The 72,089-nt window shown below is 39.8% G+C and overlaps 3 protein-coding genes across 13 annotated transcripts in view; 1 reads left to right on the top strand and 2 right to left on the bottom strand.

Annotated features, from left to right (window-relative positions):
- The window catches only part of TOP2B (DNA topoisomerase II beta), a 69,308-nt gene extending 54,896 nt beyond the window's left edge, over positions 1-14,412 (bottom strand). For both annotated transcript variants that reach the window (XM_009466539.2, XM_087771065.1), the window contains exon 1: positions 13,728-14,412. In XM_009466539.2, the coding sequence (XP_009464814.2) occupies positions 13,728-13,793 (66 nt within the window). In that variant the 5' untranslated portion in view covers positions 13,794-14,412. The remainder of the gene's footprint in view (positions 1-13,727) is intronic.
- A 16,831-nt stretch (positions 14,413-31,243) lies between these two features.
- NGLY1 (N-glycanase 1) lies at positions 31,244-56,583 on the bottom strand. Of its 4 annotated transcripts, none has more exons than XM_087771018.1 (12): positions 56,382-56,583; positions 54,775-54,889; positions 52,357-52,599; positions 48,702-48,861; positions 45,256-45,478; positions 44,400-44,521; positions 43,836-43,981; positions 43,541-43,651; positions 38,259-38,423; positions 36,759-36,947; positions 33,194-33,371; positions 31,244-32,648 (listed from the first exon to the last, which is right to left on the bottom strand). In XM_087771018.1, the coding sequence occupies exons 1-12, from the start codon at positions 56,507-56,509 to the stop codon at positions 32,473-32,475; spliced, it is 1,956 nt and encodes a 651-aa protein (XP_087627144.1). In that variant the 5' UTR covers positions 56,510-56,583; the 3' UTR covers positions 31,244-32,472. The 4 variants fall into 4 exon arrangements, with proteins under 4 accessions (XP_087627144.1, XP_087627155.1, XP_087627175.1 ...); XM_087771038.1 differs by lacking the exon at positions 31,244-32,648 and adding an exon at positions 35,503-35,549 and having other exon boundaries at positions 33,229-33,371; XM_087771029.1 differs by lacking the exon at positions 36,759-36,947.
- Positions 56,584-56,810: 227 nt separating this feature from the next.
- Positions 56,811-64,856, top strand: OXSM (3-oxoacyl-ACP synthase, mitochondrial). 7 transcript variants are annotated; one of them, XM_087770968.1, is made up of 4 exons: positions 56,811-56,943; positions 57,953-58,357; positions 60,486-61,503; positions 64,251-64,856. In XM_087770968.1, exons 3-4 carry the CDS (start codon positions 60,521-60,523, stop codon positions 64,651-64,653), a joined length of 1,386 nt encoding a protein of 461 aa, XP_087627094.1. In that variant the 5' UTR covers positions 56,811-56,943; positions 57,953-58,357; positions 60,486-60,520; the 3' UTR covers positions 64,654-64,856. The 7 variants fall into 7 exon arrangements, with proteins under 7 accessions (XP_087627094.1, XP_087627075.1, XP_087627120.1 ...); XM_087770949.1 differs by having other exon boundaries at positions 57,953-58,737; XM_087770961.1 differs by having other exon boundaries at positions 56,833-56,943; positions 57,773-58,737.
- The last annotated feature ends 7,233 nt before the right edge of the window (positions 64,857-72,089 follow it).

Here is a 72,089-nt window from a genome sequence, read left to right as displayed (position 1 = left end):
CTCTACAGTCTTCATAATATTCTTTTCTTGATAACTTTAAAAAAAAAAGCGCTTTCATCTACTGAGTTTCTACTACTTAAAATGCAAGTCAACATAGCAGGAAAGCCCTTTTTTTTTTTTTTTTTTTTCTTTTTTAAACTGAGCAAGCACTAAACTGCAGTGTTGTTAAACTGACAATCTCTTCTGTATATTTTGGAATTGTCTCAAGAATGCCTTTTGTATTCTGTCCTGTATGAAAGGTCTTCATATTGTTAGAACTCCAATAACACTTCTCAAAACAGCACCAGCTGTTGTTTCATGAGAAAACCCCTAAAGAGAATTAACCAAGTGTCACAAAGGGCTTAAGTCTTATGCTTCACAGTAAGTCTGGTTTTTGTTTGTTTGTTAACAGGTTAGCCAATTTTCAGGGTCTGCTTTGCAACCTTAATGTTGGCAATTTTTATTTTTTTTTTTTTTTTTAGACACAGTGTTTGACTTTCCCAACATTCTTGTGACATTCAAGACTTTACAGATTCTTGACAGTCTTTCTGATTTCCTAACCCTCCAGACTGCTGACGAATATACACCTCCACATATGTGTAAGCCAGCAACATGACCATCCTTAAGTAGTTTGGAATACTATAACCTATTGCACTGTGCATCCTTCTTTATAGGCATGCAGTTATACTTCATACCGTGACCTCAGATGTAACGAGCATCTTAGACACTCTTAACAAACACAGCACAGTGATAATGGTATGGAAAAACATACTGATTCTCAGTTGATAGCAGTTGCTGCTCAGTTTACTACATCAAGACTATTGTGCGTGCTATCATAACCGTGTTTTATTATGGTAACTGCTTTCTCCAGTATGATTGCAATGACTGCAGAGTTTCTCTTTTGGAGTTGTTTTTGCTATAAATTTATCTAGTACTGTGTGAAAGCTATGGTCATTCTTTCCATTTGCGATCTCAAGAGTCAGAACCCAAGTAGCCTTTAATAGATGACAGTTTGGCAACAAGACTTTTACTATCTACCTTTAACCTAAGAACTCACATATTTGGGTTTGGCATCTTCTTTCTTCACATTTTGCATTTTTTTTTTCTTCTTAGAGTCTCCTCTATTGAAATTTCTGCATATAACAGAGCACACGTGACATCCATATTATGTCAGTGATTTTTATTGCCTTTTTTGATGAAAACTGCATCATGGCATCTTCCTTTGCATTTCAAAATCATGTTGAGTCACCAGACTGAGTTTGGTTACATACACTGCAAACAGCTGTACTTCAACACATTGATCTTAATAGATGTTTGATCTGGACAGTCAGCCCCAGAGAAAAGCTATTCCTCTCTAAATAGACAATAACATGTAAAGCTACAACAAATAATGCAGGTTTCATCATCAGTTTCAATGTTGCCATAACTGGAATATAAATCTATAGTTTGACTCCTTACTTTAAGTGGAAGCTTTACTTTTATTTAAGTAGCTGAATTTCACACCGTCGCAAGAAGCTGAAAATCCTGAAAAATGTTAACATCTCTCCCTGCTTACACAGACTTAATCCTGTATTGGCCACTGTCATCTTCTCCTCCACACTGTAAACTATCTCCAAACAATAACAACAAAAAAACCCCAAATCCGTTTTTCTTTAGTCTGACCATTCATTCTTCCCCACATTAGGTGGCAAAAAAGAGCTCATTTTCTTGATTGACAGACAAGCATAAATGAACAGAGACGAGACATTAGTATGTGAACAAGAAGTTACCTTCACTTTGGCTTCATTTTTTCTGCCTTAAACTCCTAAAACTATTACATGCAACAATTGTTCTCCTGAAAGGCAAATGCAGCCCTGGGACAAAAGAATTTCAAAAGGCACATGCCATGTGTCCTACATTCCCTTAAATAAAGTGCACAATAAGCACATTTAGAGGGACAAGACAGTAAATTTTGAGTGTAATTAAGCTGTAAAACCTAGGGAGGTTAATTAAGTAATGAAATCCAGGGATGTGGTAGATTTTCTACCACTTACAGTTCAAAACAAAACTACCTCTTCTGAGGAAGATGTGCTATACCTCAAAAAAGTTTATAGGCGCAATATGGTAATTACTAGGTAGTTATATAGATAACATGCACTTGACTGTAGTGTGGTGCTATATGTTGGATCATAATGGCCTAATTCTTGCCTTAGAAAAATAAATGATGAATACATTGTTACCTAAACATTTTGCAATTTTCCCAAAGAAAACTCTGGCTGAGAATACCTCCCACCATGAAAACAAAACTGGAGGGAGTTTCAAAATAAACCACTCTCCTGCTGTGTTTAACAAATGGTTTGGCTCTCTTGCCAAGATGAAAACACACAAAAGTAACAGTTCCCTGTTACCACAGCAAATTTCCATAGATCATTGCATACCATTAGTGGCATGAACTAAATCTCTCTATCGTATCCTCCCCAAAGCTGATTATAGGAAGGAGTTCCCAGTAAACTCACCCAGAAGTAGGCTCTCTCCAGTGAAACTAACGTGTTTGTTTATTTTAAATTCCTAAATTTTTTATCTCCTGGTTTGGACAATTCGCTCTGGACTCTGAAAGGATCACATCACATAAGAGTTTTGTTATGATGAATCAGTTATAGAATAGCTTGAGGATGGTTAGATTTCCCCATTACAGAAAAACACAACTGCCGAAATGGAAAAATTCCTTCTTTCCTCCCTCCTCCCCTGCTTCTCTGTTCCATATAGTGGAATCAAACCGACCTCACAATAAGCCAGTTCAAGGAGCAAATGGAGCCTTCCCCCTATTTTTCATCAACTAGAAGCGATCAGTTGTCTGCTGGCTCATTTTTCTGAACAAGCTTGCTAGAGAATCAGACAAATACTGGTGCAATGAAAAGAGCAGAAACATACAGCTAGGAGGATAAGGTTAAAAAAACACTCTTCAGCAAATATAATTAGATTGCTTAGCTGCACCATGAAACGACATTCTTAGAATTACATAGCTTCATCTTCCTATTAAATAGCTAAACAAAATAAAAGCATCCTCATTCTTATTTTAGGATTATTAACGCACAATATAGTAGCACACTAGATTTAAATGAAAAATTAGGGATTCGCTTTCTCCACAAGACTTTTGAAAAGTGAAGAATACCACTTCCGTGCAAATATGTACGCTCACTATAGTTACTTCTGACCAGAAAATTATGAGGTATATTGTTTTAAATATGAATTCACTTAAGTTACTACAGGAACAGTTCTGCTTTATTTGGCCCAGGTTTCAATACAATCAGCAGTACATTCAGATCCTGATCTTTACTATTTTCTTTAAAAGCAAGTGTCTAACATCTGCCCGTACATGATGACAGTTTAACTGAATTTTACTGTTAAATTTAAGGGTCTGAAATTTTTCAGTTATCTATCCACTGACAAGTTCTATTCCAATACCAAATTTTGATACTGTTTACCCATCTATGGATGCTTTGGTAACAAATTAATCTTTTAAGAATCAGTTTTTCCAGCTAAAATTCAGAGACAAAGAAGGAAAAAAACCTCTCACAGAGAAGGAATTTATTCATGTTAAAATTTAAGATAACTTAAGACAGTTTTCCTACAGATTCTTAGAACTGTGATTCTTGGAACCACTGAATGAAGCGGTTTGGTCACTGAATGACCAAATCTGTTTGATCCACTGTTTCATCAGCCAACTCATACACAAGCCCTCTGCTAGCCAAGAAATCAAAAAGTTAGAGGTTCTGATGTCAGAATTTTAGGTTATCAGCATCTGGCAGCACCTCTTTATAACTCACTGTTTCCCATATCCTTGCCCATTTTAATGCTTTACTGAATTACCAGTTTGAGTGCTGTGAAAGTATCCTAGACTCTCAGCACATTTATATTTCCCAATTGCAAAGATTACTTTGAAAGGGAAAAACACAACCTGATAGATCCTTCTAATGAACAAAATCTTAGAAACCAATTCAGGCTGTGTGTCAAATATCACATTCCTAGAACAGCACTGTGATCTTTCCTTCTAGATCCTATGGATTTTACAGCCAGCTGAACCCATGTTGTACCGCAAGGTATTTTTACTCTGCTGAATTATCTTCAGATTAATAAACTAACTGTAGAAAATAACTGTAGAAAAAGCTTCAGGCATGAGTAAGACAACATTCAAGACATTCATGTTGCAAGAGAATACACAGAGAGAGCAAATCAAACAGGCTAGTTTTTCAGCTCCTGTTAACTGGTGTAGTAACACAGAACAGGAGTCAAGTTGCAATACACTGGAAGAAGTGACTGAACGCACACATGAAGATTTTATTCTACACAACACCCAGAGCCCAGTCTTTTCTAGTCAGCCTCAGGATTACTAGTCATGTTACATTAGTGATGAAGGAGAGCCCAAACATCGCTTAGAGGTTACTTATTCAACTGCACTCTTCAACAGGAAGGAATTCTCCACTGTACAACAGAATCGAGTATTTGAACTCCCATGCATGTAACAGCTATCAGCATATTAGGACTGGTACACCTTCATGCTATTTGCATGTCTACCTTGTATTGAAATACTAAACACCTTCACTGTGATCCTTGAGGTTTTTGTACTTCTGACGTATATGGTGCCCTAAAAAGGAACACAGTATGATTAGTAGTAACCATTAAAAGTCTGCTCCCTAGAATCTTCAACAGAGAAGCAACAGCAACATATTTACTTAACACAAGGTACCACGTAAATAGAAATTGAGGCTTTTTTCTTTTTAAGAACTGTCCCAAACATAGAATAAACACTAAAAGTTTACAAATAATGGTCACATTGCTTTCTCTCAAATACCACAGTTTGCTCCACAATAACATATGCATCTGCTTTTTTATTATTAGAAGTGCCTATGCTAACACAGCCACATTTTCTGGCATTCTATATTTTCAAAAATCTATTCTTTTCTGCCATGTTAAAGTAAATACAAATCCAGTGCTCTTTTAAAAAGTAGCTTGAGTTTAATTGCTCAAGTCCTACTATGCAACATGTTCTGTTCCTCTGGAGATTTTACAAATCTTTAAATGTTTTGAAAGTCTCAAATATACTATATATTCTAATCTCAATCCTGTAGTAAACTCCATGAGAAAGGAACACAGGTTTGGTGTTCCAGACATTTAGAGCAATTCAGAAGGAGCAAAACAGAGGTAGCAACGAGTCAAAAAAGCCTGAGCACTGTTCCAAAACTCCCCCTTCCTCAGCCATGCATCCTCCCACAGCAACATTCCTACAGAAGTTATTTCGAAAAGCCTTTCAGGATTGCTCATTAAAAATGCTGACAATGTTAAAGACCATCAAAACTCTACCCTTTAATTTACAATTTAAGAATTACATCTTGGCAGGCAGAATTCACCCCTCCATAAAAGGTACCATATAAAAGACTTATAAAATAATTTCAAATATATTTCGAGATTAATTTTTAAATCGTTCGGCGCTTTCATCATCTTTCTGTTACCTGACATGTATGTTCATCACTCAGCTGGCAAAGAAGAAAGTCTACATAGCATATTCTGAAAGATTTAACTAGTATCAAGAAGGGCAGGTTAACATAATACAACTTCAGGTTTGTGTTCTCTCAAGTATCTGGACCACCTCCCTCTCCACCAGCAAATCCAGGTAAGGAATTTCCCCCCCAGCTGACTCCTTGCATGTTTATAGTTTCTTATTTATGCGTTTAAGAAAAATCCTCTCCCAGGTCTGCTTAATAACAAAATAGAATAACAGCCTCACTTCTTGCAACTGCTCTCCTCCAAGCAACTTGCCTCCACTTTACTCCAAGACTGTAACATAATATTTTGACGTTTTCATGACGATACTGTAATACAACAGTGGTGGAAAAGACTTTAAGTTAGGATCACTACATAGTATATGATGAAAAACACCACCTCAGCCAACACAGAGCTCTGCGTCAATGCATGGAGGCAATAGCCTGAATGATTGCATGCACTAGAACTCTCTCTATATCAGCTCATCTAATAGGGTGTTATTTTTCCCCAGACACCTTGCTGTTCCTGTATCTTTGTATCATGGTACACAACTACGAAGGGAATAAACACAAGACTGAAACATTCATACACTACTACACTATGCTCCCTAAAAAGTCAAAATACCCCAGAGCTACTAGAGGTTGGACAGGTGCTTTCCAATATCTCCAGTGAAGCTCACACTACTAACTTCTCATAGGTCAGGATGCTCTGGTTAGGGCTAACCCCAGAATTCTAACTGCTCTTACAGAAACATTACATATCAAGTTATCTGGTTGCAAGAGCTTTTTTTTTTTTTTTTCTCTCTCTCCTACTTTATCTTGGCTTCTTTTGATTTATAAGAAAATAACTTTTCAATGTTATCTTATAGCTCCTGCAATTCTGTCATGACAAGAAAATATTGTTCCTTGCTCTCTCCTTGAAGATTCCTTCACAGACTGAGAAAGCTGGTGTATGAGTTGTTGGCAACTCAGTAAGGCAGACATTTGTCCAGTTTTTCATACACCTGTTCTTCTCACAACTGTCTGACTTCTTACAATGTCTTAAAGAAGGAACAGGAAGCCTCAGTTTAACCAGGCTCACTCATTCACTAAAGAAAGAGTAAAAGAAATCAGTACCTCTTCAAGACACACAGCTTCCATGAAAGGCGGACTGCTTAATATCTCAATTGAAATTCTACCTCACAAATCAGGAAAAACACACGTAGTAGATTAAGCAACATAATCCTCTTTTGCACTTTTTTCCCTTTAAGGTAGCTTTTTAAATTATGTCCAAAAAGGAAAATATAGACCTGATGTTTAGATCTGAACTTTTCAAACATGTTCTGAATCAAGCAGCCTTTACGCTAACTTTGCTAATGCCCTTTTTTCTTACTTGCTGAAAAAAAAACTAGAATTGCTTAGATGTATATAGTGTAACAAATACAGATTTATCATTGTAACAAAATAAAAAATTAAAAGTAGTACTTTAATTTACTTTCAGCAGCAAACTGTATTTATATGTAAATTGGAATTGCATTAAGATGCAGACAGCATTTTAAAATAGCTTTATTAAATGAAACTAGATGAGCTGATATCATAGAAAAAGTCTAACGACACGCACTTCAAAACATAACTTAAAAGGACTCAGTTCATAAGAGTAAAAGCATTTGCAATCATACTGAAGTTTTAAAACTAGCAGATCTGATTGACACTTATCAGGGAGGAGAGGAATCTTTCCCTGCTTTTCACATCAACCTTTTGATTACTTACTACTGAGCTACCTGAAGAAAATGGCAAGGAAACATTTTTTGAACAATAATTACTATTACTAAGAGCTGGTCCATCCCTTTGCTTCTGAGGAACGCTTTTCTCCTATGTTTATAAAAACAACAAACATTTGGTATGTTTAATCTCGACACCTTTGCTGGTTGCTAGAACTTAAATTAGACTTTAAATTTTAGTATTTATTTTAGAAGTCCTGTAAAAACATTTTACATGCCTTGACTTAATATTCACTTCAAATTTCGGATATTAGCATTAAAATACATTCTTCCAAAATACCTGGGTTTCACTACATGCACTTGAGAGGACACCACTAGGTCTCCAAGCATACAATTTTTGAAACAGGCTTCTTCACACAGTTATCCAGATTTAGAACTATATATTTTTGCTCAATCTGCTTTTGAAAACTTTCAAACCACCTATACAATGCAGAATAATATTTTCTTTGTGGGGGGCTTGCAAGAAATTTACTGTTTTAAATAAGGAAAATTAAGTTTTCTGCAGCCGTTTTCATTTCCAAGTTCTCTCTATATAATCTATAACATGTATAAAACCCACTCCCAGGGATGGAATCACTCATATCCACCAGCTATGAATCACATGTGCTGCTTTTAATTAATTGAAATATAAACGTGCATTTGAAGACTGCTTTTGCATGTAGACACACAAGACAGTTTACATGCAAGGTAAAAATCTACTTCTGGAAAATAAAGTCTATGAAAATGAAATACTAGATTTAAACGATAATTTTTTTCAAACCTAAACTGCCTACCTTAGACTACTTATATGCTCTTTTACTTGGAAAGGTTACTTTATCTGTCCAAATAAATTAATTCCTTCCTCACTCTTTAATACAGCATGGGTAGCTTAGAAATTAAACGTATACACACACAAATCTAGACAGACAGAACATTAAGAGGACACGTGCTTAAATATGCACCTTCCCCACCAAACACCTAAAGTAATCCCCCATGTATTTTTTTAACCAATTCCCACCTCCACCCCCAAGATATACATTCCTTCCTAGAGTTCATTACAATTTAGTTCCCCACTTCTAAGCATTCAGCATTCTTTCATCTACACTAGAACAAGTTTTCCTCCCAGCTCAGAATACGTGGGGTGAAGACGCATGTTATTAAGCTGTAAGACTGTAGCCCCGATCTTGTTCCATCACCAAGCCTCTACCCAATACCATCTCTATCACTTCTTTGACCCTGCATTATTCAGCTCTCTAACAAGAAGACTGGACCAGTAAGAAGAAGACAAAAGTATTTCACTGGATGGTGGTGTGGAGGAGAGAAGACAAGAGGTAACAACTTTCTTTTGGCAGGCAAGCCATAACATCTAATGAATCCCTCTTCAGAACCATTGTCTGACTCGCCAAACTGAGCCACAAACATTTCCCTCTAGTGCTAGAATATTCAGAAGAGTCATCACATCTCTTTGCAACATTGCTTCCTTAAGGGCACCAGAATCAGAAATTCAACAAAAGCAAGAGGGAATGCTGCTTCCCCTCGACTGTTGATATACTATATAGCTCCAAAGCCTACAAAATGCATTATGTTTGATAAAAGTAAATAGTAACATACTGGGGCACCTATTTCAGGTCTAACCTACCTGCCATTGTACAATAGCAAAAAAAAAAAAAAAAAAGGGGGGGGAGCATGCAGAGCACAAAAAAAAAACATCCCAAAAAAAACCAGTTCTCTGGTCAACATAATAGCAAAAGAAAAGCTAGATGCTTATAAAAAGCAAGAGAGGAGCACTGAAACAAGACTTGGCAACAACATAAGACTTTTTTTTTTTTTCTTCCCCTCCCCTCTGCAGACACCACAATATAGCAGAGGAAAGATAAGACAGCAACTGACAGTATACGTAACAACTGTTACATATGACAACTGTGTTCTAGGCTTGTCTTCAGCCAGTGAAGAAACAGAAGGCCTGATCCAGACAAAGAAATTAAAAGAACAGAAACCTAATTCTGAGCTTTAACCAGGGTCTAGAAAGGCAACTAAAGAGGTCTAAAGGATTCAGGGGCAGGAACTTCAATGAAGTGGTAATAAACAGTAATCAAAAGAATAAAGCAGAACTCTTTATACTTAGTTCACCTCTAGGACAGTAAGCTTATTTCTAAAAAGTGAAGATTTGAATAGGATTTGGTCATATTACTAGTCATATTTGCTGAACTGTTTGTGCTTCAGGCAGGCAGAATCCTGTCAGCTTATAGAAATAGACTCATGATAGAGCAGTAATATACGACAATTCTTGTATACCCTGTTATATCCCGACACTCTTCCTCCAAGCACCATACTGGCAGGAGGAGAGAACTCCTGTCTTATTCCTGCCCAAAAAGCCCCTGCTCCCAAATCAGAGTAATGGATGAAGCTCAGCATACAGCAATGGTGAGCAGATCCTCGGTGCAGGAGAGACCCAGTTCAGATTTCAGATGCAAAAAAACTTACCTATAAAGTTAGAAACCACCTAGTGCAGAATCCGTAACAAGTGAATTACGGCATACCACTGGAAATTATCAGACATTATTCAAAAGAAAGACTTGTTTTAATCCTCTTGAAACAAATTATTAAAAGCCAAGTCAAACCGAAAGCTACTCCTTTATTACAGTTAAGAGTATTTGTTTTCAAATGAAATGATGAAAGAAAGACAAGGTCCCTTTAACAGAAGGATTGCGAGGGCTTTATTTGTTGGGTTTTTTTGTTTCATTTTGTTTTCTTTTGAGTCTACTGTCCTATCTTCTCCATTACATATGTATTCTTTTTGTTTAAAAAAAGTGACAACATTAAATTAAAAGTTATTTTTGAGGTAAACTTTGAAACTGCTGAGAAGTGCTAATAGCTGAATTTAGATTATTTGAAAGGTTGCTATCTCTTCACTTACCAATATACAGCTATGGTATTTATTCAAACCAAATGTGAACCGGTATAAATCAAATATATACATTATTTCCATTTACTAATAATATACATTATTTCCATTCTGCTCCATTCAAGGAGCACACAGATCTGATATTAATTATATTTTTTTAAAGAAAAGTCACATTAACACTCAGCATATATTCACTTTAAGCTAGCATTTCCTAGAACTGAAACCTATCCCTTTCACAAAGGACAGGAAAATGGAAGTGGCATTCAAAGTCTTAAATTGTTATCAGAAGTCTCAGCTTTCATTTATCAGGCTTGTGTAGCTCTTCAGGTCAAGGAGAAAGCCTTGAAAACATTGACAGAAGTAACTGATGATGTATTGCTTGTTTGAAACACTCTTCAATAGCTTTGTGGGCATTATCATTGTATCAGAACCAACACACTTGACAGTGTTACTTGCAATGACTTCACTTTCACTATAAAAGGCATATTTATAAAAAAAAATAAAGTACTATTATGATAGTTCATTTTCTGAAGTCCCTAAACACACAGAAAGGCTGAAGAGAAAAATTACTTCTTTTGTTCAAAGTAAGTTTTTCTAGCATTAGAAAATGCCATTATGTTTCATCAAGGAAAACTCCTCTAGTTACAAATCCATGCCTTTGTAACTAACTCTTAATACAACTTAACACTTTTGTGGGTGAGCCTTGGAAATCATCCACCAAAAGTAAGTAACATCGATCTGTTGGGCAAAACTCCACCTTCTACCAACTATTAGAGTGGGGAGCTGCAAGTTGATTCAAAACAATCAGCAACCAGGCAAAAAAAAAAAAATGCTCCTCAAAAAATAACTAGTACATTTGATAAATCAGAGGTTATCTCGGTTTATTTCCAGTTATACAATGCTAAATGATTTTCCCAAGAAACATTTTTTGTTTGATGTACTCTCATGTGTCTGCATCATGGGTAACTGTGCCTACTTGACAGCTAACCATTGCTAGTTACATTTCTTTAAGTTCTGTTACAGGTACCTAAAAACACAGATGACTTGCTGTTTGTTTCCATGAACATTTAATTCATCTTGCTAGTAAAAGTAGGTAGCACCTGATGCTTGTATGATGTTCTCATTATGAAACCCACTCTAAGGTAAATTCTCTACCACATGAAGTACCCTTCCTTTTTCATAACTGCATGTAATTCTTTCCTAGTTAGTTGAACCGATGAACAAGCATGCTGTTTAAATCACAGCCAAAGCTAAAGCTGTACATACCACTCTTTACTAAAATGTGAGCACCAGGTTATATGTATAGGATTTGCTAGTTTGAAATAAATTAACATCCCACTAAGTTTTAAATGTTTCCTCATCTTTAGAACTAGACTTAATTCTGTTACCCTTCGATTGTTTAGCTCATGGTCTTACTAAGAAACCACTAACAATACAAAATACATTACTCGGAAAGTAAGCATCATAGTGGTTTCAACACACTAGTAAAAAGTCTAAAAAAAATCAAGGTAGTTTCAAAACATTTTACAACCAAATAGCAAGTAGTTGCATGTACAACATATATATAGCAAGCAGATTAAAACCAGATGGCTGAAACTATTACTGTCCCTAGCTCCGTACCTCTCATCCTCAAGGCCAGCATATGATATCTACTCATGAACCATTGCCTGAACCAACATTTTTTTCGGCCTGGCATACTAAACCAGTCACTAGCCACTGCCCCATCCATTTCAGTGCCACAACAGCATTGCTCTTTTGTCTGCCAGTGTTCTACAGCTGACATTGAACAGGTTTGGCTTTAGGAACTGGCTCAGAAGTCCTGTCTTCAGCATTTAAAATGCACGTGAGATAATGAAAACTTCCTACTGTTTTCTGGAAAAAAGCAAACACAGTTTTAACTAAAATGTAATTATTTCCCTACAACTACTCTAAGATGACAAAAACACTTTAATTTTTACTGCTTTTAGAGAAAGAAAAGTTTGATTACTCCCAGTTGTAGGAAACTGTTGACTCACCATACTTTCATCCCCATTACATTTAAGAACATATTTCATTAAAAATGCCTACTCAGTGATTTTCACACTTCATTCTGCAGTTTTCTATATGAGCTGTAAAACTTCCAATTACTTGGTCCAACCTAGCCTGTAAAAATCTTAATTCTGAAGACCACAGTTGATAAAGATCACACAGTATTGCAGGAAGGAAAGGAGAATCATTTTAGCTTCTCTACTTAGGCTGTTCCCATACCTAAACTGTCTAATTTCAAGTGGCACACCCAGAAACTTGCTAATTTTTATATACCTTTCCATGCTGCCAGCTTCTTAAAATTAAAAGAATTACCAACATAAAATGTAGTAATTAGAGCCACAGAAATAGTCCACCATCAAAATACACAGGATTTGTTCACCCCAATAATGCTATTCACATTCTTTTCCAACAGGTCAAAGATGTAGAAAGACACAACAGAAGAACAAGTTTGCTATTATTCTCTTTAACAAGACTTCTTAAAAGTTCCTAACTCTGTAAAGGATATGCACCTGATTAAAGATGCAGCTACCTCACCATCTATCTATTAAGATATACTGTCTTCTGCTTAAACATTAAAGAAGTTACCCTCTTTTGAACCTACACTGAGCAAGAGAAAGGCAGGGAAGTTATTGATTGGCTGAACCAGACCCCTCCAGGTCATCTTTGCTCCTCCTTCCTCAGGTCTTACCAAAACCAGAGAGCATCCACTATTACTACAAACGAGGAGAGCATCCCTCTGCACTGTGAGTCAGGACTAATACTCTGAAAGGACCTTAAAACGGCTCAAAACGATTCACCAGTTCTAGAGTCAGTTATCACCTGCACCCTCTCAAATATTACTACTTCTGCCCAAACCATAAAAAGCAGTAAAAAAAAAAAGGAAAGAAAAACAACACCTTCTTGGCCCTCTTACAGACTTATAACTTTTAGAAGATAATGAAGTTTAATTCCAAGATACAATAGAAAGCACACAGCTCCAGCCCCCTGAACGTCTCTGAAAGCCTCCTTGTTACCCATCTCTGAAACTTATGAACTTCAGGTACTGTCTTTTCAGACAGCTGGGAAGGAAGCTGGGATCAACACATAGCCCCTTTGGTAGCCCGCGAAGACTTTGCTCTAGCATCAAGAGGCAGTAACTGCAGCTTTTACGGGACGACAGACAGCCCACAGCTCACTTTGGAGGGCAGTGACTTCAAAACAGCCCTGCTGACCCACCCACTGCCCCCCAAGGCAGGAGGCCCCTTCCTACCGGTTTGCTCACAGACTAACATTTTCCCTGCAGCCCCGAGTACCCCGACGAGCCCCCCGCGGCTGCAAGCTCCCCTCCTGCTAGCGCCCACCCCAAGCCCAAGCCCAAGGCCGGGCTGCCTTCTGCTCCCTGCGCCCCGGAGCCCTCCACCGAGCGGCTCGACAGCGCTTCCCCTTTCACGCCGGCCGTCGCTTTCTTCCTCGTTTAAAAGCCAACCCGCGCTCTTTCCACACACACAAGGGACGCAAAAAGAAATAATAATAAAAAACCAAAACCCACCAACAACGAAACGCGACCCCACAACTTACCACCCAAGTCAGTCCCCCGCTGCCGCCGCCGCCACCGCCGCCGCCGCCTCCTCCAGACTTTGCCATTTTCTGCCCGTTTCTCCTCAGCCGAAGCGAGGGCGCAAGGAGGCAACCGAGAGGGCCGGCACCGACGCCGAGCCTCGCACCACAGCACGGCGCGGCGCGCCCGCCCTTCGCGCTTCGCCCCGGCCCCTCAGGCAGCCCGCGGGCCCGGGAGCCCCCGCAGCCCCTCGCCCGCCCTCACGCACACGGAGGCACCCCGACACCGAGACCTCCCCACCCCCTTCGGCCCGGCTTCTAGTTCATGCTGGGCAGCGCAGCCGAGGCGAAGGAAAATAATCCGCCGGGGTGGGTGAGGGCTCCCGCGGCCCCGCGAGGGAAGGAGAGCGGCCGGCGGAGAAGGGCCGAGGACGGAAGGGCAGCCCGGGGGCCGCGCCGCCCGCACAAAAGCGCCTTTCCGCCGCCCGCGCTCAAACTCGAGGCCGGGAGGCAGCGACCGGGCGGGCCCGGCCGGGCCTGCGGCTCTCGCTAGTTTAAAGGGACTGCCGGTCCCCGTACCTCACGGCGGCGGCGGCGGCAACAACAGCCGCCGCTATCGCCGCCGTAGCGCTGCCTCCCTCCTCCTCCTCCTCCTCCTCTTCTTCTTCTTCTTCTTCTTCCTCCCCTCCTCACCCCCGGGCCCTCCCCCCCGCCGCCACAAAGGCCCGGAAAACAGATTAATAATAAAATCTCCCCCTCCTCCCCTCCCCCGCCCGCGCCTGCCTGCCTTTCCTCCCTCCCTCCCCGCGCGCGCACCCGCACGCCAGTGCCCGCGCAGCCCCCGCCCCCCTCACACACGCAGGCACGCAGGCACGCACACGCCGCCCGCCGACACCCGGAGCTGGCCCGGCCCTCCCTCCCCTCCTCTTTCCGCCCCGTCCCGGTGCCCGGTGCCGCTCCCCCGCCTCCTCCCCGCCCCCCGAACCGCTATCGCCGGGACCCCGCGCGCAGACAATAAGCGCGCTGCCCCCCTCCGGCCTCCGCGTCGCGGCCGCCTCCGAACGCGGCCGGCCCGGGCTGCCTTTCCCCTCCCGCCCCCCCCTTCCGCGCCCGGGTCCCCGAGCCCACCCGCCAATCACACGCCGGAGGCGGGCAGGCCGCCAGGGGCGCCGGCCAATCGGAAAAGCGGACGGAGCGGCCTCCGCCGCGGGAGACGTCACTGCGGGTGGCAACAGGGAGGGAGGGAAGCGTGCCGCCGCGCGGGGGCGCTGCCGCGCGCCGCGGGGGAGGGGCGGCGCGAGGGAAGGCGTTAACGGTCGGAGCAGGGCGGGGGGGGAGAGGAGCGGAGGCAACGAAAGGGAGGAATAAGCGGGCTGCCGGGTCAGAGGCTCCGTGGGGCAGGGACTGCGCCCTCCCTGGGCCGGCCTTCCCGCTCTACGTCCGCGGGGAAGGACAGGCCCGGCTTTCCCGCCAGGAGCGTGCCCCCCCGGGGCAATGGTTTGGGAGGGGAGCGCTCAGGGTTGTCAGGGCACGGCTCTCCCCTTTTCCTAGCCTGTAAGGTGGACGCTGCGATACGCGGCTGGAGAAGGGGCGATAGGACAGGCGTTTGGGGGTACGGCGGTCGGCTACCCCCTTTCCACCAGCTCCATAACCGATCCCCGCCGCCGCCACTGCTACCGCTGCGCCCTGCAGCAGTTTGAACGGGATTAAAGTCCTGAGGCTCCGGGCAGGAGAGTGTTTATAAACCACTGCCCTCTTCTGGACCCTGGTAATCAGCCTGAGGTGTTCTTTATCTCAGATACCTCACGTAACTTTATTTTGCTACTATTATGAATGCTTTCGCGCATCCCCATGTTAAGTCTTCTTTTGGTCAGTGATACGTTATTGTGACCCTATTATTATAGGGTCACATAATAAAGCACCCTGCTCTGTACACAGTACACAACGCTGTTCTAAAATATTTGCTGTTTTGAAAAAAAATCCTGTGGTGTAACTTAGCATCTACTTCCTAGGCCTAAATGGTGTGTATATGAAGCCTAGAATTAATGTTATTTTAACTATGAGCATGAAAAATATTTACAGTTTAAGATACTTTTCGTGGGAAGTAAAATATATATGACCATTATGGCCATAGATTTTTGACAAGCTTAAAAAAAAAACATTTCACAACATGCCGCTTCTCAATTAGTAATTTTCATTTTGCAGTATGAAAAGCGAAAGAGCTACCTAGTCCAACCTGTTCCACTCCTTGAATTATTCCCAATGTAATGTCACAAAAGGAAGGATTAGCAGGAGCACTGCATCTGAGTGGGTAGACAAATTGGTATCTGAAGAGAATAATTTCAACTGAATAGTAATAATGTAAAGGTTTTTCCTTTTGCAAAATGCTTTTCCTAAGAAGTAAAGGGATTGGAAATGGAGCAGCCGCCTTTGAGGAGTGAGTTGTAATGTTCAATTATGCCTCAAGGGAAGGATCAGAAGAATTTCTAGTAAATATTGCTTATTTAGCATAATTTTACTCTGCCAGTTTCTAAGGAACCTATTAAACTAACATCTAAGTGCCGCACAGGGATTATGGTAAATAATGGCGTCTGCCTAGGACAGTAAGTTATCTGTTCCAGCCCAGTTTTATTGCAGCTGCATGTACCTCTGAGCTGTAGACTGTGTTTTCTTCTACTTTGGGCAAGATAAGAAAAAGTGTTTCTTGCAGAACAAGAAGGTGACACTTGCAGGGCTCTGCCTAGGGCGTCAGAGTTTTGGTCTTGCTGATTAGAATGGGTGGGTTTTTTTTTTTTCCAACTCTCAAATTTATTTGTAGGACCTGTAAAATGAATCATGTATTTCATTCATTTGCCGGCTGCTACAATTAATATCAGGAGGACCAGAGAAAACAGCGTGAGTGCGTCTGTTCAAAGCTTTTTGCATTGGTAGAGAACCATTAATGCATGGAGCAGAAAGAGAACGAGTCGGACGTTTTCATTAGCTCCAGCTGTTCAGTAAATAGGCTGTCCTTAGTGTGGGAAGCGTGCCTTTTGCACTCATTTATCCCGAGCCAAGTAGTAGATAGCCATCTAGCTCAAAGACAGCCAATTCTATATACATTACAGAAAGACAGAGGGAGTTTCTTTCTTCTTGGCAGTTGCTGATCTTTGCATGTGCATGGTCAGACATGTTCAGTCTATGTGTCATGCTGGAGTAAATATAGGAAGAAAGGCTGACGTTCCTCCAAGCATTTTCTTTAGTCGCCTTTGAAATTACTTTTTTTCAAGTTGCTTTTCATTTAATTCTCATCCTATACTACGCTACCTGCACGGCGTGTTACTGGCTTACTCTTTATATTGGTTTTACCCTTAATACTTATCTGTGTATGTTGAGAGGTTGCATTTCTAGCCATGTAGGATTGCGTGACAAAGTTCTTATGAGACTACAAGCAGCTGCCTCCACGGAGTTCAGAGGTGAAGAAATGAAACTAGACTGTTCATCACATTTCAAGTGATCCCTGCTAAAACAAACATAGAATTAGATTTAAGCATGAATCGAATTTGAGCACCATAACATTTTGATAGGAGCGGGATTTCTTTGCAGAATGCCACCTGTGCCAATCATGTACTATCAGTTTATGTCAAATACTTTACACTTATTGTGTGACATTTTAAATTAACAATCCCCTTGAGATGATATACACAAAATTCCTATTCCAATTCATTGGAGACTTGCTTGTTCTCATAGTTGGAGACCATAATATAAATAGAAGTACCCTACAGATTTTCAAAACAATTGTCTACTTAAACCAGTTTCACTACTGGTTTCAGTATTTAATTTTTTTTAGTAAGCAAATATTTATTGTAACACTACTTTGTGTTTAATTATTTTAGCAGTAATCTGTATGTATGATCTTTAAATATTTCTATGCTTAGTATGTACAGACTTTCTATCTATTCTGTTATTTGCTGGTTCTATTCTAGTTTACTTGCTGTTTAATAAAACCTTCTTCCTCTGTTTAATAAAAGGTTTAATAGAAGGTTTAATAAAACCTTCCAACTTGCCTATTTGTGAAACTATGTACATTTATCTACTTGAGAACATAGATACAGTCACCTAAATGAGTGATCACAGTGCTCGGTTTTCTGCAAACTACACAGGACAAAGTGTAATTTGCAATTTTGATCTAAACTACTTATGAAACTATGTTGATTCCCATTACACTATACATTCCACATTGTATACAGTTGTAATAAAGTGTAAACAAACATTGCATATTTTAGTATCAAATATCTACATTTGCAAGAAAGTAATTTTCATGTTCTACTGCACTTTAAAATTTCACCATAATTCATTAAAATAATTATGAAATAACTGATCAAATTATTGAGTAGTATTATGGTAGTACAATATGACAGTTATCAACATACCTGTACTGTCTTGATTCTGAATGAATTTCAGGCCATGGTTCCAAGGCAATTTAGAAAAGTCTGCCTACTGCTGGATCATCTAACGACATAAATTCAGCCAGGCCACGTACATTTACATGTCTGTATTTCAGACACCACTGCTGAACTAGCAAAAGCACACGCTAGTTGTTTTCTGTGGGTGTACGCAGTCGGCGCACTGCCTGACTCTCTCACCTGAACTGCGCCCAGGACTTACGCGGCTGCCTGACGTGTCCTTGGCACGTTTGTCAGCAGTTGTTCCTGGGGTCAGACTGTTCCACAACCAGTCTCTTGAAAAACACCAGGTCATGCTCAGGTTGCCGTTTCCACCTCAGTCCTCCAAGAACAACGTGCCACTTTGTGACAGTTTGGCATAGGGCTTGGACTGGCTAAACTCTGTTGACGCTGCAGTTACTCCCCTGTAACTAACCTGTTAACCGCTGTGCCATTACCGAGGTGTGGAGAGTTGCCCAGCGGGGCAGGCTGTGAGCGCTGCTGACGGGGTGCTGCTGGGGAAGAGGTCCAGCAGAAGCCCCAGGGTTAGCGGTGGGGACCCCAGGGCCCCGCGCCTGCGCTGCTCGCTGCACGGCTGGGACCGCTGCACTGACCCACCCGACTTGCTTCTGGACCGCACCATCTCCCCAACGCTGCAGGAGAGGCGGGTTGTGTCAGAGACAGTCACGCCGACTCGCTTGGCCTCTCACCTGGACTGCACTGTCTCTCCCGCACAACAGGGAAGTCGTGTCACTTGTTAACACGAAATATTTATCTGTGACTAGAAGTGCTTTAGTATCCAAGTCCATCTACTCTCCTCACTGTCAATTAAGGCTTTAATGTGATACGCTTTTGCTGAGCAGCATAAGCAGAGCTGTTGCTGAGGCAAGAGATGGTCATAGAAATGAAATACATTTGTATTGAAATTCCCTGTCTAGGAGAAAGCTTTCCTGTGCAGCGACCACATACAGCAAGAGAAGGTGCATGCAGAGATGAAGCAAAGGAGGCTGAGCTGGCCTTGCTGGGAGGGATTCTCAATACGAATAAAATGAACATCCATGCTATTAACATCTGAGATTTTTAAAAGAGTTGGTGGCAGTGGGAAGAGCTGCAAATGCTCAGGGGGCAAAGACAACAGAAAAACATAGAGAAGGCAATGTTGTTGGAGGCCTGTGCTGAACATACATGGCATAAAAATGGCCATCAGCAGAGTTATACTGAGCCGAGAGGCAGATTGCTGCAATCGTTTGGAGGCGGGAAATCACCAACTGCATTATGGCATTGTTAATTAGTGTGGAAAATGCAAACAGCCAGCAAGGTTTTGGAGATGACATGCCATTCAGAAGGTCCCTGCCTCCCTTGAGCTCAGGGTAATGAACACAGTGCAGCACGCTAGGCTTTCCTCACTCGGGTAGCTTTTCTGTGTATTAAACACATATCCCCTTTCTTCCTGCCCCTCTGAAAAGGAGCTCTCTTTATCCAAAGGGGAATATCTTTCTGGCTAAGCCATGTAGTTTTGTTCCTAGCAGTTCATCCGAAATTTTTTGGGCAAGAAAATGAGTGGCAATTCATTTTTACCCAGTAAGACTGTTCTTGCTCATTGAAAGTCCCCGTTACCAGTGTATTTCTCCAGCCATCCAGAGAGAAATCCATGATTGATCCAGAGCGAGTATCAAGACTGCTTCCTAATAGCAGAAAGTCATGTCTACTCATTCCTGGGATGACAGGAAGGTGAAGGAGCCTTTACTATACAAAGCATGTGTGGACATGTTGAACCTGTGGAGAAAAGTGATGACTGATGTAGCCAACAGAGAAGCTCAGTATTCTGGGAAATGTCTAAAGAGATGGTACTTTGCTCTCTTGAGCTAAAATTCAGTCACCTCTGACACATTATCTCTGTTTTGATATATGATTAGTAATTACTGGGGGGAAACAGAAAGGGCAAGCTTTCTTGCATAGCTTCATTTTACCACCAGTTTTGACTGGAATCGATGATGACTATGTTGGGATGTGCATTTGCATTTCCTTTCTCAAAATTGAGTTGTGTGGTTCTTGGGGTAATCCAAGAAGAGGAAAGTCTCAGGGAAGACCCAAGAGAGGCAGATGGTACAGCCTCCACTTACAGCCACTGAGGCAGAGCATGTCATTAAGATGTGGCCAGTGCACCCACATAGCTTATGCTGAGGTCAAAGGGAAAAAGAGAAGGAGGCCTCAGGTTTTGGAATATTTGGATAACTGAAGATCTGAGGCAAAGGTCAACAAAAAGAGTTGAGTCTTGCAAACATCCAGCTGAAAGAGGGCCGGGGATAGGCACATGTGAGGACATCAAGAAACAATACATCTGAGCACAGAAAGTGGGGAAGACAGAAAGAAGGAACTACCAAAAAGAAAAATCTGGGCTAACTATGAAGGGTCTGGTTAGACACAGAATAGCAGAACCAGACAGTCGGACAGTTTGAAGTTACCTATCCAACAAATTACTGAACAACCCCTTTGAGCAAATTTGTACTGGCAGCTTGAGTTTATACTGGCTCAGTGCTTTGAATCACTAGACCATGATGTTTTTGATTTGGTACTAGATGCCCTAAAATTTGAATTACTCTTTTATAGCCCACAGCACAGGGAATGTGCTTACTGTGTGCTTCTGACAATTACAGAGTCGTTTAGAAGAGGAGGTTTATATAATAATATTGTATTTGTGAATATTCTTTTCTGGCTGACTTAAGTTGTTTATCTTTCCTGCAACCTGTTTCCTAAAAATTCCATTTACTCCAATGCATTGTTTCAGATTACCTATGTCAGTAGGCAATTCTTAGGCTTTCAAGAACAAATTTTTCAGAGGTTTTTAAGAAAGTGATTACAAAAATCAGATGTATACTTGAATTAAAAAATAAAATAAAAAAAAAGGAAAGAGGGTAGTACAGCTCAACAGGTAAAACATACACAAGACTCAGCCACCTACTTAGTCTTAAATGTAAGCATTATCTGAACTTACAACTCCCTAACAATGACTTGTTTCAGGTCACTGATCCAACAATTCCTCAGGTGGCCTAATTTGTAACAGAGCTTAGCAGTAGCAGTTCCTATTTATTTCAACAGGAGTTGTGTAATTCAACAGCTTGGAAGATTACACAAGCAGTGTTTAAAAGTGATCACTGCTAGCTGCTTCATGCACTTTTCTATTTTCATTAGATGCTAATATTAAGCAAAGAAGACCAGAAATGCATTAAAAATCTTTTGTTATCCCTTTAGATCCTTTAACATGTTGGTAGTTCCAGGTCTTGAATGTTTCTCTTCAAGATATCACACAGGTGTCCTCAGTTATTTGTTTCAATAACGGTGTTTCTGCTTAGCATTTTATTCTTGCTGTATTTACTATGAGAATGGGTAAATAAAGTACCAAATGCAACAAATTAAATAGGTTTTTATGTTTAGGTTATGATCTCCTGTTCTGTTTTTACCCAACTAACAATGCTTATCTTCTCTTTCCACTACCTACTTCGTATTGCTCCCATTTACCTCTGCAGATTCTTCATGCTCCTTAGTGCCCTCTTGTTTTTCTTAAAGAAAAGTAAGAACACATTACCTCAGTCTTTGGGTGAAGTAAAAACATCCAGATCAGTGGTTCTTATATGCATCTTGCTCACTATGACTCTAGCCACCGTCGGTAGAGGTAGCAGAAGTTGCAGTAGCAACAGCTTTCAGTATTGGCCAGGACAATGCGTTTGACTACTCAGGAATTATTTAGGCACCACTTTGCTACGACACATGTGTATTAGAATTTGGGAACCTCAGTCTAGGTCATCTTCAGTCCAGCATGGCTTCCAAGAGCACGTCTCCTTTTCTGAGCACCTCGGAAAGCTGAATGCTGATCACAGCATTTCTTTCTTAGATTTAGGACTCCTGGCTGCCACCTGTGAGGGAGGAAAACAATCTTTTGAATGACTTTGAATATATGTCCTTCAATACTTAGTGAACTCATTTTAATGTTCTAGAAAAAATGTTTTCATCTACATGATGTGTTAAAAATAACTTGGTTTGATATATGTATACCTGTGGGTTTTTTTTAACTCGGAGAGTATGGAAGCAGTAGCCCTCATTATTTTATACATGTCTTTTTGAAATCTACATTTAAAATTTAGTACAGTAAAGTGTTCTTCATTGATGCAGTTCTTCTAGAATATTCCTACATTCCTTGCAAACTATGAAGCAAAGAACCTTAAGAAAAGGCACTGTGTGTTTTATAGTACTGCTTACTGACAGACCTAAGCATGAAAAAAGCCAGCATATCTATTTTTGCAACAAATCTATTACCAGTTATACAATAATCATACCCTACATTCTTTTAAATCTAATTTTGCAAAGAACAACTTAGTGATACAGTGTTCTTATATAACAGCTAGATAGAATACATTTTCTTGTACTGTGTCACATAGTAAACTCATGTCAAAGTTGTTACTGTTCTGCTATAGAATTGTTGTAATAACAACACACCTTCTTTTTTTAGTTAGTTGAGTTTTACTGAGTTTTGTTATTCCACATATGCTCTTCTGCTGGAAGCTTTTATACCAGAAAGCCTTTGAAGAGTGGGACTAGCTCTTTAAATTTATCTGGAAGTAGTGTGGTTTCTTTTACCTTGGCTGTTACTGCTGCTCACATTCTTTTATTTCCAGGTAGTGCGGGCTATGAATTTGTCTGGTTTTCATGAAAAGACAACACACAATATCCAGAAATTTGCAACACAGTATCAGACCCTGCCCCATTCAACATTTTACTTCCTCTTAGAAAATGCAATTTATGTATCAGTATCTTTTCTAGTATTTTTTGAAACTTTATTTGACACTAAGTATCAGAATCCATTTATCTTGTAATGAGTTCCAACAAGTAGCGAAATTAGCTCTTTACCCAAAGACACAGATAGTCTTAAAGGTTCTTCTGTGTTCTCGTACCTTTTGAGACATACGGGACACCGTACCGAACAAGACGTTTTCTTCCAAGTTCATTTCTCTCTTGTGACTCCTGATAGGGAAGTACAGAAGCTCCTTTTTCACTTTACATCTTACCCTTAATTTATTGAAAAGGCATCTGTTAGTTACAAAGGTGTGCACGTGAATTCCTCAGGTTTGCTAACATGTTTTTTTTCAGTTGCTCATTATTTTCTATAATTTCTCTCAAAGTATTCTGGACTCAGTTCTCTAGGACATGAGCAATGATGACGAAAGAGCACACTAGCATAAAGACTGAAAACACAATGAAATTACTTGAAGTCACAGAAAAGCTAAATTTTAAGAGATCAATTACATATGTATTGTTTGTTGTGACTTTTAATTCTCAAAATAAAACAAAGTTTTCCTTAGCTTTCTAATCAGAACACCCGTTCTCCCAAACGGCAAAAGCTACCAATTTTGAGTTGCTTGCAGAATTGAACTCAAAGCAAACAACAATCCTTTCTTTCCTGATAGTGAAAGGAACTCTCAGAGTACCATAAAGACAGAGCACAGTTACAGGCCGTATAGGCAGGCGCATTAACCAACCCATGGGGATGCAGCACAAGCTACAACAATCCAACATAACCCAAGGCACATGCTCCAGCTCGAAGTCGCTTCACCAAACCAGCGTGACTGCTTTTAGCCACAGAGCCAAACGGCTCCGTAGCACGGCACAGCACACAGCGCTCCCAAGCCGCCCATTACAACAGACATACTCCCACGGAGCACACACGCAGAACATAGCATTCCCAAGCCCCTCTCCAGCTTCCCTCTAATGTTTAAATCTTCCCTCCTAATTTATGATCAGTTATCAAATACTGCATTTCATGAGCAGAATGAGGATTGCAGCGCCTGCCATCCCACCCTTGATCTCTGCTACTCCCATGCTGTTCATGAGGGGATATCCCATGATGCGGAAGGCTGGTGCTCCCTCCAGGGTTGTTAACTCTGCCAAGGACATGGCTTGCTTAACAGGTTCTGTAACAGAGTAGCATGAAGATGCAAATACTATAATAGGTGAAACTACTTTTTAAATTCCCTCTAAATGAATTAGCATGTTAATGGATTGGATGCTGTGCTTTGCATTTTTACTCCTACAAGTCTCTGCAGATCATAAAAAGCAATAGTTAATCCTTCGAAAAGACATGAAATAATAATATTATTCACAATTCAGTATTTGTTTGGGTCATCCTCTGGAGTTAAATTGAAAGCATAACAGCATTCATATCCCCACAACAGATATCTGTAGCATAGCATGCAAATTTAATGTATAATCCTTCTTTCTGTTCTTTGAGTTTCCAGTGCAATTTCTACAGCTGTTCTTCTGTAACGTTTCTAGGAGGTGTGAGGAACAATTTTCCCAAGAAGTAAATCTGCTGATTTAATTTGGTCAGGAGCATTATTGGCCTTTTGAACTACATGCATAAACATACTAAAACATCAGGTTCTAATGCTGGCCCTAATGTCCTTCCCTTAGAATGACTGCTGCTTCTCTTTTTTTCCGTTTTGTGGGCCCCTTACACCACCTCCCTCACCTCTCAGGCTCCTGGATGACAGCGAGTCTCAAAAAGATGTGAGCAAAGGCCTATGTTACCAGGCCGGCAGCAGGCTGCAGTTGATGGCCAGTAGACCTGTTGGGAACTGCAATGATGCTGGGAACACAGGAGGATACCAGAGTGAAGGATGTGATACTGGAACGATACAGGCTGAGGATTCAGTTGTCCTGTGAATATACCGTGGGTGTGTGGCAGGAACTAAAATGATACAAGGAGGGGGACAAAATCTCGCAGCTACGAAGGCTGTGGCAGATTGAGAGGACCACATTCAATGAACGTGCTCAGCAGACTATGCTACTGTCATCCTCACGGCTTGCTTTCTCCCACTGCCCGCCAGAGAAGAAGCAACAGCAGCTACCAGAGCTGGGGAATGCATGAAGGCTGTATGGGACTGGAGTAACCGCCTGCGATACACGGGAAGCAAGAAAAGGGGAGAAACCAGGGATGGTGTGGAAGCCTCCATATCTTACCTGTGACTCACCTGAAAGTTGCCTTGATCTCCACTGCAAAGACTGCTTCAAAGGATGAAAACCACTAGTTGAGAAGAAGGGAAATCTGGAAGGGCTTTTAACAGTGAAGACAACAGGGAGGGTTACCCCAGCAGGTAACTGATATCACATGTTAATCAAGGGAATCTTCCAGAAGAGGGCCAAAGCATCTGACTATGCCACACTGTAGAATACGTGTATCTTATTACTAACATAACTAATCCTACATTACAGTGCTGGTGTTCTCATTCTAATATGCATTAAATACAAAATCCACTGATCAGTACTGCTAGTGGTGACTCCTGCCTGACTCACAAGTAACACTACATGACTGAGGTGCCTCTTCCGTGCAACTTTTTCAATAAAATATTCTCCAGTTACAAATTTAATGTTCAATTCTTGAAGTATAGTAGGTTCTAGTTGATTTCCACTGAATTTGTTATCACATGCCAGTAAATCTCCTGTTCTTAAAATTGAATTATATTATTTCCTTTTCTCTTTTTCCACATTCCCAATCTTTCAACCACTCTTTCACTAGCATACATGTTGCCTCCATGCTCTGTTCACAGATGGACTTTGTATTTTTCACTGAATATTTGCAAAGGGCTGAATTTCCTCACATGGCCAGTAATCAGTCCGGTATGTGAAGTAACTGCAATAAAATGTTTAAAAAAGGTAAATGTACTCTGGCAAGTGCTTGCTTCTCTTTAATATCTGTTTCCTATCATGGATTTTGTTTCCTTGGGCCAGAAATGCATGTAAATCGTCTTGTGCCTTCAGAAGGTTATTTATATATTGGGACTGGATGAACACCCATTTCTTCATATCTTTCTGTCATTCATTAATTCTTTTTCAGCAATAAACTAGTGTACAACTATGAATTACTGGCAAGCCTTAAAAATCTGAAACAAAACTATAAAATAGAGTTGCAGAATATAGCTAGTCACAGTGCATAGTGAAGAAAAATTGCAGTGTTCACTGAATGTGAACCCTGGTTTTTCACATCCTTGTTAAAAAAAAAGGATTTATATTTTTAAAAATCATTATCAAATACTGACTTTGAAGTAGAGAAATAACTGATACCACTAGCAATATTGTCAGGGGCTGAGACGATTTCTTATAAAGGCAATTCATACATAGTTCTGACACTTGAGCAAGAACTTGCTTAAGGCACTGCTTGCCTTTGTAAGGCTCCATGATGATAATACCTCCTTTCAAAAAATATTTCCTTTAGCAAAAATGAAACAATTAGCTTAGTTTGCTGAAGAAACCCCCAAATGATGCAAATTTGACATTCATTTATTAGGATTAACCTGACCTTACCTTTTTCTGTCCTCGAGTGTTAAAATTAAACTGCAGCCTCTAACACTTCCTATTTGCGCTGCTACCTCCATTGTGAAGTTTTTCTTTTAATTCCAATCTGTTATTTTAATTTTTTGGGGGCCTATTTTCTTTGAAACCACCATTGCTAACATCATGGAAATCAGTAAGAATACTTAGGCAGAAATTCCTACCCGAACAACTGAACAAAAGAAAAAGACGCAAATCAAAACCAGTTTGGGGCATGCTTCTCACTAAACCAAACCAGAACAGCTCCATGATTCTTAATGCGGTTCACAAACATGCACTTCCCTTTTGGCCAATAAAGTTTTACATCTTTTTGCCAGCAGTGAACTTTGTTTTTAATATACCATGTATTTCCCTGATGCTCTGGCTAAAGGCAAAAACTGCTGCATTTTAACCACATTATTTTGACTTTTGATATAATTGCAAGCAGGCACACGCATATATTACGTTACCTTCTATTCTTCTCATCACAACGGCAATGCAGAGGAAAGAAGCAAGTCTCTCTCTTTCCATTCTGTACTTCGCTGCTGTTTCCATCTGCTCTGAGAGGCTGTGGTCAACTGTTCCACCTACTTTACTAAGAGTTTGCTTAAACATTGCTCTTGGATGTCTTCATTTTCTTACATCAGCTGGTTTCCTTATGACTGTTTCACAAGGGAGTCTGTATATTATTATCCGAAGTGCTTATCTAAAATAAGTCCAGCATTTCCTCCTGACTGTGACAGAGGTAAGCTGCTAGTTCATGGTTTTCTGGGGGAAAACATATTCCCCTGGGACTTCAAGAATATGGAAGACATACATTATATTACTGAAGTTCCAAGGATATGAAAAAAACACATAGCATTATGTAATAAAAGGATCAAATTAACAGAACATACACTGAAACATTACAATCAAAATGCATACTGAAATCTTTTCCCCCCATAAGATCTCTAACAAAAGGTCATAGCTAGCCAGTACTTAAGACTCAGTCCTTCAAGTCTCTGTAGGTGCTCAATGCCACACTGAAGTCTCATAACCGTTACAGATAGTGTACTCCTACAACTCTTGCTTACAACACATCACTAAACACACGTTTTCCAAAATCAAAGACCCAGATTATTCAGTGAACAAAGAAAGGAATGAATCTATATCAAGCAGTAGGAGCTTGTTCTTGATTTAAAAATTATTTCTATAGCTTAGACTAGTAAAAAGAAAAGATGTTTAAAAATGGATATTCCTTAAATCTTAGACTGCTTTTCAAAAAAAAACCTGTTCACTATTCTGAGCACTTTTCTTCTACTGAGAATTTTCAGTGACCTAAATATAAATGAGCACATAGAAAAACATCTCAAAACCAGGGTCAATCATGGAAGTTACTTTTGCCAGCACTAGCTTATGCAGTCCATTACATTTTCTTTCCCCATTAAATTTTATTAAGTCTTGGTATTTTTGTTGGTTTCTGGGTGTCATCAGTTTTAATTACTATTGCTTTTTTGTTGCTGAGTTTGAATATTTTTAATCTATCCCTTTTGTCTCCTCTTACCAAATAAAAGCAAAGAAACTAACTTAATTTTTGTCATAGTATATTTACCATACAGTTGCAATCCTCTATATAAATTAAAAGCAAATTAAAATGTATTTTAAATTAGATGGAAATGCGTAGAAAAAGATAAAGCTGCAGAAACTGAAGCAGGCTAATCATAAACGAAGCTAATAGCCTAGTTACAAAGCTTACCATAAAAAAAACAAAGCCCAAGAATAAACATGAAAGTCTAAACAAAGGAAAAAAACCTGTTCTCTTTTTCAAACAGGCAGTCACACTTAGACCCTTACACACTTCACAATATCTGTACACCTAAAATACAGATACTTGAGGCTGTTGACCTTGGCTTGTTACTTGGCCATTCCTAAGTGCTGTATTATAGGATCGGAGGTCTCAAAATACTACTCCTGAAATTAATAACTACAGGGAGGAAGAAACCGTATCAATCTACTGAAGACTTGGTGGTTGTTTTTTTTTTTTTTTTTTTTGGGGGGGGGGGGCGGTTAAATATTCAAGATTAGCATAAAGCACATAATCTTATCCCAGATATTAGTGCCATTATTCTTTCATTCTACCCATATTGACAACACTATGTGACCAACCATCAGTAAACATAATATCACTGATTATTGTTTAGAGAGGCCATAAGCTGCAAGGCATAAAGCACTGCTGGCAATGATAGTACCCATAAAAGAACCTTAACAGCTAGCACAAAGTAAGCTGAACTACTGCCAGTAATGTTGGATAACCTTTAAAAAAATATTCAAAGTATAGATAGGACCTAGGTCTATTCCACCAACTGTGTTTAAGGAAGTTACCTGTCTGTAATTTGCTTCTTGACTCTCCATATGATATGAAGCAACAATACAGAAATTCTTTCAACATTGCCAGTGTTCTGTAAGCAATTCAACAACTTAGAAAATGTGTCAAAATCTTAAGTTTTGTCCAAAACCTGAGGTCTGAACCTATGGTGCAAATTAGAGATTTATTTTAAATAATGCCTGTACTTAACAAATGCTAAGTTTTGACAAATACTAAGAAGGTACATCAAATTCCTAACTGGTAGTATACTTCCATTCCTAGCTTAAGCAACCAAAGGTAGAGAGATGGAGAGCGTGGGCGTGGAGAAGGACAGATATCCTGATATCTGCCTGGAACAATCTCTGCCCCCCTTGGAGTTCCTTTGTTTTGCCTTGTTTTGTTTTGAGCTGCAAGAACTCTGCAAATGGGTGTTCCCAGCTTCTGGCAGCCATATGTGCTGCCTACCATCTGTTTTCATTCCACTGTGCTATGGAGACAAACATACTTTATTTTTAGTGTTCTACATTTCCTGATGCTGCACATAATGGGGATTATATCTCACATCTAAGCCACTATATGTGAAAAATCTTCTGTGAATAACTGATCAGTAAAGGCGACAGATTATCACACAGGATCAGATGAGAATTTTCATTACCTAATTCTCAGTGCAAGTATAGAATTTATACTGAAGTTCGCTTGATTCCTGTATACCCGTGCTTTCTCTCTACCCTGCTAACAAGGGGCTTCCTTTGCATGTTTTAAAGATACATTTTCCCAACAACTTCCTGGGGTGTAGGAAATTACTACTACAATTTCGTGGCTTGCCACTAGTGGTTGCTATTCTGCATGCAGCATTCGGAGTCAAAACAGGACATGAAGAAATAAACAGCTGTATAATCAACTGCAGAGAGACAACAGTGCAGTACAAATATTTGTTTGAAAGGAGGAATTCTGTGCACAGGCTCCCACACAGTTCTGTCGGAAACCATGCACTCCAAAATCAGTTTGCGACCATTAATTGGATAGTATAGTATTTATATAAAATTTGATTTAAAAGATGTCACAGTTACATTTCAGTGCAGCTTTGTAAGGCACCCACAGCACACCGGACAGCTAGTAATTCTTTAAAATGCACCAAACTAAAATGAATTCTAGAAAACATTACTAGTTTTACCTATATTGACATTAAGCCATACATTTCTAGTCAACAGTATTTTTTCTTTCCCCATTTAACCTCCCTGTCCTCAAACTTCTAAGAACCTGAGCAAGCACTGACTTTTAGCTACCTATACCCTGATCAACATCTCCTACAACTCAACCAGTATCATAGCATTGCCAACATAACTTAATACCCATACTATTAGAGCACATCGCAGCGCAGCTCTTTCCACTATATAATATTGCAAATTCAGGATACTCTAAGTTATTATTAAGCAACTATTGATGAGGAATTACCTCTGGTTTAAAAAAAGAATTAAAAATTCATTAAGAGTTGCACTGAAATAGAGATCAACACAGAAAATTAGCGCCTTTAAAAGGGCTTATGCATGAAGAGATTCAAAATGTTCACTCTTTATAGGGTACTCCAAAAGACACCTGAAGGAGTTCCATTTAACTTTTTCAGATTAGGTCTATTCAGTCTGAGATTTTTACTCTTTAATTCTTTCATAAAATAAGCACTTTTATTCATTGCATGTGATCTTACAAATACAGAAGTACTTCTTGATTAATTAGATTGGCGAGGCATTTTTCAATCTTTTTAATTCATTCAAACATTTTAATAATGGACTTCAACTACTCTACTGTGAGTGAATTATTTTATTAAGTTATCTGCAGCTACTACTCTTCCCCCAGAGATTCTGACAAAAATTGTGAGAAAATTACTTGTCTTACTAAAGAAGTCTCTTTTTCAGCTATCAAAATCATGCAGCAGGAACATTTTTGTTGATTGGTGTCAGTAAGTCTTTTTTTGCCTATTTTCTTCCAACATAGTACACAGATTAGTCTAAAATACTTTTCTGTTGGGCTCCCACTCAAAATCCCAGAACGAGCGTTTAGCTGAAACTAAATACAGGAGGAGTTTTGACTGGAGACTGGCAAATTCACTTTGCATTAGTCAAGTGTAGATGAACATCCTTCCACAGTTCCCTGTCACTATGTTGTTCTGTATTAAGGCAGTGAGACTATCTCTTTCTAACCCCCCTCATAAACTGCCAATTTACATTCTGAAGCAAAGTATATAATCTATCATACATCATTCTGTCACTCCTGAGCTGCCATAATCTACTACTTTTAAAGTTGTCTGTGGTAGAATTTTGATGCTTACGCTCACTGTGCACATGCAGTTTCCTAATAAAAATCTGAATAGTCTTATATTTGCTTAGATTTGTTGAAAAAATCAGCAAACATTTATTTCAATGTAAATTATTTTTGACAATAATTTCAAATCAATACAGTGGTTGGAAGGGTCAGAAAAAAGAAACAAAAAGCTTTAAAAACACTGATCTTGATAACATCACCCCTAATTTTTACTTATTATTTTAAAATAAAACTATAGTTTGAACTTTGCATTATAGTCCTGTAATAGAAAATTTTTGCACAATCCAGCCATAGCCCTCCTCAAATTCCCTGATAAAGACTATATAATCTGAATATTCACTTTATTCACAGCACTGCTACATCTGACATCTCCTGGGTGGCAGTTTTTATTATACTCAATGCAAAGACATTTAAATGCTGCATTAAGAAAAGCTGTATACACTTTTACATCAAATTTGGGAAAAGCATTCAAAACATCTCAAGACAATAGCTTAAAAAGTAATTTCAACCTAAATGCTTAATAATTTTTTTTAAAAGTGGGCAAATTTGAATTTATGTAATTAAAAAGTATTTATAATGAATAATCTATTTTTTCATAGAAAAAAATCTGATGTTCTTACTCAGTTTTAAGTCTCAATTTCATGTCACAGGCCATGACAATTTTAAGTACATAATGAACGCTTCTTTCAAAATTAGTTTATTTTCCTAGCACACCATCATATTTCCAAACATTTCTAGGTATTAAATGCAAAGTTTAATACTTACATACATAACAATATCATTTTAAGATTGCTTCAATATTTATCTTAATTTCAGCTCTTCTGGTTATTACATAAAATTATATTTTTCTCTTAAAATGTCTAAGTCTTCAATTATTCTTTAAAATATTTTAAAATCATCACGAGTATCTGTTGTAAAAGGAAAATGGAATTCAAACTGTTTTTCCAAGGAGCAGATTATAAAACAAAAGCCCAGCAAGCCAACTCCAGAACTCCAAATTAAAATCAATTACAATTGCTTTGTGCTCTTATGATCATGTTTTGCTTCCTAAAAACTGTTTCCTTTCCATCATAAAGTTTAAGAAAAGGGTATTTAATGGTTCAATCCCTTAATTTTAGTGTTTGTTTTTAAAGCGAAGAGGTTTTCATTGTGATGTTTACCTATTCAATACACGTACAGTTTCAAGTTGGATAAAGGGAAGCAGTGGAAGGAAACAAGCTGCCAGCAGGATGAACAGGAACTGCCAACCAAATCTTCATGTTGTATCCATGGTATAACATCTTCAAGGAACCAAAGAACATCTCTTCAGTTCAGGTTCTCAGAGGTCAGTGAGTTTTATAATTATCTCCAAGCAATTTTCTCCACATCCTGCTAAGCTGTCTCTAAACAGCTGTGTGTGTTGCCATGCAGCTTCACCATCCCCTCCATTTAGACTGGCTCCCAACGTAACTTCCGTTGCACCAGAAAAATCTGAATAGGAGCAAAGATTTTTATCTGTTGGAGGAAAAGATAAACAATTCAGTAAGCCACTGCTCCAGGCACCATATAATGCTAGAATGCATGTTAAAAAGGGTAACTTGTAATGAATATTTAAGGATCTCAGTTGCAACTACAAATTCATCTGTCAATCAGTGGCAGAAAAAAAAAAAAACCAGCTGCAAATTTTTAGTAAATATTTGTTTAGTGCTCATGCTCAGAGGACCTAGTCAAGATTGAAGCCACGTACATAGAAGCATCTATCCTTCCTAGTAAAACACGCAAATATCTTGCATCCACTTTGTGTTCTTGCTAACCCTGCTCTGTTGCAGGTAGGGCTGTGTATATTAATGGAAGTGGGCTTTGTACCAGGTTTTTTGTACCAATTTTGGTTAAATGCACAGTATTTTCTTGACCTTGCTAAGAAAGACTGAGTTGGAAAAGCCAAAATGCATTTGCATTTCATTTTTAGTATTTGCACTGTGCTCTCTCCAAATAAACTATTTATTTCCAGTTATACCTTTGTTGCATGATGTAATTCATTATTTAAATTCCACACTTACCTCCTATCAGAGTAATTTCTGCCATTGGAGAGCAAAGTCTCCACTTTATTCTTCCACTCTGAAATGTCTGACTGCTTGTCCTAATTGAAATGTTATCTATTTTTAGACCGACTGACTTGCACTCAAACTTCCAGCTGATGGAAGCAGAGGATGACCCCTCTTTTCGGGCTAAATAAACCTGAATGGAAAGAAGACATAGTCAGCATGTCAAAAATTGAGATGATCAACACACACCTAATTCATTGCTGTAACAAGGACATAAAATCTTGAGATAACACACTTTCATTCTTTATGAAGCCTCTGAACCTTTAAAACTGTACATAGTACAATTTTGTGTATAATCTCATTCTGAATCCTTACGTTTATTCCAGTTAGGTAATTGTACATGTTCCTTTACTAGGGAACACTAATCTATTTCAACATGCTTCGTAAACTTTAAGCCACAAAAATACCTAAGTTCATCATTTAAAAAAAAAAAACAACAACAACAAACAACAGACTCCTGTTTTTTATATAAATGCACAGGCCCATACACAGTTTCATTTTGGTTGTTCAGTATTGCTGATGAAGAAAACTGTGTAATCAGAATTTTGGATTCTTCAGATGTGGCTGCTGGCTGCACACCACTTCTCCTAGGACTTGACATGTTAAAGCAACCCGTACATGCTAGCCGTATATAAATCCTGTATTAACACTGTTTGAACTGTTAGAGATTTGCATAATTTAATGTAGTCCCAATGCTGTTCTAAACTTCACCTGGCTGAAGAATCAAGCTCATATGTTAACATCCATTAAAGTTACTATGAACCCTCATAAGAATTTTGTAATAAGCATCCAATGATCCTTTCAAGTCTAGCATCTACTATCAGCAAACAAAGATAATGGACATTACAGATTAAAGAGTCAAAACTGCCATGATCCTTTCAGAATCCTTAGTTAAGAAAATTTATCAAGATTCTGTCGTGTCCAGGCTTCTGATTAATGCTATACTGAATGGACTTAGATAGGTCTTTAGTTTTTCATCTGGAAAGAACAACCCTGAGTAAAATGATAATAAAACACAGTAGTATGTTTTACTAAAGACCCCACCCAAATATAGAAATGTCATTGACAGACCGTAAAACAGAATTTTAGCGTTACTAGGCACCAGGCATAAAAATGTTAATTCTCATGTTTAAGAAAGCTAAAAACCCCCGAAGGTGTGAGGTGTTACATTTTCATAGATAATCTTCAGTGTAACAATTTAACCTGCTTTCATGTGAATATAATCTTAATGTTCATGAAAGTGCTGATCTCCACACAATTTTTTTTTAAGTACCTCAGCTAGTTCTACCAAGAGATTTACCTTGATCAGATCCTACTGAATTGCCATATTTGAGTAAGGAAGCCAAAACACTCCATTAACTACCACATGGTTGAGGTGCACTAACCATAGGCTTTTAGGAATAAAAACTAAAACATTAGCTTGTCTCATCTTCCATTATAATATCCAAGCATTTAATGAGAAAAACAGAAGTTAAAGTTCCCTTTTGTGTCTTTTTGACTGTTCTCTAACTTTCACACCTGGCTACTCTCTTTCCAGTATTATTTGAAAAAACTCTGAATTCAGCGGGGGGAAAAAAAAAAAAAAAGACTCATTCAAATTCTCTTCCACTGGAGCAATTCTACTGGAAAAGAACCTTTTAGAAACCCATGGATTTCAGATCTACAAGTTCTTACACTCTTATCATCACCTATGGTGGTCTGCTTGTTTGAGCCCTGGATGCCAAGTTCTCTCTGGGTAATCTGATTAAATTTGTGTTTTGTACCTGTTTTAGTTTTGCACCATAAAGTCAAGTAACACTGAATAGTAAGAAAATACACAAATATGATGGAGATGGCTACTATGACATTGGCCAAGATGATCATCTACCTGAATCATTTTGATCAACAACATTGCAAAGACAGAATACGTAACTGACGGTTCTTTTCTGTTATTCCTGGGCTAATACCTATAGTTACCTTTACTTGGTTTTTACATTTAAATTCCTTTACATTAATCACATACTGAATAATAAACAAAATATTTCTGTGAAGGCTCCTTTGGCTGGTAAGTTTCTCGGACAGCTGCTGAATCAAACTCCAAACCTTGCAGATCTACTACAGGCATTACAAAAAGAGCATGCAAACCCCAACCAAACTTTCCCTTTGCTGTCTCCCATAATAAAAACAACCCCCAATGAAAAGTCATTTTAGATTCATACACAGACATTGTGCAGGATTCTATTCCTCTAGAACTAACAGGCCTTACTCACAAGCCTGAGACATACCGGGATCTGTAGCTCCTAATTCTCAAGACCATCCTCTCATCCTTTATCTAGAAAAAATGAAGTGCTGTTGAATATAAAGGGTGAAGTCTTTCTGCCTGGTCTTATAGAGCGGTCCCTCCCTGTTTTATCTGATTAGTAGAGATGAGCAGAACAGCAGCCTTTTAACTGGTTTCAGTGCAAAGAACGTTTCTTGCAAAAGTGAGGATAACTGATCATTGGAGACTTCAAGATATAATGTGCTATCAGTTTTTTAGCAGATCCTAGGGAAGCAGAGAACAGTTGTCCCTCATTCTCAGTTTTTGTTACTTCTCTTTTCCTATTAGCCTACCCTGTTGTAACATCTTTTATACTATTCTCCAGTTTCTTTCCTTATTCCTTCTTTTTGATGTAGAATAACCACTTCAAGCTATTCCTCCATCGCATTTTGCAAGCCAGTTATGCATAGACACAGCACAGAAAACCTCAGAAGACAGTTATCTACTTAGCTCCATTTCTCATCAATGGGAAGCAAACCATTGCCTAAGCTAGAAGAATGTTTGGCCAGAGACCTTTCAGGCTATTAAAATGACAGGGGAACAAAGCAATAACATGCTATAGTCCCTGACAGGAATGCTCAGTTCCACAGTTGGTAGCTGTTGCGGGAAAAGCTGTTTGCTAGTAAATGACCCTTTCCCATCTTACAGGCTCCAGTTCTCTTCTTAGATGTAGAGCATATGACTCTTCTGCTGCTCAGTGTCCTGACAGATGGGAAGGAGTCTGGGCAGGATATACAATAATCTGGATAACTGACAGTTTTTTGCCTTATTACAGATGGAACTGTAATATTTAGGATGACAAGTTCTTCCTTTGGCTGTGTATCAAAGAGATATGATACACTATAAAGCCATTCTCCAAAACAACAACAAAAAACATTTTTTTTGAGAAAAGCACTGCTTTTCAATAAAGCAGTATTGTGCATTTGCCCAAAAGCGTAAGAAGGAAGCCGTTTTTTTAAAAATTTGGTGCTTTAGCAAGGATTTTAACTATCTGCAGAGAATTCAGCCAACCTTTCTGAAAGACAGGCTAAATTTATTTCCAATTTCTTAAATCATCTGACAATCTTGCCTGAAGCTTAACAGTAATATTTACTAACATCAGCTAAATTCTGTGGGCACCAAGAGAGGCTTTGATGCCAAACACTGGCAAGGGTTTTCTGTTTTATTGGCATTACCATACTTTTACGTAGATTTTATGCTTTTAATAATTGTTATCCTTACCATTTTCCAATCTGTTTCAACCTTTCTCCAAATAGACTCTGCCTTCCAAACACCTGTTTCCCAGCCACTTATTTTTTCATTATTATTTGAAATCCGTGTATAACTATCTTCTACTATATTGTAGGTGAGGTGGAAGAGTTTAGATGTCTTCTCTTTTTCAGATGGAATAAAAATTACCTCTTTTCTTTTCTGAAAAAGGCAAAAAACACAAGCACCTTCATTCCCAAATATATTTCAGTAAGACTATGTTACTTTTAAACAGCATGCCATGGTTTCCCAATTCAGTTTTGCTGCCAACTGAAAAAAATGTAATTTTTAAGAGAGGACAAAAGCATTTCTGCAAAACAGAAGTTTTTAACCAGTTTCCTACAATATACTTGCACCTTCTCCAGAAGGAAGCAGTCATTTCATTTTTAAAATTTTCACATAATTACTTTCAGAAGTAAATTATTAACAAAATAACATAAAATGAGCAAAGTAAGATATTAACATGTTAGGAATATAAGACTTACATGTTGAGTGTATTTCTTGTACAATCAATAAGTAAATGGTTATTCTGAATAGCAAATGTAATTCTGTGATTATCACACACAGGTGCTTGTATAGGAAAGTTTACAAATCAACTTCAAAAAACATAAGGTACAAACTTCATAACTTCACAGTACTACTTTTTTTTTTTTTCAAACAGTTGTCATTGTTCTTATGAGTTTCAGCAAAGCAGAAATTAAATCTTCTAAACTGTGGAGAACTGAAATAAACTCTTCGTTTGTCAAACTTAAACAATCCTATGAAACTCATTAGTTTCACCTAACTGGTTCTATTTAAGATTGTCAGTCATTCTATATGACAGAATCAATACAAAACTGATGTAACAAGTGATGGGGTAAAGCCACACCTTTGCATGCTGGCTCAAGCTAAAGATGGCTATGGTTCTGGGAAACTGTATCTTCACGTAAAATAATTAAAAATAAAACCTTGCTTTTGGAAATCATCAAAAACATTGATATGAAAATCAATTGAGCTTACTGTTTAAGAGATTGTTTCATTTACACAATCCTAATTGCTCCCACATTGTTTTATTAACAAAAATAGTTGGTTGAAGCCTGCTTCTAGGCTTTAAGCAATAGTAACTAATAATACAAACAAATATTTTTTAAGGTTTTCCTGACTGCTTTCAACTGCCTTAAACTTTCTAGTTCTGTCACACTGTAACTAATTAAAAGGAAAAGAAGTACTTTTTATCAATTTGTAAGAGCAAAACACACTTTAGGTCAAGGATTTTGCAAACATTTTTAGACTCAACAACCACCATCAACCCTCAAAAATTTCTTACGGACCTCTACTGAATTCACATCAAACTTGCACCTAATGTTTTTGCGTTTCACTGTTTGAACTAAATTTGTAGGCTACCTACCATAAGTGCTATTCCTCTGCAGACCATAATCATAGAACCTCTAGTTAGCTACCTCTAAGATGGTCACCAGTGCAAAAGTTAAATACCTCTGGACCAATTTCACCTCTGGCTATTCGCCAAGCCATTGAACCTGATGTCCTTCCACCATATTCTCCGGGTTTAGGTGTTTTAGGAGAAATGAATTGAACAAGCTCCACAATTGTTCTTTCCAAAAGCTCTCTTTTTCTATTTTCTGACAAAGATCGTTGTCTCTGAAAATACATTTAAGAAACAAAGTAAAAAATTCAGAAAAATGGTATTTATAGTTCTGCTCTGGAGTGACACCAACAGGGAAAAAAATAATTGAAAAAACAGACTAACATTTGAAGTGTAGACAAACTGTTAGAAACATTCATCTTATACCACATGTGCAAATATAAATCAGTCATAAGTGCATGGTTATTTGACAGCAGTGCTTTTTCTGTGAATTTGCATGCACTAACTATGTGGATTTCTTTTAAAATTAAGGTTTGTGCTATGTTTATAATACATTTGCTTGGATGATAAAACACTTCCATAGCATATTTTATAGCTATTCATATGTATTCTGTACCGTAGCTGTTCTTGATATTATTTGGAGGAAAGAGAAAGCAAGCATAATTATTAGGTCAAATTTTTCTTCTCTAAGATGGAGTGATTTGGCTGGCAAGAGTCTTGGTTTTGTGATTAAGCCCAAACAAAAGATTCCATTGGTGTCTGAAAGAGTTATTTCACAGTGACTGACTGTATCATAAACAAACTATGACATTCATATTTTTGCAGATATGAAAAAACTGAGAAAAACATATCACCTACACTTCCAGGTAAATTAGCGGAAAAGAGAAAGAATTATATAAAATGCTTTCTTTGCCCACATGAATAAAACTATCGACATTTTTTTGGTACACAACTTACAAAAAATTCATTAATAGTGGTTTTGTCTCCATGGTTTTCACATCAAATATACAGAGCTGATATGTGATGCTTGCTTTCTTAACTGTGGATAATTTTCCAAGCCTGTGCAGGTGTAAGTTCAACACTGAGTATGTGAATGATTGCACATCTTTTTTTCTACTTTGGTGATTGCCCAAGACATGCACACTCAGCCCACTAGGACCTGAAACTTCAGGCCAATATGTATTTCACTTATCTCAAAAACAGGCCTGACCCCAGAAAGTTTTGCTATTACAGATCAGAAAAGAGGCATTTGAAAGGGTTTTGTTCCAGCCAACAATGTGGAACTAGATAAAGGAAAGTGGATACAGATAAATGATGAGAAACAGCTCAAGCTGAACAAATTCCAGCTGCCAAATACCAGCTCTAACACAGCAAGGGGGAAATATACATCTGCTTGGGCTGATGGATGACGAGCAGTGACTCCAGCAGTTCCTCATGGAACACCAAGCCTTCCTGAACCTAACGCTTGCCTGGGCACTTTGGGTATCCATACGCAGTACTAGAGATCTCACTCCAGCTCAGAGGAAGTCTGATATGGCTTACCCTAAGTTAGCAATACTAATCCACAATTTTCTTTGAGCTGCTTTGATGTAGGGAAACGCAGTGTCACGGGTCATCACCACTGAAATTAGTGATGCCACACTGAAAATTGGTTGCCCTTGCTCTACAGCCGTTGTAACTGTATCTGAAAAAAAAAACCTGTTTAAGAACAGTGCTTCAACACAAAAGGAGTGTTTCAGAAGACAGGCCTCTTCTATGTATGATACAAGAAATTAGTAAGTTCCTCAACTGTAAAGGGTATAAGTATGCTAATTCTTGTCACCCCACCCCACTCAGTACACTCTTGCATATAAATGCTAGCAGTCTGTAAGACATATGTAATGCTCAGATTCTGCAGAGATCAACACTGCCTGTGCTGGGAAAATCTGTAACTACATTTCCTACAAATGACATTGTCATCAATAGCATTCACGTACTGAAATGGATTCCAAGAACTCCATTATCAACTGTCATGGCTCAAACTTCCTGCTTTTGTTTTTTCTTAAAGTATTACCCTCTACGTACATGCTCGGGCCCCACCTTTCTTTGGCAGATGAAGGGAATAGGAAGAGGGACTGAGAACTGCAGCTTTAAAATCAGTTCTGCGTCACATGTGAGTCATGCCATTGATGGTTCCTGAAGGACAGTGTTTTGTGAGATGGATAACCTGTGATTTAAGTGGACCCACTGCTGTGTAAGCAACAGATAATTTGAAGGTAGAAATTGAATTTCAAGCCTTTAAACAAGCAATACTGGTTGATCTCGCATCAGCCACCATGAGATGGTCGCAGTTCAACCTAAATTACTAGTTTTCCTTTTAAGAGCTGACCTGGCTGTAGCTATAATCATTCACAATCACTGCCAAAAAACAGGGCCTGGAACAAATGAAAAATAATTTGTTTCCCTGCCCCACCATCCAATATCCAATGAAGGCAGTGAAAGTTCAAGGTCCTCGCCCCCCTTTCTATAGGGGTAACATACAATGGACTGGAATAGGGCACTGCCTATTGTAGGTAACATAGGATGGACTGGAATAGGGCAGTACCAATACAAAGTAGGTGAAGAAAAACTTTGTAGTCAGGGTGTGATATGGTACTACAGAATAACATCAGATGGCTGGTAATCTGCAGGCTACATACCCATTTAGGAATGCCTGACCCAAATAAAACACACACAGTATTTCTGAAAAGTAAAATAGCATACTGAATAGATTAAATTATCCTTGCCTCTTTCCCACTTAACAGTCACAGTCACTCAACACCCTTTGAACTGTTGTGTTGTCTCTGCTTGGCCACTAAACAGACATGCAGAGAAATAATGACCAGACACATCAGTCTTTATGCAGGAAAGCACAATAATGATCTCTTAGATTCCATTTTCACTAACATTGCAGTCTAGGTGATAGTGTATACTGCATACTGTGCTTCTCTTTAGTTGTAGCTTAGAAGAATTGAGCTTGAAAGATGCAGTGTTGGAGTTCTGCATCAAAAGATACAAAGACTATAATCCCTCCTAGTGGGGAACCAGTCTCTAGGAGATGATGGGAAAATGGAAAGTTAGTGTAGGCCTCTGCCTACATCAGTTATCTTTGAATAGGTTGCAGTGAAGGAAACAGCATACTAGCTGAAATGGAGACTTGTGACTAAGCAGCGTAATGGAAACCTGCTATAAAATGTCGATAGTTCTAGGGGTGAGCTCTACTGCCTCTACTGACTGCAGAAGCTGCTGAATACAACACAGAAATCCTCAGACAGCAGGTTTTTAATGGCCCCTTGGTTCCCACTGCATTGTCACCTTAGTATGAACTTTAGGAAAGGCCCTTTGACTAGGACAAATGCAAGAAATAAAAACTGGTTTTTTTAGCAATCTGATGGCAAACTGCCTCTAAGTCCCTGAAATCCACCTCCAATTGTAACAGACAAAAGATAAAAAAGGAGTAAGAGCAGTTACTTACAGGGATTAAATTTATTATCTTTCCAATAAATTAAATTAATCAAACATATTCTGAACAGCTACTGGGCAAAAAGAAGTGTGTGGGGGGGGATGGGAGCGTGAGTATCATTCAGCTTGTAGAAAGGGAGAGCAAGCTGATCCTCAGAATAAGATACCATCAAAAAGACTGACAAAGGTGTTCTAACAGAACCACAAGACAGCTTTAATAATACTGGAAAGCAGTAGGGAAAGTTTGCAGCATAGAGAAGAAAGGGCTGAGATTTTCCATGTGTAGAGAAAGGAAGACAGGAGAAATACAAGAGTGTCTTGGAAGCACATGTATAGCTTTCTTCCCTGTACTCAGTTTTTAATGAAATCTTCATTTAAAACATGACCAGAATGCTTGTCCTTTCTGTTCGAAAAGTGCTCATGTCAGCTCATGAGCTCCACAGTCCTATGAAGTAGGTGGAAAAAAAATTAAGAAACAGGCCAATAGACCAACATGCAGCATCATCTGTTGGAGATGGCAATGCACATTTTTACTGGAGTTCTCTAGACTTCTCTAAGTGAAGCAGAGCATGGTCCTATGGTGGCATCATTGAGGTGAGAAGGTGGTCAGGCAAGCCAGCCCATGAGTCAGTTGCCTATACATTCCTGATTCCATCAATCTTATCAAGGTAATTTTTCAACGTATTAGCTCCTCATTTCCAAGGTTATCTCTCCCTACGGACAACTGGCGGAGGAAAGAAGTCTGGTGACTGGTTTCTATCGCGAGTAGATCAGAAGAAAGGCCCCTCAGATCAGTTTCGTAGTCAGCAAGGGTTCAATGCTCATAGAGGACACCATTAAATTCCCACAACCCTGCACAAAGCACATGCATTCTTCAACTTGAATTTCTCATCCTTTACCTCCTTTTAATCTGTGGCCAGCCTTCTCAGTGCTCTTCTCTGCTATGTGACTCTAATTTTTCATTAGTGATAAAACATTTGAGGCCACGGCTTGAAATCATGAGTCCAGCTCAATTTTCTTCCCACTCTTAGTGTGTGGCTATAAACCTCAAGACAGCAGGCCTCTAAAAAGGCATAATCCATTTATTAAGCCATCAGCTATATACTATCATAGGAACTAAAGTTTCTACGCACAGGAATTAGCCCTGGAAGGAAGGGGAGACAAAATGGAATCTTACAGGTGGTTCAAGGTTTTGTGGTATTCTAGTATATCAAGTCAAGAAAAGTTCATCCCATGTAGGGAGTGGAAAAAGCTTAGCAGAGAGTGCACTCTGGCTCTGTGACTCCGACATGCAGGTGCAGATGGCTCCATGTGTTTTGGGGACGCCAGACATGAACAGTATATGAGGCTCTGAGCCAAAGCACTACTGATGGTATTAACACTTCTTTAAAGTCCTGGAAACAGCCTGTGAATCATTCCTCCCACTTCCTAGAGCTTGTAAAAAGTCACAGGAAACAAATTAGGCCTACATTTCTTATAACTATAAATACTATTGTTTTCAAGTTATAGCATTACTGATGTGGAAAATGCTCAACCCCCCTCAAGGAGTCCACATAGTTACAAAGCAGTTGTTTACGCCCAACATCTGTGGATGCACAAGTCTGCGCCAAAGTCATCAAGAAAACATATATACACACAGTATATATTATATATACACACACATTTGACTATGTAAGAGATAACATGATAATCCTTTTACATACCATTCTTTATCTTATTCACCTAAGTTCGGCACTGTGACTGATTCTTATGTGTTCAGTGTAAAATGAGGTCTGTATAGTTCGCAACATTTTACATTCCGTGGTGCAGGGACATTCATATCAGGTTACCAAATGAATTCCTTTGTTCAAGGACTTCACATTCTGACACTTATGTTTCACTTAAAGAAATCCATTTAAGAAAAGTTACATACCGTTTCATTTAATGCATTAATTGTTTCACGTAGTGTAGCTTCACTGAGTGCTGTCCTTCTAGAGAGTACTTCTTCATGCTTACAGCTGTATCTCCAGGTGACATCAACAACCTCAAGCACAAGTTGAAGAATAAAATAAGGCAACCAAAAATTCCCATGTATCTTGCTTCATTTAAAGACGCTAGCTCATCAAAGTATTTTTTTCTGTAATAGTTCTAGAAATCACACTAAGATGGAATACATCACACACTTGCCTTAGGGCAAGTTTGGTTTTTATTAACATCATCACTCCTACCTCATCTTTGGAGAATGCAATTATGTAGGAGAGCTTCTTTCCCCACCCAGTTTCATAGAGAAGAGGTTTATCACAGACATTTTCACAGGGATCACAGTGAAGCCATCTTTTCTGAGATGAAGAATATACTTCAGTCCACACATGATCTATATAACAAAGGCCAAGAATAAACAATGAATTCTAAGGATAGATCCTCTCTTCTAATATCACAGAATATTGTAACTTTTCCTGATTTATTAAATGAAGGAACATTGAAAGAACATGTTTTCTGTTCATCTACATTCAGAAAAGTTACCAGAGCTTTCTCTTTCTATTTTAGGATTATGTTCCCTTAGATTCAACTAAAGATTGTATCATTCTTAAATCAATCATCTAACCTTACTTACAGAACTATATTTCATCTTATTATGGAAGACAGGAAATTGAATTTATATTATCTTTGTTTGCTGAACTGCATAACTTCATATGCTGTCTGATGGCTAATATAATCTGAGACCCATAAAATATATAACCTCATTTTGCATAGGTTTGTATTAACATTAAGATATTCTAGAATATTAATACCTGTACAGTCCCAGACATATCTAGCTTCAAACCCTACAGCTCTGCAACACAGTGTAAAACAGTTAGCCCACTCGCCACAGCGTCCGCATCTGGTTTCCAGAAGTTTTTCAGGGTTATTATACCTACAGGAGGAAAACAAAACAAAACCAGAATAACTGAAAATACATTTCACCTTTCAAAATCTTTACATCATGCCTGTCCTTGCGATGATTTGAACAGATTGCAGTGCCATTCAGTCTACAGAAGACAATGGAAATGATTGCTGTACTGCACAAAACAAGTGCGAGCAGAATGCTACTTTTACTTTGACTCATAGGACTCCATCACACTTATCACAGCACTGAAATGAATCTGTTTTTTTCAGCTTTCAAAATTGAACTTAGACTTCATCTTCAAACATGATCTTTGTATGCTGCTCCTTTTGATAGTTAGCAAAAATATAAAAAAATTGGATATTTGCTCTTTTGCTGTAGACTCAGCAGAAGATGTGCATTACCCTTTGTGATTTCCCATAGAAGTGAAAGTTTTCCTTGAAATACCAAAACCTACCTACATACTATGCCAATATCAACATATTTTATTTAGAAGTTGTACTTCATCAAATTAACAGTAAAAAAAAAAGAAAATCAGACAACTATTCAGAAAAAGGCCATGTAAAAGAAAGCAATATTTTGTTTTTAAAAATCTCTAATCTTATAGAGCAATTGCTGGTTCATCAACCATCCTATCATGTTGCTTAAAACAGCTTCTCTAATCTCATCCAATAGCTTCTCACTTGTTCACAAAACGCACAAATGCAAAGCTGTTTCTGGAAAGACGAGGAAAAAAAAGACAAAGCAAATCTTTATATGCTCACCTTGGGAATCTATTACATAACTGACACTGGTTGCAGTAATGATTTTCCACTCGACTGGCACTCCACCTTAGATCGTCATCAGTAGGCAACAGGTAGTCACTTTTAGGCTCTGTCTGCCCACCACACCTGCTGCAAGGAAGATTATTTACCCAATGAAAAAAGTCATTCTTAAACCAGTCCAAGAGCTCCAACAACAAGAAGTCCTCTTCATTCACATGTGCACCTGTAAAATTTACACCACAGTTAGGTCAAATGAAAAAATAATTTAGTTGAACTTTCCAGTATCTACATAAATCACCATCTCTGGGCTTTTACTACATTTTAGAAGTCTCATTATAAAAAAAGCTTCATATGTTACTTAAGCACACACAAAAAAGAAAATTAAATTCTCAAGACTGAATAATGTCAAACTGTATATCTAAAGAACAAAGAACTGCACTCCTAAACACTACAGCTAGAGTGAGAATAAGGAACTGCTCAGAAAAACAAGTTAGATATACAGTGAAGCCTGGTGAAGTTCCTCATGTTCCTCATATTCTTCCAGGGCTTCAGAAGAGAGAGTTTTAATTCTTTTTCTGCTCCTAAATATTCTTTTCATATTCTTAGCTATTTATCTAGAAATAACAATTACTTTGATTTCATAATCCCAAAGAACCACACACTGGCAGCAGTCTAGACAATGAGCTGTAATATAACAGACTTTCTACAAACACAGCTTAATTATTGTAGAACATGTACATATACCACATGAACAAAGTTGAGTTTGTTTGTAAATTCAGCAAATAAACACCTTTGTCAGCTTACCCAAGCTAGACACAGGATGGCATTGCTTTTCTACTCTAGCCAATTCCACCACACTAGACCACCAGACTCTTCTGGGCCATTTTCCTGTGTTCACAACAGGTGTTAGAATCTACTCACACACTGTCACTATTCCACCACCTGGAAATAACCCCACTTTACCTAATTAACAAATTTAAAAATCCAGTCTTCCAAAAGAGATCCATCCCTTCTAACTCTTTATATATTCTGCTCCGGTGCCCAGAGTGATACTCTTCCTTCTCAGATTCACAAACATTCAAATAAGTCCTCCTATTAACTCCATCATCTAGGCCACACTGCAATCATAGATATTAATACCTTATTATATGTACTGCAGCTTGCTTGTAGTCACAGTGCAGACAGTTCTGACTAATGAATATGACAATACAAAAATAATTTATAAAAATGCTGTTTAAAGGAAGTTGCACCAAATTTGTGCACTAGCTCCTTTTTCAGGACAGCAAAGAAAGACTAGGTAAGATGTATGTTTTACTTATTTAAGCTCAATTCACATCCTCCTCTGAAGCTGAAGTAGTCTTTGGTACAAAAGACTCTGTGGGGGCCCTAACTCTATTAAACACACATTGCCAAGACCATGAAGTGCATGAGAAAAGATCATCTGTTAATCAAAGCAAGAAAACCTGACTTTTAATTGTAGTAAAATTTCCATTTTTACTTATGTGAAAAACATTTGTGCTGAAACACTCAGACAAGGTGGATATGCTTGTATATTCGAACTTGCTGCTAAAAACTGAATGAGAAGATCTCGAGCACAGGCCATATTCTCTTCGTGGATAATAACAGACAAACCAGAACCCATCTATGAAAATATGACTGCTATCATATGAATAGTCTTCTCTTGCTTTGTAAAATAAACCCTTCATGAAAACACTGCATGGAAAAAACGATGAATGTGACTTATTTGAACAGAAAACAGTTGGCTGTGACGCAGCTATTTTTGACTGCACAATCCATCTTTCTAATGGAAATTGGTAAAGGGAAACAGTAAAAAAAAGTCTGTACTTCTGATCAAATGACCATAATCTTCCTAGCCTTTATGAGCCAAAAATGCCTATTATGCATTGTAAGGGAAGTCCTAAAAACAAGTGTCCCCCAGCACTAAGCTGTTATTCCCACAGGTGACAGTCTTAACACAGCAATACAGATAAATCAAAGAACCTGAAAGGGCCAATTACCCATATATCTCGTACACAGTCCATTCCCAAAGGAATGTTTCTATAAAGCTCTTTAAAAATGCTTTCAACCTGTCACAATCCAGAACAGTGGAGTTCTATCCCTTCCCCTTTATTTGTATCTAAATTAAGGTCTGGAAGCCATTTTGATTAGACCAGCTTGAAGGTTTGAGAAGAAGCACCTCGATACACCACCCTCCTCCTTCCTTCCCCTTTTTAATAATATGCACAGCAGAATTAGAGCAGAATCTAAGAGGTAGGCTTGCCTTTATTTTCCTTTTTAAAGGAATTTAAATAGTTTTCATTTATTACTGCTAAGTCTTTTTTCCCCATTGCATTGTCCTACACTGCTGAATGAGAATGCTTTGTAGTTCCTTATGTGGTTTCCTACTTCCCAGTATAGCTTTATAAAAAGAGAAAAATTACTAAGAAAATCCATTATCAAAGAGTTCCCTAATGCCAAAGGCACAATTTGTGTGTGGCTGTATGAGACATCACAAAGTCATTTATAAAAAAAAAAAAATGAGCTTTTTTTGGTTTGCAAATAGACAGCACTCCCATCAAGTTAGCAGAATTGCTTCAAACAGAGTCTTCTATCAAAGATTTACAGTGAAAAGGATTTTTTGGTTTAAATATGGTCTTGGAATAGTTTTTTTTTAATATTTATCTTGTACAAGTAAAATTTCACTATATTGCTGAAACAAATCTAAAACTGTCACTTGAAAATAGAAATATGTCATTTTTAACTGACAGAGATTTTGTACATTCAAAACGAATTTGCATTTATGAAGAAAATATACATTTTAGCCACTGATGCCACAAATATTTATGCCTCTATTTCACTTCTAGCTCCAAGAGGATGGCATGTGAACAACCCTATTCATTTAAGCATTAGCAAGAAGGTGATTCTTTGTTATCAGGTTGTGTCTTCGAAAGGTCTCATGCAAAATTTCACCAATAGTATCACTTTAAAAAGAGAAGCAGGATTTTGAAATTTTATTCTGAATTTGGAATTGTAATATATATGGTAAAATTGCACTCTGACAATTTCAGAACAATGACTGTTCAAACAAGAAGCTCCCTTCCTCTTGTTGTAGCTATTTCATGCTAGATGCAAGGAATACAACAGTACATGCTCACCTCATTTATTTCCCCAGCATTGTTTACTACTAATTCAGAAATTAAGAGTTCATAATTTCTACTTGAAAGCAGTAAAGGACGGATAACAAAAATGAAACAAAAAAATAACAGAAGTAAGGAGAGAGAAGAATAGAAAATTTGAAAATTAGGAAGGAGGTAATTCTAATTTAGAGACAGCAGGAACCTGCAGACACATGACCAAATCCACACACCTAAAGCACAGTAGATATATACATCATCCAGATGCTTGAAAGAATATTTCCAGTTTCTAGTACAACTTGGTAGCATTACCTTTGTCCAGTCTTGTAGCTTGTGCTAGCTTTTTTTGAGCCTTCCCTTTCAATTGCTGGAGAGGAATTGAAGCTAGTGCTTTCTGTTGAATAGAAGGATTCTCATACATCAATACGAGATGCTCAAATTTTGTTTGAAGTGTTTCCAAGATATTTGCAGCCTGCGAAAGGATTTTCAGTCACAAGGTTATTTATGAACTTCCACCTTAAGCCAGAAGAACCAAGCTCTCCTATTTTAGTTTCAGTCAGTCATATCATAGTTACAACATATATTTCTTTACAGGTGAAATGTTTATTTGTAAAGATATTAATAAAAATTGCAGACACCACCACCCAAACCGTAAAGCCAGCCTTGTCATCTTTGAGCATTCTGAACAGTGTCCTGAGTAAAAAGTATACTGATTCAGGGAGAAGAGAAAACTGTTTTTAAAGACACCTCTGATGGCAAAGTTTTTTTACTTACCCCCCCCCCGCCGCCTCCCCCATTTCTTTTGGGCACCTGAAATCCACAAAAGAACCTGTAATTCATTCATTTCCCTAGAAACTGCTGCACAAGTTCACAGAACTCTATTACTGATGAATGCTGCTTTGTTATTTCTTATTCATGAAGGCTGCTTGTCTATTTCTACTTCCTTCTCTCACAGATCCACTCTGATACAGATTTGAATAGATAGCCCTGTGACCATAAACTGAACAGTGTATTTCACTAGAAATTGGATATAAGAACTAGGCTTCTTCAGTCAGTTATCCTGTGTTGCTTAGTGGCAACTACATGTTGCACCCAATAAGGTACACCCGTATCTACCAAAATAAATAGCTAAAGTTAACTATAGTGGAGTTAGTAGCTGAGCAAACTATTTACTCCCATTTAAAGGGGGACAACACAGAAAGTGAAATGGAATTTTAAAATTAAGAGTCTGGCATATTTTGGGGGGGAAGCCTGTGGCACTGCTAAATTACCTTTTCTCTCATGCTAGATCATGCTTCAGTCTTTAGCCTTATTAACTACCATCTTTGTTTCATCAAAAATTCCGCACTTCCCCGAGATGCTAGCAGCAAATGCAACATAATACACAGGTGTAAGAACTTTTCAGAAGATAACTTCTTTCAAAGGAATATTTAAATTAGGAGTGATTATTTTTGATACTGAACAGTACTACAGGACCAGTTCTTACTTTTCATAACTGCTGAAACAGAAGAGAACTGGTTTCGCTCTTCCTGGAGCTCATCAGCTGTAGGTAACTGGTTTAACATCATAAACCCAATTGTGTTCAGATTCACTTCAACGAAAGTTGAAAGAACAGAAATAAGGGAAGTTAGGGACTGCCAGTGGCTTATAGATCTTCATGTTCTGTCAGCTTCCTGAAAGAGTGTTCAAAGATATTTCTCAGCACAGCAGAAAGTCTCCCAGATTCTTTGACTATTCAGATTTTCCCACTGCCAAACACCATCAGTGTTACATTAGCACTTAACCAGTTTCGTGGAAGCCACTGTATACCAATGAAACCTTATGCAAACATCTAGAAGTGTGGTGAATCTCACTGCAAATCTAAGTTTGGATACCTCTTTCCTCCTATAATCACTGTGTCATCCAGGAAGGGATCAGAGTCCATCCACCAGAATAATGGTTAGCCAGAGCCTTCCTTTCTCCAAGTCTCAAGAATACCTTACACTAAGAAATGCAGAAGAGACACAGATGAAGCAAAATAATGATGGGTTAGGTCCCTAGAACTGTGCCATTTAGGAATATTCCTGTGCTGTCACAAGTAAGCCACTTTTCCCTGTGCTTTCCAGGACTCCCATGAATCACAGGTGTAATGCACAGGCAAGAAATAAAAATGCTTGCACTACAAAAACCACTCTAGATCTCTCTGACATCTGACAGCAGCACATACAACAGTAATAAAACTATATGTCTGCAGGATACTCACTGGAAAACAAAACACCTACTGCTGTGCAAGCAAAATGGCCAAGTCATAGCCAGAAGGTATTTTATAGACTTCCTTCCAATCAACCCAGACTACATAGACCAAATTCAATGACTCAGAGAGCTATCAGTATAATTCCCTGAAGAGATCAGCTGAAATACAGCATTCTAATATAGTGCCAACACTGCATTAGCAATGTCTCTAAATTGTAATCAGTTTGGTCCCATCACCCATGTTGAATCTCAAGAAGCATGGAAAAATAATAGTTGCACAGAAATGGATCCACAACTCTGATGGCTAGCATAAGTCAGGGCAGAATAACTACAAATGAGAAGGATTAACCTTAGAACACATTGTGTCAACTTGAAATCTGCAACATTTTTCTCATAGCAAGATCAATGCAACTTTCAAAGCTTTAAACCTTCCAGTGCTAACCAGTACTGCAGCAAGTCACTCTAGAGGTTTCATAATCACTTCCAACCACTATTGCAGAAGTGGCTGGAACAGTAAAGACCAAGAAGCAGACCAAAAAAAAGCCTCAAAAACCCAAACAAATTCAAATAATCCCAGTCATTATATTTTAGAGGCAACTACTAGCATGCTAGCATAATTAGATTAAATATTCAAGTGCCTACAACCATTCCTTTCCCAAAAGACATTATGGGTCATGATGGGTCACTGAGTGCTCTCCCTCCCCAAAAGCCATCACTTCAATCTATGCTTTGTCATTTCTCTTCCACCGATCTTGGGTAGGTATTGGGAAGAAATAGTATGTCATAGTTCAGTATCCAACAATATACTGACAATATCATTTAAAAGAGACAAACTCTGTTTAAGGATGTATGAGAAGCGAGCTTTTGGAAGGATTCATCTTACACCAGCTTTAAGACCGAAGTGACACTGGTTCTAGGGGGAAAAACTCTTTAGAAAGTTAAACCAAAGCATCCTTCAAACCTTTTATCAAAAGGCATAACTTCATTTTTCAAAATTGTATGAGGTGTTAAGAGTCTTCTCCCATCAGGCCAGGTAACATCAGATGAAATGATTCTATCCCTCTGTCTTGATAAGCAACTTCATCTCAACCTCTTGGATGAGGGAAACACAGCCTAAATAACTATAGATTTGTCCTTGCCTGGCTAAATTCCTGTCTCTTGCAACAGTCGCATGTGAAAGAAGAAAGCCCTCCTCACAGGCTACACACAGAGGTCATAATGCATGAACCGAGATGCCAACAGTTATAAACATTATGGTTGTGCTCCTGTTCTTTTGCTGGCTCTCAAATACCGAACACAGTATACATCCCTAGTCTTAGCTTCCCGCCCCTCCCTCTGTTCCCGTACCTTGCTGTTCTCTTACAAATCAGCTTTTTTTTTTTTCTCACGACACCGTGATCAGTAAAACATTTATGGACATCTTCAACAAAATCTCTTGCTAATATTCTATTCATGGCATGTTTCATGTTGAAGTTGTATGGACACTGAAGAAAACACTCAAAAATTTCAGGAACGGTTGGAAAAAAGAAAATTCCTCTAGTCCAACCTCCTGCTCAAAGCAGGGTTAGCTATGAGATCAGACCAAGTTGCTCTGGACTTTATCCAGTCAGGTCTTGAAAATGCCCACATTTGGAGACTACACAGCCTCTCTGAGCAACCTATCCCAACAGTTAACTCTTTGTCAACCTTTATATTCAAGATTAGTGTGCCTACAAAGTTTTCAGGTTATCATTACCATTTCAAGAGATTGCACAAGTGATGGTTCTCGTTGCTGACGGGCAGGGGCAAGAACAGAGTCAGCAGGTCTTGAAGGCTGATGTGCAACCATCTGAGTGCTGGCCACAGTTTCAGAGGATCCCGATCTGTGGATTTCATTTGACTCATTCAGTCTGCTACTCCTCTCTCCAGCAATTAAGTCTCTGATTTTACGTAGCTGCTCAATTGAAGCTTCCTTAGGGAAAACCAGGTGAGTTTCTCCCTGAAATTTAGACAAATTAATTCAGCAGTTAATGCAGGTCTAAGCTAGTCAGCAGTTTGTATCTATAGCTAACAGCTGTATCATTGACCAAAAGTTAGCATGCTAAGGCTTGGCAGGATTCAGCCTTCAGATTAGGTCCCTCACAGCAGAAGCTATTAGATCAAGAACCTACAGTCAGTCTAGAGAAAAAGGGCTCATAACAACATGCTTTTGTTAGTAACTTATTTTGCAGAGCCACACATGGACAACGCAATTATGGTTTGGCAGAGAAAGCAGCAACAACAGAAGTGAACAACAAATGCTCAGTTCTCACAGTACAGCAGTGAAATGCTAGGCAACACAGGAGGATAGCCAATGTTGGGGGAAGAAGCCTCTAAAATGGCATCTGCTGGGAATTCTCTTCTATACTGATATCTTTTAGGTTTTATAACTTTTCAGATAGGAAATATTATTCTTATTGAGACCTGTACCCAGCTTGATTTCTGGGTTCCTATTTTTGATTGTAACATGATTACCGGTAGCATAACAAAAGATTAGTAATTAGGACAGAAGAAAGTAACAGTGTACTTAACATGAAGAAATAGGTTACTAAAAAGGTGAATATCCTGAAGCATTCATACTTCAAGAGTTTCAGTTTCTACCACTGCAGCACTTCTATTTATTAAACTAATTTGTTTATCCACAGTTACCTTAGGTCAGCTATTATTGCAGACACAGTGCTTCACTTTAACACTTACAATGACCACAAAACTAAATGGAATGTATCCATCCAGCAGAAGAGTCCCCACTTTTTAATTTAAATAGTTGGCTTACCAAGCAGAGACAAAAGAAGGAAGAATTTTAGTTATTGCAGTTGAAGAGAAGTTTGTGAGCTCCAGCCTCAATTGACACAATAACCATAAGACTGAGCCACCATGCTCTTAAAGATCTGACAGAAGTGGGAGTAGCACTTTATAACATGGTTAAAATGACTATGTTATTACTGCTTGAGTGCTTCACTAGCTACACTTGACTATCTCTTGGCTAAAACACATCATTAAAAGTCATCTCCTGAGCAACAGCACGAGAATAAATCCGCAGACCATTCCTCCCTCTGCAGTCACCATTTCTTTCAGCATACTTTTTTTTTTTTTTAAATTAGGACAATTACACTAATTAACTTTACCCAAAGAGAAGTTAGAGGTCTCAGGACAGATGGACCTAAATAACAATGTATGTACCCATACACAAGTGTGGCATCAAATGGAGAAAATAAAGCAAAGCTAGAGCAAGAGCTTTGCACCACTAAACAAGATTCGGGTTTTCACCCCAGCTCTCCTGTAATTACAAAGGCTGCTTCTAGCCTAACAAACTTTTGCAGTTTAAGTTCTACCAACACAGGGACCATTTCAGGACACAAGACAATCTTTGAAATACATCTTTTTGACTGCAACAGAATCAAGATTCACTCAAAACTATTTTAGGATACAGTTTCGTAACTGTTTTAAATGGGCAAAAGTCCCATCCTCCTACTACTTCAACAGTCTGCTGCCCTCCACTGCTGTCATGACAACACTAGTACTTCTGCAGCTGCACTGTGAGTTGGCTGAAAAATATTTCTTTTTTTTTGTTTTGGGGGATTAATTTTTAATCAGATCAGTTTCCCTTATCTAACTCGCTATGGGGCCACACAAGCTCTACTGCTGGTAGGAACAAGCAGCAGAAGAGCAGGACTTTTTTTTGTTCCCTTCCAAATGACGGTTTCAATGCATAGATTTACAATATGGAAACTACAGTCTGATGATGCAGTCTGATGTGCACCTAATAGTGAGCTGCTACTAAGAGAACGGGTTTTCACCCCGTTTCCCACCGTTTCCTTTGTGCCAGCATGGATGCGTATCTGGCCATTAAGCAAACTAGAAGCGTGCCTGAACACCAGAAAACCAATCTTATCACAGATCAGCTTGGCTCTAGCTCCACCAGATTTCTGAAGTAGCCTCACCTACGTTTTCTGTTAGTTAACTGCAGATATTTGCAAACAAGGACTGAAAGAAAATTAAGAAAATACCAATTGGCTTAAAATCTAAATTGAAACTTAAATTGGCCTTGCAACCGGGAAAGGAGAAAAAAAAATCCAATTTTAAGTTTTAGTATGTAAACTGATAAAGACATCAGAAATGGCTAAATTATACTCACCTCTTGAAAACCCATCTCAAACAAACATTCAACTGCTCCTCTGACAGGCAACAGCCTCGTGGAAAATGCTGGATTTCCAATCCGAATTAATCTATATTTTTCTTCATATGGATTCCTGAAAAGATTGAAAGTTTTAATTATGTTTCCAAATTAAGTAAACACTTAAAAGCTGGGTAACTGTACTAAGCAGCATTAGTCATTCATAAGAGATTTTTTAAAAGTTTAGTTTCATTCACACCATGTAGGCAGAACGTGAAACCTATCTAAAACTTTGACTTAATTCATGTCCTTCTGCATTTAGCTTTGGGAGTTACAAAATTGGTTCTAACTTTGAGTTCGCAGCTTAAGTTCATAAATATGTGTTTTGTAGTCCTAGCCAGCAGGGCTTAGTCTGCAATGACACTTATAGACAACTCCACGCTCGTCCCCTTGCCCCGTAGCATTCCAATTGGACTCCCCAGTGTAATCCTGGATGGTTTTAGACCCACTACGGAAGCTATGCTAGACTTCCTGCTACGTGGGTGAAACAACTGTGGTCTCTTTACTTCTTGAAGGGCTACTTCTCAGTTCCCCTTTCAACTCTTCTAAACCTTCTCTTGCCTCTTTCTTTACAAGGAGTCAGCCCGGGACCCGCTGTTCTCTGTCACACAGCGCAGTTTTTGCAAGTGGTTGAGAAACCAGATATAGAGAGGGAGGGGCAGCTCGTACATCTTGAGTTGCTCAAAGACATCAAGGTCAATCATACATGTTGGCGTGTATATATACTCTACAGAGCCACCTTGCAAAAAATCAACTGTAATTAACTCTTGATACCAAACTTAATGAGTCAGAAGGGAAAGGCAACAGAAAAATCAAGTTACTATTTTAGCATTACTTGTTACGCATCCACTAATTTTTAGGTGCTTAACTGCTTGCAGAATGAGGGCCGACGCAGGCTTTTATGTTCAACACAAAAAACAAGCCCTGAAAACAAACCAACCAGCAATAAACAAAGAAATAAAAATCCGAGTCACTACACGCTTAGGTGAAAAAAACCCCAAACCCAAACAACTTATTATTTTTAAATAATGACGAAAAGAAGCGAGATGTTGTCGATATTGCATAACAAAACCGAATCCTATGGCTCGTCTTCGAGACGGTCTGTCTGGAAGCCCAGGAGTAAATCGCTGCGTGTGAGCATTTTATGATAAATCGCTTCTCAGGCGGCATTAGTAACCCGCCAGGACCGGCCAGGTTCACACGCGGACCCCGTTTTCCCGACGACCCGCCAGACAACGCGCAGGACTCGCCGTCGCCGCCCGCCCTGTGCCCGCAGATCCCTTCCGCACCCCCGCACAGTCGAGACCGGCGAGTCACGGCCCTGAACCGGCCGCTGGCCGCACGGCGGGACGGACCCCGACCCCTCCGGGCCGCTTTCGGGAGAGAGGGGCGGAAAGCCCCGCCAGCTGCTCCCCACCAGAGGGGCAGTCGAAGCGCGGACGCTCCTGACGGCCGGTAACCCCCGCGGCAACGCCCGCCGCCCAGCCGCTGGCCGGGGAACCGAGCCGGGCCCGGCCCGGTGGGGACAGGGCGGCGAGCCAGGGCGCCTCCCGCCGCGCCCCGCTCACCGGAGGATGTTGTCCGCGTAGGTGAGGAGCAGCCGCGAAGCCTCGAGGAAGATCTCCCGCCCGTTCTGGCACAGCTCGCTCACGGCGGGGGAGCCCGGCGAGGAAGAGAGGCCCACGGCGGCCGCCATCGCCCCCCGCCCCAGCCGGGCAGCGCCGCCGGCAGCCAGCGCTGCGCCGCGAGCAGCACGCCTGCGCAGTCGGAGCGGTGAGGTCACCGCCCCGCCCCGCCGCCCGCGCCCCGCCCCGCCGCCCGCGCCCCGCCCCGCCGCCCGCGCCCCGCCCCGCCGCCCGCGCCCCGCCCCGCCGCCCGCGCCCCGCCCCGCCGCCCGCGCCCCGCCCCGCCGCCCGCGCCCCGCCCCGCCGCCCGCGCCCCGCCCCGCCGCCCGCGCCCCGCCCCGCCGCCCGCGCCCCGCCCCGCCGCCCGCGCCCCGCCCCGCCCCGCCCCGCCGCCCGCGCCCCTCCGAAGGAGGGGAGCAGCCCCTCGCTTCTGTCGCTGCCTTTTCTAGACGTCTGGTGTGTGCTATCGGTGAAAGAACTGCCGTGGAGAATCTGGGACAAAAAGGTCTGTGGGGCTTTCCTTTCCTAAGAATGCAAGATTTAAAAAGTTCCAAGTAAAAAAGGTCTTTAATCAGGATCATTAGTTGACATTATGCTCCAGCTCTCCTGTCTGCTTCCGACAGCTCACTCTGCTCAGCTTCTATGATTTTTTTAAGATGGTACCTCTCCCTTACAAAAGCTGAGATTTAACCCATGGTCATTCACTTTTGCTGAGATCACGGTTATTATTCCTACTAGCATAGTTCAAAAGTCAGTAATTCAGCCCTCAAAATCGTGGAATTGGTACCGAAGCAATAAAATTTTAATTTAAGATGCCGCCATGTTCCTTGGCTGCTGCTTCAGTTTTTAACTTTCTTTCCATGCCTTTCACATAGGCCTGTGACTGTTAATGTTGGCTGCGCTCTCAAATTTAAAGATTAACTATGTTGCTATGTGTGTAACATAAGTACATAATGCGTGTAAGTATAGTATTTGTAAATAATGCTTTGGAAGTGCTCGTAGCAAAGCGGTGTGAAAAAATTAGAAAATGAAGTGCCAACTTCTAGCAAATTACTAACACCTTAAATGTCCAAGGAACACTATTTCTAAAGGGAAATTAAATAAAAAAAATTACACAAATGTTTATTTTTTCTTTATTAAATGTTGCATTTCCCTCCTTTTTGGCATCTGTATTTTTTTTTTCGTTTTCCTGCAGTAGGTGCTTCAAGTCTTTGTTAATGAGACTTTGGCACACATTTTATGCTCTGCCATAACTCCCGGACTTCGTGTATGTGAAGTATGGTGCCACTGTCTTTCTTGAGTAAAAACTTAATTGTTCCTATGTGTCACCTCAGGCATAGCTAGCACCTTGGTCTCAGTTCAGATCATGCTCTACAGTTTCTGCATCTGGAAGCACTAACAACAAAGTTTACTTTTGTGTATCGGTGCTGTTGGCATATTTGCGGCACGCATTTTCAAGACGCTCCTGTAAAGTCAGTGATCAACTTCTTGTTTACGTCCGTCTTCCCTACCAGCATTTCAGCCTCTGTGTAGAGGGGCACTTCATCCAGGAACGCGATGGCAAAGTTGGGAGCTGGTAAAGGACGGCGACCTGAGGTGTGCCGATGGCAGAACGGGGATCAGACGGGGACTGGGACTGGAGCACGGGACCACAGCGCAGGCAGAACTGTGCCGAGGGATTAGTTACGGTGGAATATAAAATGGGCCTGAAGAGACTGTAAGGTGCTGAAGGTCCTCCTGCATCTATGCGTGACGGCCTTGAACTACATGATGACGCACTGTCTACCGCAGGAGTTTCGACATGTCCTGCCTGCTCGGTGCAGTACACACGCGGCATTAAGGAAACCGGTGGGAAACGACAAGGTTTCCCTCGGGACCGTAGCGCAACCCTCTTGCGTATCATTCCACCGAGACCGGGGGTTTGTGTGGGGGTTTTTACGTTTTTTTACTCTTCCTTTGCGAGTTTTAAACGCGTGGTTTGGGGAAGGAAGAGACTTCCTTGCCTTTCCCAAGCCTCAGTGCTACTACGCGGCCGCACGCCGGGACCAGGCCGGGCCGCCGCCTCCTCCCCACAGCGCCGGGCGCGGGAGCGGCCGCCGGCCCGCGCAGTCCACCGCCGAGTTACCGATTCGCTCACGCCGCTTCTCACCAATCGTGACATCGGGGATCGGCTACAAAGCCGTCGTCTGCTCGCCCCCCCCGCCCCGTCTGTCCCGGGTGGTGCGGTCCCGCGCCGTCGGAACGAGAGAGGGAGGCGGAGCCAACCACCGCGGAGAGGGGGGGAGCGCAGCCGGCGGAGGTAGCGCTGAGGGCCGCGGCGGGGGGAGGCGGGGGAGTCCCGTGGCATCGGGGCTCTTCTCTGCGGTTTTAACTCCTGGTTTAAACATTAAAAGTAGCAAATGCCCTTTAAACACCCGCTGACGTCCAACAAGCTCGTGTTCCCCAGGAGAAATTACGTCCCCCTTTCGCTTTTCTCTTCAGGGCGTGCAGTAGGTGAGGTAGCGTTGCTTGGGTCGGACTGGGCCTCCCTCCTAATTACCTTAACCCGGTTAACTGCATTTGATTACAAGCTGTATGTGATGTTAGGCACGCGCTGCTTTAAAGACCTGCATTTAATTCTCCGCTCTTATAAAATGCAGGCTAACTGGCTCGAACCAAGTAAAATGACTGATGTGGATCAGGATTTAAAGCAGGCTCCTTTAAAAAAAAAAGTGTGCATTAGTAAGCGCTATTTTTAGCTTTTTATTTTTTAATAACTCTGCTGCGTACGTGCGCTGCCACAGGAAAGAGCAGGTCTGTGTGTTTTAGCAGGAGTGCCTTAGCCTGCCGGCCGCTCTCGGTCCCCGTAGAGCTCCCCATATTTTACCGAAGACCTGGCGATGCCACAGTGCCCTTTTAGTGAGGTGAAAAGCAGGCGAGCTGTCGAAGCCTGTATGGCCGGTGTCGACGTCGCTGCCCCTGCCCTGCTCCGGCGTGCCGGCTGCCTGCGGTCAGACCGGCTCCTGACCTGCCGGTGGCCGAGGCGAGGTGCGAGGGAGGGGCTGCGGCCCGGCGCCGCAGCCTTGCTGCTTGGCGTGGTCCTCTCCTCCCGCCTGAAGTACGCGTGCTCGGCAGCGGCCTTCCGCCGTCGCTTGACACGTCTCGCTATGTGTGGGGTCTGGCAGCGTTCCCTTCAAGGGAGCTGGGAAAGCTGTGTGTTTGTAGCCAGATCTGAGGATGCGGTGTTAAGTGTTATGACGCTTTGTTGGGAAAAGCGTTTTCTGTCGGAAGATTGTTTAGTACATAATTTATTTTTATGGTTATTTCTGTTAGATTACAAAATTAAACGTCACAATAAGTGATGGTCTACCCATAAGTGTGAAATGATTGCACTCTGAAATGCTTTTTTGTTCATTTTACAAGTCTTTGAAGGTGCTGTTGTGGTGCATCTTGCTCAAACACACTTGAGGTGCTCTCCCCTGACAGTCTAAATACCCCAAGGCTAATAAAGGGTAGGTGGAGGTAGAAAGATGAGCAGTCTTCTCCAAGGTGTGTAATTACCTTGGTGGCAGAACCAGGAAGAGTTTCTTGACTCCCTCTGTTCTGAATTTTCTAGACCATTCTGCCTGACAGAAAGGTTGAGATGATGACATCCTTAACATGATAATGGTAGGACATAGGCTTTCAGGTGAACACACTTTCTCCCTTAGAAGAATGAAGCTGTTGATGCTCATTGTTGATATCTGCAGCCAGCTGGTGGTTAAAGCCCTTGGGGGAGTTTTGCAGCAAAACCAGAGAATGCCTCGCAGTCTACAGTGGTGCAAAGTCATATTCATTAGCAGCTTAAGCTAGAAGAGCCCATTAGAGGCATTCACAAAGTGAGTGTGTTTCTATGCTCTGTCTGCCATAACACATACTACTCCTGATTACAGACATGGAAACTGCATCCCTTTCTACAGGGTTGAAAAAAGGCTTTCATGTAAAAAGCAGGTTATTAATTTAACGTACTTGGAATGTTTTTCACGTTGGCTGCTTTATTGTTCTGTTTGTGTCTTTTTTTTCACCCAGTTACAGGAATGTGCTTGAAGTGATTGATTTCCACCATGTTCTCACAGTGCTCGCAGGATCTATTAAAGATTGCAAATCTTCATCTCCGGAGTCTGAATTTAAATCTGCATTTACGAAACCACGGAAGAGCTTTCAGCAAGTCACTGCCTGCATGTCGAAGGAAAGTAGTTGTTACAGGTATTGGCTTAGTGTCCCCTCTTGGTGTGGGGACTCAGTTTGTGTGGAAGCGCCTTCTCCAAGGAGACAGTGGGATTGCATCTCTAGATGGGGAAGAATATGCAGGCGTCCCATGTAAAGTGGCTGCTTGCGTGCCAAGGGGAAACGAGGAGGGTCAGTTCAGTGAAGAAAGCTTTGTCTCAAAGTCAGAGATCAAATCCATGAGTTCTGCCACTGTGATGGCCATCGGTGCAGCAGAGCTAGCAATGAAGGACTCCGGCTGGTCTCCCCAGTCTGAACAGGATCGCTTAAGTGCCGGTGTGGCAATTGGGATGGGAATGGTTCCGCTGGAAGAGATTTCTGATACAGCCGCTTTATTTAAAGCAAAGGGTTATAACAAGGTCAGCCCGTTCTTTGTCCCAAAGATTTTAGTCAATATGGCAGCAGGCCATATCAGCATTAAATACCAACTGAAAGGGCCGAATCATGCTGTGTCAACTGCTTGTACCACAGGCGCACATGCTGTTGGAGACTCCTTTAGATTTATTGCCACTGGTGATGCTGATGTCATGTTGGCTGGAGGGACTGAGGCTTGCATTAGTCCTTTGTCCTTGGCTGGATTTGCAAGAGCTCGGGCCCTCAGCACGAGTTTTAACTCAAGCCCTAAAATGGCATGTCGACCGTTCGATTCGCAGAGAGAAGGGTTTGTAATGGGAGAGGGTGCTGCTGTGCTGGTCTTGGAAGAGTATGGACATGCTGTACAAAGAGGTGCTAGGATCTATGCAGAAGTTTTAGGTTATGGACTGTCTGGTGATGCTTGCCACATAACAGCACCTAATCCAGAGGGAGATGGTGCATTCAGGTAAGAACTATATTTTGATTGTGATGGCTACTTCATATGTTAATTATAGTGGGTACATTTGTTCCTGTTGCTGTATGCTTTTCCTAGAGAAATGTAGTTCAATCTTGAATTAATATTCCAAAAGCCTGAAAGCTTAATCTGAAAAATGAAAGAGCTTCTGGTAAGGTTTTGCCCCAATTTTCTTTTTTCAGTAACAAGGTGAAGGCCAGTTCTTGCTAGAATCAGCCTTTTTGCATAGAGTTACGAAACTTTCTCTATGTGAGAATATTTTGCATTTGATGCCTACAGCCGTTAACACAAATAAGTCTCAATGGAAACCTCTTTTTTAAGATTTTTGTGATGTGACAGAACCTTTTCAGGTTCTCCTTCACCCTTTGTCCTTAGAGAAGAGACACCCCACTGCAAAAGCAGGTCATGTCATTTGCTGTGGTCTGAAAGGGGAATAGCATTCCTAAAGAAATCCCAAGTGATGAAAGCTGTAGAGCACTTGGAGGATCTAGTTTGTTAGAATAATTACGATACATGTAATTAGCATTAATTGTGGCTATTCTCATTTACAAAAGACTTCAGCTCTTCATAGGGAAAGTATTTAGATCATATGCCAGTGCTACAATCGTGTTTAAATACTTCGTTCTGATGCAGCCAAGAGTGTTGGTGGAAGGGCATAGCAGAAATACACTTTAGCACTGTTTAGTGAGATGGTAAAGCTTTATCATTGTTAATCTCATCAAAATCAGTGCACAAGTAGATGATATTAATCTAATCTTTATCATTGACCTAATGAAATTGTCAGTTAAATTACGTGTGTAAGTTCGTGACCTTTATGTCGGCTGAATACTATTGCTGACACTGGAATCTTTAGTAAAGCTTTAGTTTGCATTATTCTGAGTGTATGTGAATATTTAATAACAAAATTCAATATATCACCACTCAAATATATCAAACTTCTGCATGGTATTGTAAAGCTGTGTTTGCGTCTTTATTGGGTTAACAGATTTTTCAAGAAGTGTATTATACCAGGTTTCCCTCTATGCCATTCGATCCATATTTAATTGTTCTGCAGACTTAGGTGTGAGTTGAGTAATCAGGAGTGTCTTATCTCAGATTTTCAGACTTGTTTACCCTTGAGGTGATATGGCAATATATTGTAATGGAATTTTTGTATATTTTAGGATTGCAGTAGCACGTAAATTAAATTCACAGTGGGAAGTAGTTGAAAGTTAATCTTGGTATCTCCAAAATGTTGAGCCTTTCCACCCTTGAGATGAGATAATACATTTTAATATAGTCTTCAAACCAATATTTCGTTACTGCAGTGGTGTATGGAATAAATCTGAAATGTATAAGCTTCTCTTACTTTTCTGTAGGAATTTTATTTATTTGCCACGTCAAAAAATTTCAGGGGAATATATTTTTTGTCATCTTCTAATAACTGCTTCAGTTGGAGACTAATACATATGTCGGAATAAACCTGCAGGAAAGGAGAGGCAAAGCCAGACTCAGAAGTGTGGATATAAAGTGTGTTCTACATAATTAATCTGTTATCTCCTTAAGTAAATATGTTGCTTGCAGCTGACATACTTAACTAAATTAATGTATCTGTTTACCTCATTGTTGATCAGGAATCTTTTTTGCCTGAATGTTGGCTCACTGTCTAGTGACAGTGAGCATCAGTGGCCTCCAGCTTAAGCTAAGCTGGATGCTTCTGAGGGTAGAAGGCTGTACTGGAGACATTTAAATTTGTCCAGGAGCCTGGGCTATCTTTTTTTTTTTTTTTGAGCTTCCTTTTATTTACTTATTTTTCATAAATTTCAAAAGAGTCAGTGGTCTTTTGCTCAGAGATACTTCATTAAGCTGTGTATGCAAGGAGAGATGTGTGATTCATTTCCTTTCTGTGGGAAATTTGTGAGAAAATTACAGTTTGAAGCTGTATCGATCCTTCTGTGGTTTTCATAAAAAAGCGTGTTTTATAGAGGCAGTCACAGTCCACAGGTCATCAAGGGCTGGAACAGAACATACTCTGCCAGGGTAAAAGAGTGTGACTTTCAGTAAATTTCATTTTATATATAGGAATTTGTGCTGTCTCCTTGACCTCTTCTAGCCTCTGGGAAGCATGCAAAAGAAGCTCATGAGGAGGATGACTGCAGAATTTTCCTTTAATTTCCCAATATTTTTGTTTGATAGAGCAAATTTTTTTTTTCCTAATTCCCTAATACTGTAAATGTGAAGGCAAAATAAAATGTAAAAACTAGGGAATCTTCTTTTCACTTACAATGGGAAGGGGATTTCTTGGACCATTGTACTGAATGTTACATTAATGCGTTGCTACACAAGAGAAACTTCAGGGTAGGGAACCTACATTTTTGTAATGATTTCAGGTAGTTATTTCTCTCTCAAATGTTTTCAAATTTTGCATTTAAAAGGGTCTTTGAAGTCTGTAGAGATTGTTTGTTATCTTCTTTCTTTCTTTGTGTTTTTCCCAGTTGTGGAATTTTTAGCAGCAAGTCTGATTTTATAGTGGCCTCACCACTACTGTCTTTCTCAGGTGGCTAAATGTGGATGCTAACATGTTTAGTTAGATGAATCCATCTCTTGTCATTTTCATCTCTGGGAAAGTATGTCATGCAGATTTTCACATTTGATAAACATTTTAAAATGTCCTGTACTTTTGCTTTTGGTCTGTACATGTGTGTTAATGACAAAAATATAATGGGAAATTCAGCATTTTGTCTTCTTTTTTTCCTTAGGTGTATGTCTGCAGCAATAAAAGATTCTGGGATCAAACCTGAAGACATAACATATATCAATGCACATGCAACTTCTACACCTTTAGGAGATGCTGCTGAGAATCAAGCGATCAAGAGACTTTTTAAAGATCACTCACGTAATATTGCAGTTTCTTCAACAAAAGGAGCAACGGGACATCTCTTGGGGGCTGCAGGAGCTATTGAAGCAGCTTTTACTGCACTGTCCTGTTACCATGGAATTTTGCCACCTACTCTAAACTTAGAGAAAACAGAGGCAGAGTTTGATCTCAATTATGTTCCATTAACAGCTCAGGAGTGGAAAACTGAAAAACGGCGTATAGCACTCACAAATTCATTTGGCTTTGGTGGTACTAATGCAACTTTGTGCTTTGCAAGTGTTTAACTTATGCTGTCCATGTTGTGAAAAATGACACTGACAATGATTATCTGTACTGCCACCCTTGGTGTGTACTGTGATCTTTTCTCAGCTTTGAGAATTGCTCATTTAATACATAAGAACTTTATTCGCCCTAGCATTTACATCAGTAATTCTTTTAGAAAGAGGGAACTTCTTTTACTCATTTTAATAAAAATAAATAAAAGGCATATTCTTTGTGTGGTAAGGAAGTTTTTGTTCTTGACCAAAAGAGGAGACATTGATCATTCTGTGTTTTTACTTCATTAGAATAGCTTTTTCATATGCATGTGACACAGAAATTGCTTGGAAACATTTATGCAAAAGGGAGGCTGGCTAACAAGTTAGGACTCCACAGTTGTGACTTAATGACTTACTGCCTCATGATACGAGGTTTATGACTGAGCTCCATTTTGTTACCCGTTCCATTTATAATTCTGCCTTTTTCCTCATCGTAAGTTGTTTCAAATACCATATATGCACATTCTTCCACACAGATGACATTCAGGAGACAATAATATAGGAGTTCATAAGATTTCTGACAGTGGTTCCATTTTCTTTTCAGCTTTCTTCATTTCCATGTGTTGTGTTACCTTATTAGCCATGGCGTGGAGCGGTAACACTGAAGGATGCATACAGCACGGCCTATACATCTTCCATGTGGCACAGGGATAGAATCAGCAGGTGATAATCTGTTTTGTTCTGGAATTTTGGACAAGAATAGCAAGGTAGATATGCAAGTATGGTATTGAGAATTTAAAAAATAGTTACACAGAAAGGAAAGAGACTCTTGGAACCCCTGGTTGTTTTGCCAAAATAGAAAAATAGAACTAGCCAAACTTGGAAAAACAAGGAATCTTTTAGCAAAAAAAAAAGCATATGCAAGAAATAAATCTGGGCCTTGTGTTGAGAATGAGAAAGGGGAAGAAAGAGAACAGGAAAATGAAGTTATACCTAAAGCTGACACGCTGATGGTGGTTTAGGTTGTCTCCTGCAAAGAACAAGTAAAGGACTTTGTCTGTTCCTTCCGGCACCAGTCAGCATCTTAGCCAAGCAGTGCCTTGATCGACAGTGCAGATGCGAGTGAAGTCAAGACATCCCTATTGATGGGTTAGCTTATTAAAAGACTTCTCACCATTTCTTTCTGAAAATGTCAGTCTTAGCCTTTGGCCAGTGTAAGTGGAGGCAAAGTAACTTACTGGATTTAAAATAAAGGACATATAAAGTAGCTCTCCTATAAGTAAATTTCATTCTGGAAAGAGATTACTAATGGGCTATCACGAGGCTTAGCAGTACCCTAAAACCTCATTGTTTATACAAATGGTCTGAATAGTGATATGGTACAGCATAATTTTTGCATTTGCTGTCTTTACTAAATAGAAAGTTAAAGAGAATGATGAGAAAAATGCAGTCGGAGAATGATTAAGACTCTTTCAGAAGCTGAGCTCATACAGAACAATGCAGTCCAAAATAGATTAATGAATAATAAGCCTGAAAGTAAAATCATATATTACCAAAGGGAAAATGTAAAAGCATACAAACTAGAGAGAGTATGGGAATTTGCTCTCGGGGAAAAATACCTACCAATCTCTTAGCTTGTGATAATTAATATTAGCAGTACAATGAATGAGGATCTGGAATGCATGCAATATAAAAGGCAGAATATAAAATTCAACATTGCTCTCTGGAAATTATATGCAAAAAAGAATTGATTTAAAGAATTCAGCCTCCAGGGGAGAGCTAGCAGCAGGATTGTGAATTTGGAGGAAATCATCTAGCGAGTTTCTTCTGGAGATAATATTTTTTCAGGTAGTTGTAATACAGGGTGGAATATGGGAAGACTAGATAGTGCTGCATTATTGTGGGCCTGAAATACAGTCTAACTAAACTCACCCAATCTTGTTATGTAGCTGGAGACCTGTAATTAATCCTGTGACAGAGAGATATGCTTCTCTTTCCCTCTGATAGCAGAGATCGTGGCCCCAGGAGTGTTGGATGCAGACTCTTGTGTACCAACCATGAAAAGACAGATTATACTGTCACACAGAAAAATAAAACAGAAACTGAAATGATTAAACGATCTTTCTCCTCACTTCAGCTCATTGCAATTTAGTCATCTGCTGCAGGTAACCTTTAAACCATGAAAGCTTTGTGACAATAGTTAGTTTAGGTGTTTTGATTATGGATAATTTTAAGAGGCCTAGATACAGTAGTAAATAGTGTGCCCTGTAGGGAATTAAGATTTTTTAAAAAATGAATAGGGCCAAAGTTTAACCCCTGACTATCAGAATTTTGTTTGTATAGGTTTCATTTTTATGTGCTTGTTTGGAGTCATCTCTTTTTATCACATACCCCACTGAGCTGATCAGGGACTACTTACTGCTAATTACTGCTTTATTATGGTAGCTGCAAACATAAAAGGAAAACAGATCTCTCTCTGTTGCTAAATTATTAGGTGGGCAAATTGGCCAAGGTTTAGATTGGATATTAGGAAAAATTTCTTCACTGAAAGGGTTGTCAAGCATTGGAACAGGCTGCCCAGGGAAGTGGTTGGGTCACCATCCCTGGAGGTATTTAAATGATGTGTAGGTGTGGTGCTTAGGGACATGGTTTAGTGATGGACTTGGCAGTGCTAGGTTAACGGTTGGACTTGATGATCTTAAAGGTCTTTTCCAACCTAAACGATTCTATGATTCTATATTAAAACAGAATGCTTTCCCTTAAAATGCTCCCTTCATCTTGGTAATCAAGAGATGTAATGGTCCAGAGTTTGGATTAAAAAAGCTTAATATTTAGACTCATAAGTTTGGGGTTACTTACAGTCTAATAAGCAAAGCCTGGAAATGCCTGTAGAGTGTTTATTTTGAAGCCTGCTTCTGAAGTGGTGCAACACACTTGTGAGAGCCAAATGCTCCAGGCAGGATCACAGAGTGGCCGAGGCTGGAAGGGCCAGCTGGAAGTGGCAGGGGCTCAAGACAGGGCCAGCTAGAGCAGGTTGCTTAGGGCCAGGCCCAGCTGGAGTTTGAGTATCTCCAAGGATGGAGACTCCACAACTTCTCTGGGCAACCTGTGCCAGTGCTTGGTCACCCTCACTGTAAGAAGTTTCTTACATTTAAATGGAATTTCCTGTATTTAAATTTGTGCTCATTGCCTCTTATCCTTTCACTGGATGCTGCTGAGCTCCCTGTCTTGCTCCCTGTTCTTCATTCCTCCCATCAGGTATCTGTACACATTGATAAGACCCCCTGGAGCCTTCTCTTCTCCAGACTGAGCAGTCCCAGCTCTCATCCTCTCCTCCTATGTCAGATGCTCCAGTTCCTTCATCATCTTTGTGGCCCTTCACTGGACTTGCTCCATTATGTCCATGTTTCTCATGTACTGGGGAGCCCAGAACTGAGCCCAGCACTGCAGATGTGTCTCACTAGTGCTGAGTAGAGGGGAAGGATCATCTCCCACAGCCTGCTGCTGATGCTCTTCCTAATGCAGCCCACGATCCTTTTGGCCTTCTTTGCTGCAAGGGCAGCTGGTCCATCAGGACTGCCAGGTCTTTTTCTGTCAAGCTGCTTTCCATCTGGTTAGTCTGAGGGGGAATGGTGCATGGAGTTATCCCTCCTCAGGTGCAGGACTTGGCATTTCCCTTTGTTAAACTCCATGAGGTACCTGTCAGCCCATTTTCTCCAGCCTGTCCGTGTCCCCGTGGATGGCAGCACACCCACCTGGTGTATCAACTGCTCCTTCCGGTTTTGTATCATCAGCCAACCTGCTGAGGACTCTATCCCATCGTCTAGGTCATTAATGAAGATGTTAAACAGTACTGGTCCCAGAATACATCTCTGGGCTTCTCCACTAGTGTCTGGCATCCTGCTGGACTTCATGCCACTGATCACAATCCTTTAAGCCCAGCAGTTCAGCCAGTTTTCAGTCCACTTCACTATCTACTTATCTAGTCCGTGCTTCGTCGGTTTGTCAATAAGGATGTTATGGGAGACCATGTCAAAAGCATTGAAACTGTGATGCTTTTTAGCAATTCAACTGATATTAAAAGAAACATCTGTCTGAATATACATATCCCCTCAACAAAAAACTGCAGACTGTGATTCTTGGCTGCTGCTGTTAATCGCATCAGGTTTCCTTGTTGAAATGTGCATTGAGACTAAGAACATGAATGTTGTTTGAGAAATCTTTCAGTCCCAGTTATTTACTCATTGCTGAGGTGGAAGCCAGGTAAAAATAGATTATTTAAAATATTGCTTTGATTTGAATCAAAGATTTTTACTTAAACAAATCTTTTTCGAAATAAATACATTTGAAACAAAAATTGGAATTATGACAACAGACATGAAGTCATTTATTTAAAGGAACCTAATAAAAAGTTGTGTTATTAAAAAAATACAAGCGGCATATGTTTGCTGAAATCTTACAAAAGTCAAGCCACTGCTCAGGGTTAATTACTGTCCGTCTCTAGAAACAGTTCATGAAAATGATAAACGTCATTTAATTTTGGACTTCTATAGCTTGTTTTGCAAGTGTAGAGAGAATCTATTCCTCAATTTCAGTTTACTCAGTTTAGTTCAGTGTGCATAAGCTTTTTTTATAGACATACAGCACATTTTTTACTAATTAAAGTTTTTATAAAATAATGTCTTGCCAGTTCCTAAATTATTTCAAATTAACATCCAGTTAAAGCTTGAAAGAAGTCCTGAGCAAAGGGTTTTCTTTTCAGTAAACATACGATTCATGGTTTTCTAATATGATAATAAAAATTAAGTATATACTAAACTGTAAGTGTTTCAAGGCATATAGAGCATCCTTTTGAACAAAAAGCTAACTAATGGCGTGACTCCATTTAGTCACAAGTCAGCATGTTTTCCTGCTTATCAGCTGATGATAGTTTGGCTTTCTCTAGCATGGAAGCTCTAAGTGTACTTTGGATCATATTTCATAATTTGCCAAGCCATGAGTGAGCCCGTAGTGAAGAGAAGTGTGCATTACAAAACCACGGGTGGCTGGTGATCAGCCTTGTCCCGTCACCCTTCCCGCCTTACTTGACAGCTGGGGCCGTGGGTGGGACACCCATGCTGGGCATCCGTGCCAAGTCCCTTGGCTCTGTCAGAGTGTTTGGGTAGCGTCTTTGTGGGACCAGCCTTTTGAGTTTTGGGACCAGATGTGGAACGGGAGATTAGTTGGTACAAAAGGCTCCAGGAGGTTTGCTGCCAATGCTTTGTGACCTAATTTGTCTTTCCTTTTCTGTCTTCAGGACTGTTCCCATTTTAATGGAGTCAAAAGCAGACCTGAAGGACAGTTGGAGGGTGGAGTGTGTTTGTTGAAATAAAGAGAAAAATCTTTGTGATAAAAGATATGAGAAGCACTAGTGATTTTACAACATGGTTGGAAGTGTTCTAGGAAATGGATTTGTGGAAAGCAAAGCCTGGCAGTATATCAGAGGTGAATGACTTTTCAGGTAGCGTGAAAACTGACTGGTATAAGTTTGCAAAAAGATTAGTTTTGCTATCTTTTGTTTAACACAGACTTTTTTACTTAGTAAAGCTTTATACTGATTGTTGATGTCAGAAAAAATTTAAATATATTTCTATTTGAAGCTATATGCTGGTCTTCTATTAGAAACAAGCCAGGGCCAAATCCAAATATAATTGGTGGGAGAGGCATTTTATTAGTTTTTGAGCACTATATGGAGCATTTCTACCTTTGACAATTTCTGAGGAAAGGTTTCCAAAGACCCTTTTCTTCCACGCTGTAGGTTTTGGTCCTTCAGCAGTATATGCTTGTCTTATTCTGAAGTGAAAAATAGATATTGCTGTATCAGAGAATGCTATATTGGCATACTGAATTGCTATATTGGCTATATTTTCCCAGTTCGAACAACAAAGGTGTGCAGCATTTTAAAGCAAAAAACAGCCCAAACTTTGGAAGGTATATAACCTTGCTTTAGAAAAGTGCAGATATTAAAGAGAAGCTCAAACCCTGTGTGTTTCAAATGCAGCTGGAATAGTGGAGAATACTGCAGAATGGAAATAATTAGAGCTTTTAAGGGCATGTAAAATTCCTAATCACACTGATTTTCCCGGAGTGTCTTTGTTCAATGGCTTGTGAAAATATACCACTTCAATTTCGTCAGTAGTGCTAAAAATGGACTAACTTGCTTGCATGGTACTTGAAAGACCTAAACTACACCCTTTTTCTGTTGGAGGCTCTCTGTGCAACTGCAGTAAAGTTACCGAGTTTCAGGTTCAAGTTCTTAAATATGCACTTACAAATATTCTTATCTTCCTTTGTATTTGATATATAAATCACATTTCACCTGCAACAAAAAGACATTTGATCCTTAAATACCTTTGTGAGTTTGGACAAGTCTTCCAGGGCTTCTGTTCATTGTCTGGACACAATCAAATCAATTCCTTATAGTTAGTACCTTTGTGTAGGAGGCACAATAATTTTAGTATGACAGCTAATATACAGGAATACCAAACTGGTAGTATATAAGGCTATTGTAGCCCAAGGTCTCTGGCAAAATATGTTAATAGGAGTGAAGTGAAATAAAATAGTAATAAGAAGGACTGAAAAAAAGACCTATGTTCATAAAGAGCACAAGAAATGCAAAATAGGAACTATAATTGAAAAAGAGAAGAATATTTTTTAATGTGGGTCTTGTAGTTTTCCTAGGGTGCTAGAAAGCAGATCAGATGTTAAATAGCTGGACGTCCATATGTTAGTTAATATTGTTTTGTAATTTCCCTTTTTTGTCATTGTCAGGATCTTGGTGTTAAATGTTATTGCTATGAGCAGTGATCAGTTGTTGTTTCATGCCTAATGGACTGTTTCCTGGAGTTCAGAATGCCATCAAATGTGCTCTGGGCTGAAACAAGATATAAAAGTTATCCTAGGAGTTAATTTAGGAATGAGTTCTCATAATGTTCTGAGTTTGTTGGAAGAAAGAAAAAAAAGCAGATAGGTTGCTGACATTGGGCTTGATATGGAATACTTGTAGACAATAAGTTCTGAAAGAGTTTCAGAAAATAATAATTCTATCTGCTATTTTTTTTTTTTAAAGGAGCCATTATAATTTCTGGCTTTTCCTGAGGACTGTTTTTACCAGGAATGGTGCCTATGGCCTAGGGAGACTTACATGTAACTTGGTATCATCTATCTGTATTTAATGTGAAATTTTTTGAATTCTGTCTTGAATTACCTGGGAATGCTCAGGGAATATCTTAAATCAATAGTGGGAATTCTCTTGGCTCTTAGGAAAACTGGATGTCATTTGGGTAACAGAACCAGCAGCTTCAACCACCTCCATAATTACATCCACCAGAAGCCAGCCAACTTCTGTAAGCTTGGTGACCACCCTAAGGTCCTTGCATGTGTGCAGGAGGCCAGACTAATACAGCTGAGGTTGCACTTTGCTG

Source organism: Nipponia nippon, unplaced genomic scaffold, assembly GCF_047370975.1.
Source record: "Nipponia nippon isolate SJK-2023a ecotype South Korea unplaced genomic scaffold, ASM4737097v1 scaffold_1, whole genome shotgun sequence".
In the NCBI taxonomy this organism is placed as follows: Eukaryota; Metazoa; Chordata; class Aves; order Pelecaniformes; family Threskiornithidae; genus Nipponia; species Nipponia nippon.
The sequence above is the reverse complement of the archived record's forward strand: the minus strand, read 5'-3'. Positions and strand labels throughout refer to the sequence as shown.

Coding starts and splice junctions, on each gene's coding strand:
- OXSM (XM_087770968.1), top strand. CDS start 60,521: ATGTTCTCACAGTGCTCGCAGGATCTATTAAAGATTGCAAATCTTCAT. Junction 61,504..64,250: donor GAGGGAGATGGTGCATTCAG/GTAAGAACTATA, acceptor TTTTTTCCTTAG/GTGTATGTCTGCAGCAATAA.
- NGLY1 (XM_087771018.1), bottom strand. CDS start 56,509: ATGGCGGCCGCCGTGGGCCTCTCTTCCTCGCCGGGCTCCCCCGCCGTG. Junction 43,652..43,835: donor TTGCATTCTCCAAAGATGAG/GTAGGAGTGATG, acceptor CTTGTGCTTGAG/GTTGTTGATGTCACCTGGAG. Junction 32,649..33,193: donor AGAAATTACTCTGATAGGAG/GTAAGTGTGGAA, acceptor TTCCTCCAACAG/ATAAAAATCTTTGCTCCTAT.